We start from the raw sequence: 72,089 nt of genomic DNA, 5'->3' as shown, positions 1-72,089 counted from the left end.
TGATCCACTATAATTTAAATGTGGGTGAGTTACTGAGCTTGTTCTACAGCTTAAATAAGCATTCCTATTAAGTTTTTTAATTAAATGTGTATATACAGTATGTACAGTAAGAAAATGAACGCAGGTAGAAAATAAAGATCACAGTGCCAAAATCCATATGGTACAGGAAAAATGTATAAGGGTATGTTTCCGCGTTCAGGAAATGCTGCGTGTTTGACGCTGCGTAGAGCCGCAGTGTCAAACACGCAGGGTCCAGATGTTACAGCATAGTGGAGGGGATTTCATGAATTCCCATCTCCACTATGCGGTAAAACATGCAGGCGGCAGACCCGCGTAAACGGATATGGGGCGCGTCTTTTCAGAATGCAGCATGTCTGTTTACAAACACGCAGCTTACTACTCATGTCTGCCGGCTCACCTGTTCCACCGCCGGCAGTCCCTCTTCCACTGCAGTTCTCGCGATAACTTATGTTATCGCGAGAACTGCCGTGCACGTGACCGGGAGTTATTTCCGGTCACTAGTCTGGTTCTCGCAAACAGCTGATCAGCTGTTCGTGAGAATGCTGTAGTGTAGATGATCGCTGGAGAGTAGTGTTGAGCATTCTGATACCGCAAGTATCGGGTATCGGCCGATACTTGCGGTATCGGAATTCCGATACCGAGTTCCGATATTTTTGTGGTATCGGAAATCGGAATCGGAAGTTCCCAGTGTATGGTTCCCAGGGTCTGGAGGAGAGGAGACTCATGTGACCGCTCACGCGACCAATCACAAGCCGCGACGTCATCGAGGGTCCTAAACTCCTCATTCTTAGGAACGGAGGCTGCCGGTTACAATCGGTAAGGTCCAGGGGCCGCCGGACGGGTGAGTATATCCATATTTTTTATTTTAATTCTTTATTTTTTACATGAATATGGATCCCAGGGCCTGAAGGAGAGTTTCCTCTCCTTCAGACCCTGGGAACCATCCAGGATAGCTTCCGATACTTGTGTCCCATTGACTTGTATTGGTATCGGGTATCGGTATCGGCGATATCCGATATTTTTCGGGTATCGGCCGATACTATCCGATACCGATTCTTTCAAGTATCGGAAGGTATCGCTCAACACTACTGGAGAGTTATCGCTGGCAATCATCTACTGGCTCTGCTACATCTGGATGTCCGGCATCCAGATGTAACAGAGCTGGACTCGTCTACACTGTGTGCACATACAACACACAACATACAACACACAACATACACCAGGCAACATACACCATGCAACAACATGCGGCAACATGTGACAACATGCAACATGCGACGACATGCTACATGTGACAACATGCGACATGCAACATGAGACAACATGCAACAACATGCAACATGCGACATACAACATGTGACATGCAACATTCGACAATATGCAGCATGCGACGACATGCAACATGCGACAACATGCGACATGCGACAACATGCTACATGTGATGACATGCGACAAGCAACATGCAACAACATGCGACATGCAACATGCGACAACATGCAACATACAACATTTGACATGTACATACAGTACATACATATAGACATACAGTACATTAAACATAGAGTACATACTCACCATTACTTGTCACTTTGATCCCCGAAGCCATTGTCACCTGTAAAAAATATTAAAATAATTAACAAACACTATACTCACTGATCCGCAGAAATCCAATTAAAACGAGTGTCCCACGATGATCTCCCATGGAAAACAGCAGCATCAGCTGATGCAACCGCTCTCCAGGGGCTTCAGGAATACAAAGAAGGAAGGTATCCTTCTGCACTGTATTCCTCCGCCACTGTCAAAAATAGTCCCTAGTCTCACTTGTGGAACTGCTGTGTGAGAAAGTTCCCAAGCAGCAATGCCATAAAGTTAGACCCTAAACTGAGGTAACCTCAGTGATACACAGCAGGCACCATTGTCTCCTGTCAGTGTGTCACTGAAGGTCCTATAGAGCAGTGACATCACCCGAAGTCGTGGGACACTCGTTATTAATTGGACTGCGCCGGACAGGTAGTATACGGTTTATTATTTTTCATTTTTTGCAGGTGATCGAGTAAGGTAAGTATGGTTAAATTAAGAATATTAAAAAACTTTTTTCAAGCTGTGTCTTTATTTTCTTTTTTAACTCTTTCACTACTCTAGGAATAATAATGGATAGGCGTCTTATTGACGCCTCTCCATTATTAACCCGGCTTAATGTCACCTTACAATAGCAAGGTGATATTAACCCCTTATTACCCCATATCCCACCGTTACACGGGAGTGGGAAGAGAGGGGCTAAGTGCCAGAATTGGCGCATCTTACAGATGAACCATTTCTGGGGCGGCTGGGGGCTGGTATTTGTAGCCGGGGGAGCCAATAACTATGGCCCCTCTCTAGGCTATGAATAACAGCCCACAGCTGTCTGCATAGCCTTTCTATCTATAAAATATAGGGGGACCCCACTTCTTTTTTTGGGGGGTCCCCCTATCTTTATAGCCAGTAAAGGCTACGCAGACAGCTGCAGGCTGATATTCATAGCCTAGAGAGGGGCCATGGGTATTACCCCCTTCCCAGGCTACAAATATTGGCCCCTGGCCGTTGACTTTTCCCCTGTAGCGCAGAAAATTGTGTGGGTGCCCACGCCATTTTTTCCCCATTTTTTTGAAAAAATTAAACATTCATTCATAAACATCGGCCTTTCTATTACATATCTACTAGATGGTGGCCCGATTCTAAAGCATAGGGTATTGTAGAATATGTATGTAGTTTATTTACGAAGTGGTGTTTAAATCCTGCTGCAATATCGCTGATTGGTCGCGGCCGGCCGGGCATGAGCAATCAGCGAAGCGTTGTTTAAATCCCTCGCCAATTCACGGCCGGACTGCATCTGTCGCTGACTGGTCGCGCCAGCAGCCTGCGACCAATCAGCAACAAAGGATTTCTATTACAAACAAACAGACCCTTAGACGATTATCTATATTAGGGTTGAGCGAAACAGATCGGCACTTTTCAAAAGTCGCCGACTTTTAGCAAAGTCGGGTTTCGTGAAACCTGACCCGATCCCACTCTGGGATCGGGTCGGCGGTACACGATCTGTAATCCAAAGTCGGGTTTCGTTTTATACATATATATATATATATATATATATATATATATATATATATATATATATATATATATATGTCATAGACACACATATATATATATATTTATATTTACTTCAGCACGATAATGTTGAAAAGCCGGTAGTTCAATTGCCGGCTTTTCATTTCTTCTGCCTAAACCCGACATGATATGAGACATGGTTTACATACAGTAAATCATGTCATATCCCCCTTTTTTTTGCATATTCCACACTACTAATGTTAGTAGTGTGTATGTGCAAAATTTCGGCGCTGTAGCTATTCAATTTAAGGGTTAAATCGCGGAAAAAATTGGCGTGGGCTCCCGCGCAATTTTCTCTGCCAGAGTGGTAAAGCCAGTGACTGAGGGCAGATATTAATAGCCAGGAGAGGGTCCATGGTTATTGGCCCCCCCGTGGCTAAAAACATCTGCCCCCAGCCACCCCAGAAAAGGCACATCTGGAAGATGCGCCTATTCTGGCACTTGGCCACTCTCTTCCCACTCCCGTGTAGCGGTGGGATATGGGGTAATGAAGGGTTAATGCCACCTTGCTATTATAAGGTGACATTAAGCCAGATTAATAATGGAGAGGCGTAAATTCTGATACCTATCCATTATTAATCCAATTGTATGAAAGGGTTAAAAAACACACACACATTATTAAAAAGTATTTTAATGAAATAAACACACAGGTTGTTTTAATATTTTATTGCTCTCTCAATCCACCTGAAGACCCTCGCTTGGAAAAATAATAAACCAACAATATGTATACCCTCTGATGAACTGTCACGTCCCACGAGGTAAATCCATCTGAAGGGGTTAAAATAGTTTACAGGCAGGAGCTCTGCTATAATACAGCTGTGCTCGTGCCTGTATACCCCGGCGAATGAAGGAAATGTAGGTCAATGACCTATAGTTACCTTCAGTCGCGGTGATGCGCCCCCTGGTGGATGTCCTCATGAACTGCAGCCCTTCTAGGAATTTAGGACCTGAGGGATGACGTCACGGCTTCTGATTGGTCGCGTGGCGGTCACATGAGCGGCACGCGACCAATCAGAAGCCGTGATGTCATGGAAGGTGCTGAACGCGCTCATTTTAAGCAAAGAAGGCTGCCGGTTCACAGCGGTAAGGTCCAGGCTGCGTCGGAGAGGTGAGTATATGAATATTTTTTATTTTAATTCTTTATTTTACACATTAATATGGATCCCAGGGCCTGAAGGAGAGTTTCCTCTCCTTCAGACCCTGGGAACCATCAGGGATACCTTCCGATACTTGAGTCCCATTGACTTGTATTGGTATCGGGTATCGGTATCGGATCAGAACCGATACTTTGCCGGTATCGGCCGATACTTTCCGATATCGATACTTTCAAGTATCGGACGGTATCGCTCAACACTACTGAGCAGGTGTTCCTGCTGATTGCTGCTCTGACTGTGTATTTAGGTGTGAAGGATTCTTTAGCCCTTGCCAGTTGTCCATTGTTCTTGGAGGTTTTACATCTCTGTCTGGTTCCTCCTGCCCTGCTGCCAAATCTGCAAAGATAAGTGTCTGGATTTTGTTTCTGCAGTACACATGCTGTGTGCTTACAATTCAGCGCTATTCATTGTTTTTCTTGTCCAGCTTAGACTGCGTTTGGATCTCTTCAGTCAGGTTGGATTCTCAGGAGATGCAGATATACATTCCATGTCTTTAGTTAGATATTGGAATTTTTGTACTATTTGCTGTGGATATTTTTAGGGTTTTAATACTGACCGCTTAGAATTCTGTCCTATCCTTTTCTATTTAGCTAGAGTGGCCTCTTTTGCTAAATCCTGTTTTCTGCCTGCGTGTGTCTTTCCTCTAATACTCACCGTCAATATTTGTGGGGGGCTGCCTATCCTTTGGGGTTCTGCTCTGAGGCAAGATAGAATTCCCATTTCCATCTATAGGGGTATTTAGTCCTCCGGCTGTGTCGAGGTGTCTAGGATGTGTTAGGTACACCCCACGGCTACTTCTAGTTGCGGTGTCAGTTTAGGGTTTGCGGTCAGTATAGATTCCACCTTCTCCAGAGAAAGTCTCATGCGGCTCCAAGGTCACCGGATCATAACAATTAACCCTTCATTACCCCATATCCCACCGCTACACGGGAGTGGGAAGAGAGTGGCCAAGTGCCAGAATAGGCGCATCTTCCAGATGTGCTTTTTCTGGGGTGGCTGGGGGCAGATGTTTTTAGCCACGGGGGGGCCAATAACCATGGACCCTCTCCTGGCTATTAATATCTGCCCTCAGTCACTGGCTTTACCACTCTGGCAGAGAAAATTGCGCGGGAGCCCACGCCAATTTTTTCCGCAATTTAGCCCTTAAATTGAATAGCTACAGCGCCGAAATTTTGCACATACACACTACTAACATTAGTTGTGTGGAATATGCAAAAAAAAAGGGGGATATGACATGATTTACTGTATGTAAACCATGTCTCATATCATGTCGGGTTTAGGCAGGAGAAATGAAAAGCCGGCAATTGAATTACCGGCTTTTCAACATTATTGTGCTGAAGCAAATATTAAAAAAGTATGCTTCCCCATTGAATTGCATTGGGTTTTGTGTTTTGGCCGATCCCCGACCCCGACTTTTCAATAAGATCGGCCGATTTCACTCGACCTGACTTTTGAGAAAGTCGGGTTTGGTGAAACCCGACTCGATCTCAAAAAATGAAAAGTCGCTCAACCCTAATCTATATACTAGATGGTGGCTCGATTTTAACGCATTGGTTTTTCTAGAATATGTATGTACAGTACAGACCAAAAGTTTGGACACACCTTCTCATTTAAAGATTTTTCTGCATTTTCATGACTATGAAAATTGTACATTCACACTGAAGGCCTAAAAACTATGACATAACACATGTGGAATTATATACTTAACAAAAAAGTGTGAAACAACTGAAATTATGTCTTATATTCTAGGTTCTTCAAAGTAGCCACCTTTTGCTTTGATGACTGCTTTGCACACTCTTCGCATTCTCTTGATGAGCTTCAAGAGGTAGTCACCGGGAATGGTCCTCCAACAATCTTGAAGGAGTTCCCAGAGATGCTTAGCACTTGTTGGCCCTTTTGCCTACACACTGCGGTCCAGCTCACCTGTTGTGAACTCTATTTCTGGGCTCCCTCTTGTGGTCACAAGTGGTACTGTGTGAGTGCTGTCTTTCTACAGGTTTGTGACTGGCATCAGCTGTCTCGTTATCTGTGGGCTGGTTGTCTATTTAAGCTCACTTGGACTCTCAGTCTATGCCTGCTGGCAATGTATTCAGTGCTATTCTGATTCCTTCTGACTACCTTGCTCCCAGTCTCTTTAAGAGAAGCTAAGTTTCCGTTTTGTTCATTTTTTGATCATCAGTGATCTATATGTTTCTTGTCCAGCTTGCTAATATGTGATTTCCCAGCTTGCTGGTAGCTCTGGGGGGCTGAGTTTCTCCCCCCACACCGTTAGTTGGTGTGGGTGTTCTTGAATTCTCAGCGTGGATATTTTGTATAGGGTTTTTTACTGACCGCACAGTTCGCTATCTGTCTTCTGCTATCTAGTATTAGCGGGCCTCATTTGCTGAATCTGTTTTCATTCCTACGTGTGTCTTTTCTCCTTACCTCACCATTATTATTTGTTGGGGGCTTCCTATATCTTTGGGATTATTTCTCTTGAGGCAAGTGAGGTCTTGCTTTCTCTTTAGGGGTAGTCAGTTTCTCAGGCTGCGTCGAGACGTCCAGGATTTTAGGCATGTTCACCGGCTACCTTTAGTGTGTTTGGATAGGATCAGGTTTTGCGGTCAGTCCAGTTACCACCTCCCTAGAGCTCTTGTCTATGTTTAGTTACTTAGCTAGTATTTCCTGTGATCCCCAGCCACTGGGATCATAACACTCACCCCAACCCATCTCGATTGGGTTCAGGTCTGGTGACTGTGGAGGCCAGGTCATCTGACATAGCACCCCATCACTCTTCTTCTTGGCCAAATAGCCCTTACACAGCCTGGAGGTGTGTTTGGGGTCATTGTCCTATTGAAAAATAAATGATGGTCCAACTAAATGCAAATCGAATGGCATAGCATGCTGCTGCAAGATGCTGTGGTAGCCATGCTGGTTCAATATGCCTTCAATTTTGAATAAATCCCCAACAGTGTCACCAGCAAAGCACCCCCCACACAATCACACCTGCTCCATGCTTCATGGTGGGAACGAGGCATGTAGAGTCCATCCGTTCACCTTTTATGCGTCACACAAAGACATGGTGGTTGAAACCAAAGATCTCAAATTTGTACTCATCAGACCAAAGCACAGATTTCCACTGGTCTAATGTCCATTCCTTCTTTTCTTTAGCCCAAACAAGTCTCTTCTGCTTGTTGCCTGTCCTTAGCAGTGGTTTCCTAGTAGCTATTTTACCATGAAGGCCTGCTGCACAAAGTCTCCTCTTAACAGTTGGTGTCTGCTGCTAGAACTCTGTGTGGCATTGACCTGGTCTCTAATCTGAGCTGCTGTTAACCTGTGATTTCTGAGGCTGGTGACTTGGATAAACGTATCCTCAGAAGCAGAGGTGACTCTTGGTCTTCCTTTCCTGGGGCGGTCCTCATGTGAGCCAGTTCCTTTGTAGCGCTTGATGGTTTTTGCCACTGCACTTGGGGACACTTTCAAAGTTTGCCCAATTTTTCAGACTGACTGACCTTCATTGATTAAAGTAATGATGGCCACTTTTTTTTCTTTACTTAGCTGCTTTTTTCGTGCCATCTTACAAATTATAACAGTCTATTCAGTAGGACTATCAGATGCATATCCACCAGACTACTGCACAACACAACTGATGGTCCCAACACCATTTATATGGCAAGTAATCCCAGTTATTAAACCTGACAGGGCACATGTGTGAAGTAAAAACCATTCCCAGTGACTACCTCTTGAAGCTCATCAAGAGAATGCCAAGAGTGTGCAAAGCAGTCATCAAAGCAAAAGGTGGCTACTTTGAAGAACCTAGAATATAAGACATAAGTTCAGTTGTTTCACACTTTTTTGTTAAGTATATAATTCCACATGTATTAGTTCATAGTTTTGATGCCTTCAGTGTGAAAGTACAATTTTCATAGTCATGAAAATACAGAAAAATCTTTAAATGAGAAGGTGTGTCCAAACCTTTGGTCTGTACTGTATGTATGTATGTCGCGCAGTGAGTGTGGGTTAAATTCCGCGCCAATATCGCTGATTGGTTGCGGCGGGCCGCATTGTATATAGCACAGCCACGTAGTATATAACACAGCCACGTAGTATATAGCACAGCTAACACAGTAGATAGCGCAGCCACGTAGTATATAGCAGCCACATAGTATATAGCACAGCGACATAGTATATAGCACAGCCACGTAGTATATAGCACAGCGATGTAGTATATAACACAGCCCACGCAGTATATAGCACAACCCACGCAGTAGATAGCACAGCCACATAGTATATAGCACAGGCCACATAGTATGTAACACAGCCATGTAGTATATAGCACAGCCAACGCAGTAGATAGCGCAGCCACATAGTATATAGCAGCCACGTAATATATAGCAGCCACGTAGTAAATAACACAGCCCACAAAAAGAATTAAAATAAAAAATAGTTATAAACTCACCTTCCGTTGTCCACCGAAGCTGTCCCGATCCTCGCGATGCGGCCGGCAGCTTCCGTTCCCAGAGATGCATTGCGAAATTACCCAGATGACTTAGTGGTCTGTTATGATCCGGTGGTAGGATCTCAAAACTGACCTGATACATATAACCAGAATGTTAGGACAAGTTCTGGGGATGTGGAAGCTATACTGACCGCAATCCCGATACTATCCAACACACTAAAGGCAGCCGTGGAGCGTTACCTAAAAACCTAGACGCCTCTTCACAGCTTGAGAAACTGACTGCCCCTAGAGAGAAAGCAAAGACCTCACTTGCCTCAGAGAAATAACCCCAAAGTTATAGACAGCCCCCCACAAATAATAACGGTGAGTTAAGGGGAAAACACAAACGTAGAAATGAAACAGGTTTAGCAAATGAGGCCCGCTAACACTAGATAGACAGAAAATAGATAGGAATCTGTGCGGTCAGTACTAGGGTTGAGTGACTTTCATTTTTTTAAGATCGAGTCGGGTTTTGGGAAACCCGATTTTGTCCAGAGTCGAGTCGAGTGAAGTCGGCCGATTATCGCTAAAAGTCGGGGATCGACCGAAACACGAAACCCAATGCAAGTCAATGGGGAAGCATAGCCGGCAGTGAGTGGAGGCCAGGAAAACACCTACAGTGCCCATTTTAATGCCAAAAACATCCATTCTTGTTTTCTGAAGCTTGTCAATCTAAATTAACTTTATAATAATAGTTGGGCACTGGAAATTGGGGGTGATTTGGCAAAAGTTGTGGGGGGTAGGGCTGGTTCAAGGTTTTAGTGGGCACAGGAAACATGGACTACGTCACGGCGGTGGAGCAGTGAGAGGTAAGTATGTCAACTTTGCAAGTGCTGTGATCCTAAGCAAGCAGGGGGGCCCACTCGTTGGCATTGGCACTGGCACAGGGCCCCTCAAAGTACAGCGGTGTGTTTGCACGGCGGGGGCGCCTCCCACCAGCAGCGACACTTTTGCGTACTCTGAGGGGCCCTGTGCCAGTGACGTCGCCAACGAGTATGCCCCCCCACCTGATGAAGGAACCTGTACTTTCATCTGCACCTTCCTCTTTGTCCCTGTGTAAGGTGGTATAACATGCGGGAAGGGGAACCTGACTTTCAGCAGGGTCAGATTCTGGCTGTGTAGAGTGCAAGGGGAATGTAGTGGTCTAGGTCAATGTACCAGCAGACTCATGTAGCAGTGGCTGGGCAGTGGGCAGGATGAGGAGGAAACAGATATAGGGCCAAAGAATAAAGTAGGCTAAATGCAGTTCAAAATTGGTAACAGGACTAAACAGGCGGCATTGCTTTGTTGAGTGGAGTAGCAAACCCAGGAGCAGCAGACACTGTTTTAAGGGCCCAAACACACTAATAGGCCAAATGCAGTTTAATATCTGATACTATAGGCCGAAAGCCATAAGGTTGAAGCTCAGCTTTATTCAGTTGAGGGCAACACCAGGGAGGGGCAGACACCGTTAGTAGGCCGTAACCAAAGTTGAAGGCCAGATGCAGTTTAAAATCTGATACTATTGGCCGAAAGCCACAAGGTTGAAGCACAGCTTTATTCAGTTGAGGGCAACACCAGGGAGGGGCAGACACCGTTAGTAGGCCGTAACCAAAGTTGAAGGCCAAATGCAGTTTAATATCTGATACTATAGGCCGAAAGCCACAAGGTTGAAGCACAGCTTTATTCAGTTGAGGGCAACACCAGGGAGGGGCAGACACCGTTAGTAGGCTGTAACCAAAGTTGAAGGCCAAATGCAGTTTAATATCTGATACTATAGGCCGAAAGCCAGAAGGTTGAAGCATAGCTTTATTCAGTTGAGGGCAACACCAGGGAGGGGCAGACACCGTTAGTAGGCCCTAACCACCATTTTGTTTTTTAAAAAAACACTTAATGAGAGCCAGGAGGTTGAAGCACAGCTTTATTCAGTTGAGGGCAACACCAGGGAGGGGCAGACACCGTTAGTAGGCCGTAACCAAAGTTGAAGGCCAAATGCAGTTTAATATCTGATACTATAGGCCGAAAGCCACAAGGTTGAAGCACAGCTTTATTCAGTTGAGGGCAACACCAGGGAGGGGCAGGCACCGTTAGTAGGCCGTAACCAAAGTTGAAGGCCAAATGCAGTTTAATATCTGATACTATAGGCCGAAAGCCACAAGGTTGAAGCACAGCTTTATTCAGTTGAGGGCAACAGCAGGGAGGGGCAGACACCGTTAGTAGGCCCTAACCACCATTTTGTTTTTTAAAAAACACTTAATGAGAGCCAGAAGGTTGAAGCACAGCTTTATTCAGTTGAGGGCAACACCAGGGAGGGGCAGACACCGTTAGTAGGCCCTAACCACCATTTTGTTTTTTAAAAAACACTTAATGAGAGCCAGAAGGTTGAAGCACAGCTTTATTCAGTTGAGGGCAACACCAGGGAGGGGCAGACACCGTTAGTAGGCCGTAACCAAAGTTGAAGGCCAAATGCAGTTTAATATCTGATACTATAGGCCGAAAGCCACAAGGTTGAAGCACAGCTTTATTCAGTTGAGGGCAACACCAGGGAGGGGCAGGCACCGTTAGTAGGCCGTAACCAAAGTTGAAGGCCAAATGCAGTTTAATATCTGATACTATAGGCCGAAAGCCACAAGGTTGAAGCACAGCTTTATTCAGTTGAGGGCAACACCAGGGAGGGGCAGACACCGTTAGTAGGCCCTAACCACCATTTTGTTTTTTAAAAAACACTTAATGAGAGCCAGAAGGTTGAAACTCAGCTGTATTCAGTTGAGGACAACACCAGGGAGGGGCAGACACCGTTAGTAGGCCATAACCAAAGTTGAAGGCCAAATGCAGTTTAATATCTGATACTATAGGCCGAAAGCCAGAAGGTTGAAGCACAGCTTTATTCAGTTGCAGCTTCTTTGCAATAATATAAAGAAGACGCGACAGGACAACACTCGGTGGATGCCATATCTGTGTTTTCAATGGAAAAAAACCTTTCAGTTAACTACCGTATTTTCCGGCGTATAAGACGACTGGGCGTATAAGACGACCCCCCAACTTTACCAGTTAAAATATAAAATCTTCTTAAAAGTCGGGGGTCTTCTTATACACCCTATGTCGTCTTATAGGGCCGGTGAATATGTGCCTTTTGGGGGGGGGGGGAGTGATCCTGATGACGAGGGGGCGTCTCACAGGAAAGTGAGTATCCCCCATTACCTTATCGTAGCGGTGCAGCGTGGGGGTCTCAGTGCTGGGAGTGGCGGCGGCGGCTGCTGTGCTCTGGTGCGGCGGCTGCTGTGCTCTGGTGCGGCGGCTGCTGTGCTCTGGTGCGGCGGCTGCTGTGCTCTGGTGCGGCGGCTGCTGTGCTCTGGTGCGGCGGCTGCTGTGCTCTGGTGCGGCGGCTCCTCTTCTGTGTGGGGCCTCTGTGCTGTGCGGTGGCGGTGGCGGCGGCATATCTTTATCCAGTTGGGGCTCCTCCGGCATCTCCTTAGCCCTGGAGGCCCCGCCGCAACTCCATGAGTGCAATGCAGCGGCCATTTTCCCGGAGGCAGCTCAATAGGTGCGATGCGGTGGCCTCCGGGAAAATGGCCGCTGCTCAGATTCAGATCTCGTCCCGAAATCTCGGGACACGAGATCTGAATCTGAGCAGCGGCCATTTTCCCGGAGGCCACCACATTGCACCGATGGAGTTGCGGCGGGGCCTCCAGGGCTAAGGAGATGCCGGAGGAGCCCCAACTGGATAAAGATACGCCGCTGCCGCCGCCACCTCACAGCACAGAGGCCCCACACAGAAGAGGAGCCGCCGCACCAGAACACAGCAGCTGCCGCCGCTCCCAGCACTGACACCCCCACGCTGCACCGCTAGGATAAGGTAATGGGGATTACTCACTTTCCTGTGAGACGCCCCCTCGTCATCAGGATCACTCCCCCTCCCCACCCACCATATACACCGGCGTACAAGTCGATTCCCGGCGTATAAGACGACCCCCGACTTTTAAGAAGATTTTCGGGGGTTAAAAAGTCGTCTTATACGCCGGAAAATACGGTACTTGCAGGAGAAAGTTTTTGTAGCTGGTGGCCAATTTTGGTACTGTACCAGTTTTTGGTTGTATGTGTTTTTGTTTTTAATGTTAAAATGTATGCATTTGATATCTCTCCAGTATTTTCTTTATTATAAGCAAAATACTTATTTTTATATTTTCTGATGTTTTATACCGGAGTGTTCCTCGGGACACGCTTATAAACTTGATAATTGGTTCCAGGGGTACACGGGCAGCAGTGATCTGGTCAGTGGAGGCCTAGTGGAAGGAGGGACCGCAGACAGGCTTCGAAGGCCTAACATGATAAAATGGGCTGGCTGTAGGCACTTTATAATTGGTTCCAGGGGTACACGGGCAGCAGTGGTCTGGTCAGTGGAGGCCTAGTGGAAGGAGGGACCGCAGACAGGCTTCGAAGGCCTAACATGATAAAATGGGCTGGCTGTAGGCACTTTATAATTGGTTCCAGGGGTACACGGGCAGCAGTGATCTGGTCAGTGGAGGCCTAGTGGAAGGAGGGACCGCAGACAGGCTTCGAAGGCCTAACATAATAAAATGGGCTGGCTGTAGGCACTTTAAAATAGGTTCCAGGGGTACACGGGCAGCAGTGGTGTGGTCAACGGAGGCCTAGTGGAAGGAGGGACCGCAGACAGGCTTCGGAGGCCTAACACAATAAAATGGGCTGGCTGTAGGCAATTTAAAATTGGTTCCAGGGGTACACGGGCAGCAGTGGTCTGGTCAGTGGAGGCCTAGTGGAAGGAGGGACCGCAGACAGGCTTCGAAGGCCTAACATGATAAAATGGGCTGGCTGTAGGCACTTTATAATTGGTTCCAGGGGTACACGGGCAGCAGTGATCTGGTCAGTGGAGGCCTAGTGGAAGGAGGGACCGCAGACAGGCTTCGAAGGCCTAACATGATAAAATGGGCTGGCTGTAGGCACTTTAAAATAGGTTCCAGGGGTACACGGGCAGCAGTGGTCTGGTCAGTGGAGGCCTAGTGGAAGGAGGGACCGCAGACAGGCATCGAAGGCCTAACATAATAAAATGGGCTGGCTGTAGGCACTTTATAATTGGTTCCAGGGGTACACGGGCAGCAGTGGTCTGGTCAGTGGAGGCCTAGTGGAAGGAGGGACCGCAGACAGGCTTCGAAGGCCTAACATAATAAAATGGGCTGGCTGTAGGCAATTTAAAATTGGTTCCAGGGGTACACGGGCAGCAGTGGTCTGGTCAGTGGAGGCCTAGTGGAAGGAAGGACCGCAGACAGGCTTCGAAGGCCTAACATGATAAAATGGGCTGGCTGTAGGCACTTTATAATTGGTTCCAGGGGTACACGGGCAGCAGTGGTCTGGTCAGTGGAGGCCTAGTGGAAGGAGGGACCGCAGACAGGCTTCGAAGGCCTAACATAATAAAATGGGCTGGCTGTAGGCACTTTATAATTGGTTCCAGGGGTACACGGGCAGCAGTGGTCTGGTCAGTGGAGGCCTAGTGGAAGGAGGGACCGCAGACCGGCTTCGAAGGCCTAACATGATAAAATGGGCTGGCTGTAGGCACTTTATAATTGGTTCCAGGGGTACACGGGCAGCAGTGATCTGGTCAGTGGAGGCCTAGTGGAAGGAGGGACCGCAGACAGGCTTCGAACGCCTAACATAATAAAATGGGCTGGCTGTAGGCACTTTAAAATAGGTTCCAGGGGTACACGGGCAGCAGTGGTCTGGTCAGTGGAGGCCTAGTGGAAGGAAGGACCGCAGACAGGCTTCGAAGGCCTAACATGATAAAATGGGCTGGCTGTAGGCACTTTATAATTGGTTCCAGGGGTACACGTGTTATGGTTTCCAATGGCAAGGAAACATCAGAAGCATAGAATAAACGGACAAGCTCTCGGGTGATGGAAACTAGAGCTGACCGCGATGCTAAACCTACACACCACACTAGAAGTAGCCAGGGGGCATTCCTGCGTTGTCTCTAGATGCCGCGCGCCAGCCGGAGAACTAACTACCCCTGGTAGAAGAAAACACAGTCCTGGCTTGCCTCCAGAGAATGTCCCCACAGGAGATAGCAGCCCCCCACATATAATAACGGTGAGAGCAGATGAAAAGACACACGTAGTATGAAAGCAGATTTAGCACAGAGAGGCCCGCTAACTAAATAGCAGAAAGATACAACAGAGGACTTCGCGGTCAGCTGCAAAACCCTTCAAAACACCATCCTGAAATTACCTTAACTCATGTGACAACTCATGCCACTGGAGTGGTAATTTCAGCCCAACAAGAGCTTCCAGCTGCAGAGATTCACATAAGTGCAAACTGGACAAAACATACAAAAATAGACTTAAGGACTAAAGTGTCCAACTTAGCTGAGCAGAAAACTGGGAGCAGGAACATGCAACAGAATCACTCTGGATACATTGATGGCCAGCATTAGAATGACTGAGGAGCAAGGTTAAATAGGATACTCCCACATCCTGATAGGAACAGGTGAACTGAGAAGGCAAAGCTTGCAGGACACCAGTACCACAAGAGACCACCGGGGGAGCCCACGAACCGAATCACAACAGTACCCCCCCCTTAAGGAGGGGGCACCGAACCCTCACAAGAACCACCAGGGCGATCTGGATGAGCCCTATGAAAGGCACGGACCAAATCAGAAGCATGAACATCAGAAGCTGTAACCCAAGAATTATCCTCTTGACCGTAGCCCTTCCATTTCACCAGATATTGAAGTCTCCGTCTGGAAACACGGGAGTCCAAGATTTTCTCCACCACGTACTCCAATTCACCCTCAACCAGCACAGGAGCAGGAGGCTCAACAGAAGGCACAAGTGGTACCTCATACCTCCGCAATAATGACCGATGGAAGACATTATGGATAGCAAAGGATGCTGGGAGGTCCAAACGAAAAGACACAGGGTTAAGAATTTCCAAAATATTATAAGGACCGATGAACCGAGGCTTAAACTTAGGAGAAGAGACCCTCATAGGGACAAAACGGGAGGACAACCACACCAAGTCCCCAACACGAAGACGAGGACCAACACGACGATGGCGATTAGCAAAACGTTGAGTCCTCTCCTGGGACAACTCCAAATTGTCCACCACCTGCCCCCAAATACGATGCAACCTATCCACCATGGTATCCACTCCAGGACAATCCGAAGACTCCACCTGACCAGATGAAAAACGAGGATGGAACCCTGAATTGCAAATGAAAGGGGAGACCAAAGTGGCAGAACTGGCCCGATTATTAAGGGCAAACTCAGCCAACGGCAAAAAGGAGACCCAGTCATCCTGATCAGCAGACACGAAACACCTCAAATAAGTCTCCAAGGTCTGATTAGTACGTTCCGTCTGGCCATTTGTCTGGGGATGAAATGCAGACGAAAAAGACAAATCAATGCCCATCCTGGCACAAAACGCCCGCCAAAATCTGGACACAAACTGGGATCCCCTGTCGGAAACGATATTCTCCGGAATACCATGCAGCCGAACCACATTCTGAAAAAACAGGGGCACCAACTCAGATGAGGAAGGCAGCTTGGGCAAGGGCACCAAATGAACCATCTTAGAAAAGCGGTCACACACCACCCAAATGACGGACATCTTCTGAGAAACAGGGAGATCAGAAATAAAATCCATAGAGATGTGTGTCCAAGGCCTCTTAGGAACAGGCAAGGGCAACAACAACCCACTAGCCCGAGAACAACAAGGCTTGGCCCGAGCACAAACATCGCAAGACTGCACAAAAGTACGCACGTCCCGAGACAGGGAAGGCCACCAGAAGGACCTAGCCACCAAATCTCTGGTACCAAAAATTCCCGGATGACCTGCCAACGCAGAAGAATGAACCTCCGAGATGACTCTATTGGTCCACTCATCCGGCACAAACAATCTACCAGGCGGACAACGATCAGGCCGATCCGCCTGAAACTCTTGTAAAGCACGTCGCAGGTCTGGGAAGACAGCAGACAATATCACCCCATCCTTAAGTATACCCGTAGGTTTAGAATCACCAGGGGAATCAGGTTCAAAACTCCTAGAAAGGGCATCCACCTTCACATTCTTAGTACCTGGCAGATACGAAACCACAAAATTAAACCGGGAGAAAAACAACGACCAGCGCGCCTGTCTAGGATTCAGACGTCTGGCCGACTCAAGATAAATCAAATTTTTGTGATCAGTCAAGACCACCACCTGATGTTTAGCACCCTCAAGCCAATGACGCCACTCCTTGAATGCCCACTTCATCGCCAAAAGCTCCCGATTACCGACGTCATAATTTCGCTCGGCGGGCGAAAATTTTCGAGAAAAGAACGCACAAGGTCTCATCACTGAACAATCTGAACTTTTCTGCGACAAAACCGCCCCCGCTCCAATCTCGGAAGCATCAACTTCCACCTGAAAAGGAAGAGAATCATCAGGCTGGCACAACACCGGAGCAGAAGAAAAACGGCGCTTAAGCTCCCGAAAGGCCTCCACAGCAGCAGGAGACCAATCTGCAACATCAGCACCCTTTTTAGTCAAATCAGTCAAAGGCCTGACAACGCTAGAAAAACCAGTTATGAATCGACGATAAAAGTTAGCAAAGCCCAAAAATTTCTGAAGGCCCTTAAGAGAAGTCGGTTGCGTCCAGTCACAAATAGCCCGAACCTTCACAGGATCCATCTCAATAGAAGAGGGGGAAAAAATGTACCCCAAAAAAGAAATCTTCTGAACCCCAAAAACACACTTTGAACCCTTAACAAACAGAGAATTGGTCCGCAAAACCTGAAAAACCCTCCTAACTTGTTGAACATGAGATTCCCAGTCATCCGAAAAAATCAAGATATCGTCCAAATACACAATCATAAATTTATCCAGATATTCACGGAAAATATTGTGCATAAAAGACTGAAAGACCGAAGGGGCATTTGACAGACCAAAAGGCATCACCAAATACTCAAAATGGCCCTCGGGCGTATTAAATGCGGTTTTCCACTCATCCCCCTGCTTAATTCGCACCAAATTATACGCACCGCGAAGATCAATCTTAGAGAACCACTTCGCCCCCTCAATGCGAGCAAATAAATCTGTCAGCAATGGCAAAGGATACTGATACTTGACTGTGATCTTATTCAAGAGTCTATAATCAATACAAGGTCTCAAAGAACCATCGCTTTTAGCTACGAAAAAGAACCCCGCTCCAAGAGGAGACGAAGAAGGACGAATATGTCCCTTTTCCAAGGACTCCCTAATATACTCTCGCATGGCAGCATGTTCAGGTACAGACAGATTGAATAGACGACCCTTAGGAAATTTACTGCCAGGGATCAAATCTATGGCGCAATCGCAATCTCTGTGAGGAGGAAGAGAATTAAGAGTAGATTCCTCAAAAACCTCACGATAATCAGACAAAAACTCAGGAATTTCAGAGGGAATAGATGAAGCAATGGAGACCAAAGATGTGTCCCCATGATTTCCCTGACATCCCCAGCTTAGTACAGACATTGTTTTCCAGTCAAGGACTGGGTTATGAGTTTGCAACCATGGCAATCCCAGCACCAACACATCATGTAGATTATACAGTACAAGGAAGCGAATCACCTCTTGATGGTCTGGAGTCATACGCATAGTCACTTGTGTCCAGTATTGTGGTTTATTACTAGCCAATGGTGTAGAATCAATACCCTTTAAAGGTATAGGAACTTCCAGAGGCTCTAGATCAAACCCACAGCGCCTGGCAAAGGACCAATCCATAAGACTCAAAGCGGCGCCAGAATCCACATACGCATCCGCAACAATAGAAGATAACGAACAAATTAGAGTTACAGACAAAATAAACTTGGACTGCAAAGTGCCAATAGCAGAGGATTTATCAACTTTCTTTGTTTGTTTAGAGCATGCTGATATAACATGAGTAGAATTTCCACAATAGAAGCACAAATGATTTTTGCGCCTATAAATCTGTCGTTCGCTTCTGGACAGAAAGCTATCACATTGCATACTCTGTGGTGCCTCTTCAGAAGACACCGCCAACTGGTGCACAGGTTTGCGTTCCCGTAAACGCCGATCAATCTGAATTGCCATTGTCATGGACTCATTCAGACCAGTAGGCGCAGGAAACCCCACCATGACGTCTTTTACAGCATCAGAGAGACCTTCTCTGAAAATTGCCGCCAGAGCGCACTCATTCCACTGAGTAAGCACAGACCATTTTCGAAATTTTTGGCAATATATTTCGGCTTCATCTTGCCCCTGAGAGAGGGCTATTAGGGCTTTCTCAGCCTGAATCTCCAAATTTGGTTCCTCATAAAGCAACCCCAAAGCCAGAAAAAACGCATCCACATTGAGCAACGCAGGATCCCCTGGTGCCAATGAAAATGCCCAATTTTGGGGGTCACCCCGCAGTAAAGAAATAACAATTTTTACTTGCTGGGCAGGATCTCCAGCAGAATGAGATCTCAGCGAAAGAAACAATTTACAATTGTATTTAAAATTTAGAAAACAAGATCGATCTCCAGAAAAAAACTCCGGTATAGGAATTTTAGGTTCAGACCGAGGAGCATGTAACAAAAAATCTTGTATATTCTGAACTTTAGAGGCAAGATTATACAAATTGGTAGCCAGACTCTGGGGATCCATATTTCAACAGATAAAGTCTGAGCCATTCAGGGGTTAAGAGGAGAGGAAAACAGGAGACTGCAATTAGAGCTGGAGTGCAACTTCAGAGGAAAAAAAAAAAAAGGTTTCACACAGTTCCTTTTCTCTCCTGCTTCAGCCTATAGATTAAACATTTTGGGGCTGGCCATACTGTTATGGTTTCCAATGGCAAGGAAACATCAGAAGCATAGAATAAACGGACAAGCTCTCGGGTGATGGAAACTAGAGCTGACCGCGATGCTAAACCTACACACCACACTAGAAGTAGCCAGGGGGCATTCCTGGGTTGTCTCTAGATGCCGCGCGCCAGCCGGAGAACTAACTACCCCTGGTAGAAGAACACACAGTCCTGGCTTGCCTCCAGAGAATGTCCCCACAGGAGATAGCAGCCCCCCACATATAATAACGGTGAGAGCAGATGAAAAGACACACGTAGTATGAAAGCAGATTTAGCACAGAGAAGCCCGCTAACTAAATAGCAGAAAGATACAACAGAGGACTTCGCGGTCAGCTGCAAAACCCTTCAAAACACCATCCTGAAATTACCTTAACTCATGTGACAACTCATGCCACTGGAGTGGTAATTTCAGCCCAACAAGAGCTTCCAGCTGCAGAGATTCACATAAGTGCAAACTGGACAAAACATACAAAAATAGACTTAAGAACTAAAGTGTCCAACTTAGCTGAGCAGAAAACTGGGAGCAGGAACATGCAACAGAATCACTCTGGATACATTGATGGCCAGCATTAGAATGACTGAGGAGCAAGGTTAAATAGGATACTCCCACATCCTGATAGGAACAGGTGAACTGAGAAGGCAAAGCTTGCAGGACACCAGTACCACAAGAGACCACCGGGGGAGCCCACGAACCGAATCACAACATACACGGGCAGCAGTGATCTGGTCAGTGGAGGCCTAGTGGAAGGAGGGACCGCAGACAGGCTTCGAAGGCCTAACATAATAAAATGGGCTGGCTGTAGGCACTTTAAAATAGGTTCCAGGGGTACACAGGCAGCAGTGGTCTGGTCAGTGGAGGCCTAGTGGAAGGAAGGACCGCAGACAGGCTTCGAAGGCCTAACATGATAAAATGGGCTGGCTGTAGGCACTTTATAATTGGTTCCAGGGGTACACGGGCAGCAGTGGTCTGGTCAGTGGAGGCCTAGTGGAAGGAGGGACCGCAGACAGGCTTCGAAGGCCTAACATAATAAAATGGGCTGGCTGTAGGCACTTTAAAATAGGTTCCAGGGGTACACGGGCAGCAGTGGTGTGGTCAACGGAGGCCTAGTGGAAGGAGGGACCGCAGACAGGCTTCGGAGGCCTAACACAATAAAATGGGCTGGCTGTAGGCAATTTAAAATTGGTTCCAGGGGTACACGGGCAGCAGTGGTCTGGTCAGTGGAGGCCTAGTGGAAGGAGGGACCGCAGACAGGCTTCGAAGGCCTAACATGATAAAATGGGCTGGCTGTAGGCACTTTATAATTGGTTCCAGGGGTACACGGGCAGCAGTGGTCTGGTCAGTGGAGGCCTAGTGGAAGGAAGGACCGCAGACAGGCTTCGAAGGCCTAACATGATAAAATGGGCTGGCTGTAGGCACTGTAAAATAGGTTCCAGGGGTACACGGGCAGCAGTGGTGTGGTCAACGGAGGCCGATTGTAATGAGTGTCTGCCAGTTAGTAGTCAAAAAACAACAAATAAATGTGAATGTCTCGCATTAAAACAAAGACACTAAAGGGTGCAATCATTAGGTTCAGGGGTGGGATCCTCTGCGGTTTCAGACCTACTAATTTAGCGCAAAGTATTTACTGTGGTAAATAGAGGACACTGCCCCTGACTATGTTATGTACCATCATACATGTCAACACAATGGTATTGTCAGTGGCAGGTATGGAAGGATGTCAGCGCATAGACTAAACATTGGTGGAAGTGTGAGAGATAACTGTGGAAGTGGTAGAGCAATGTTTGACCTGGGGGTGGGTGAACTCTCTTGTGGCCGGCGGTACAGGCCCAGGGCCCCTCATGTTACAACAGTGTGTCTGACGTTGGGTGCGCACCACCACCGCCAGAGACACTTTATTGTACTATGAGGGACCCAGTACCAATGCCGTCGACCAAAAGCGAGCACACCCACCTCTTCAGGCAAACAGCTGTCTCACGGGTGCTTGCACCAAGTCGCGATACCACGGCCCCGTGTGGGGAGTTTGGCCATTTAGGGAGGTGTAAACATGTCATATGCCGGACAATCAGCTGCAGAAAATTAGACATTAGAAAAGTAATTCACAGTAGTCCACAGGCAAGAGCTTTTCATAGGAAAGCTAGGTGTCGGCCGGGCAAGGTGGGGCAAAAGATTTTGAAATCCAGTTGTGGTTCATTTTAATGAATGTTAGATCGTCAACATTTTGGGTAGCCAGACGAGTCCTTTTTTCGGTTAATATTGAACCTGCAGCACTGAATACTCTTTCTGATAGGACACTTGCTGCCGGGCAAGCAAGCTCCTGCAATGCATATTCTGCCAATTCTGGCCAGGTGTCTAATTTTGAGGCCCAGTAATCAAATGGGAATGACGGTTGAGGGAGAACATCGATAAGGGATGAAAAATAGTTAGTAACCATACTGGACAAATGTTGTCTCCTGTCACTTTCAATTGATGCAGCAGTACCTGTCCTGTCTGCGGTCATAGCAAAATCACTCCACAACCTGGTCAGAAAACCCCTTTGTCCAACGCCACTTCTGATGTGTGTACCCCTAACACTACTAATCTGCTGCCCCCTGGAGCTCGTGTGATAACGATCACGTGCGCTGTGTGCTGGGAATGCCTGAAGCAAACGGTCAACAAGAGTTGATTGTTTGGTTGCTAATATTAGTTCCAAGTTCTCATGTGGCATAATATTTTGCAATTTGCCTTTATAGCGTGGATCAAGGAGGCAGGCCAACCAGTAATCGTCATCGTTCATCATTTTCGTTATGCGTGTGTCCCTTTTTAGGATACGTAAGGCATAATCCGCCATGTGGGCCAAAGTTCCAGTTGTCAAATCTCCGGTTGTGATTGGTTGAGGGGCAGTTTCAGGCAAATCTACGTCACTTGTGTCCCTCAAAAAACCAGAACCCGGCCTTGCCACGCAACCAATTTCCAGTGCCCCCGGGAAAGCTTCCGCATTAAAAATATACTCATCCCCATCATCCTCCTCGTCCTCCACCTCCTCTTCGCCCGCTACCTCGTCCTGTACACTGCCCTGACCAGACAATGGCTGACTGTCATCAAGGCTTTCCTCTTCCTCTGGTGCAGACGCCTGCTCCTTTATGTGCGTCAAACTTTGCATCAGCAGACGCATTAGGGGGATGCTCATGCTTATTACGGCGTTGTCTGCACTAACCAGCCGTGTGCATTCCTCAAAACACTGAAGGACTTGACACATGTCTTGTATCTTGGACCACTGCACACCTGACAACTCCATGTCTGCCATCCTACTGCCTGCCCGTGTATGTGTATCCTCCCACAAAAACATAACAGCCCGCCTCTGTTGGCACAGTCTCTGAAGCATGTGCAGTGTTGAGTTCCACCTTGTTGCAACGTCTATGATTAGGCGATGCTGGGGAAGGTTCAAAGACCGCTGATAGGTCTGCATACGGCTGGAGTGTACAGGCGAACGTCGGATATGTGAGCAAAGTCCACGCACTTTGAGGAGCAGGTCGGAGAACCCAGGATAAGTTTTCAATAAGCACTGCACCACCAGGTTTAAGGTGTGAGCCAGGCAAGGAATGTGTTTCAGTTGGGAAAGGGAGATGGCAGCCATGAAATTCCTTCCGTTATCACTCACTACCTTGCCTGCCTCAAGATCTACTGTGCCCAGCCACGACTGCGTTTCTTGTTGCAAGAACTCGGACAGAACTTCCGTGGTGTGTCTGTTGTCGCCCAAACACTTCATAGCCAATACAGCCTGCTGACGCTTGGCAGTAGCTGGCCCATAATGGGACAACTGGTGTGCAACAGTGTCATCTGCCGATGGAGTGGTTGGCCGACTGTGGTCTGTGGAAGAGCTGTAGCTTCTGCAGGAGGACGAGGAGGAGGAGGTGGTGCGAACGCCTACAGCCAACTGTTTCCTAGACTGTGGGCTAGGCACAACTGTCCCGAAATTGATGTCCCCTGAGGACCCTGCATCCACCACATTCACCCAGTGTGCCGTGATGGACACATAACGTCCCTGGCCATGCCTACTGGTCCATGCATCTGTAGTCAGGTGCACCTTTGTACTCACAGATTGCCTGAGTGCATGGACGATGCGCTGTTTAACATGCTGGTGCAGGGCCGGGATGGCTTTTCTGGAAAAAAAGTGTCGACTGGGTAGCTCGTATCGTGGTTCAGCGTACTCCATCAGGGCTTTGAAAGCTTCGCTTTCAACTAACCAGTAGGGCATCATCTCTAACGATATTAGTCTAGCTATGTGGGCATTAAAACCCTGTGTACGCGGATGCGAGGATAAGTACTTCCTTTTTCTAACCAGAGTCTCATGTAGTGTGAGCTGAACTGGAGAGATGGAGATCGTGGAACTTGCGGGTGTGCCGGTGGACATGGCAGACTGCGAGACGGTTGGAGATGGTATTGTTTCCGCCGGTGACCTAGATGCAATATTTCCTCCTACAAAACTGGTGATTCCCTAACCCTGAGTGCTTTGGCTGGCAAAGAAACCTGCACAGATACTGCCGGTGGTGCGGAAAATGGTGGCCTTACAGTGACGGAAGGGATGTTGCGTTGCTGACTAGCTTCATTGGCCGAGGGTGCTACAACCTTAAGGGACGTTTGGTAGTTAGTCCAGGCTTGAAAATGCATGGTGGTTAAGTGTCTATGCATGCAACTAGTATTGAGACATTTCAGATTCTGACCTCTGCTTAAGCTAGTTGAACATTTTTGACAGATGACTTTGCGCTGATCAATTGGATGTTGTTTAAAAAAATGCCAGACTGCACTCTTCCTAGCATCGGATCCCTTTTCAGGTATTGCAGACTGAGCTTTAACCGGATGGCCACGCTGTCCTCCAACAGGTTTTGGCTTTGACACGCGTTTTGGGCCAGATACGGGCCCGGCAGATGGAACCTGTTGCGATGTTGATGCCTGCTGCGGCCCCTCCTCCACCTCCGCTTCTGAACTACTGCCGCCTGCACCCTGTTCCCCCAATGGCTGCCAATCGGGGTCAATAACTGGGTCATCTATTAACTCCTCTTCGAGCTCGTGTGCAACTTCGTCTGTGTCACTGTGTCGGTCGGTGGTATAGCGTTTGTGGCGGGGCAACATAGTCTCATCAGGGTCTGATTGTGGATCAGTACCCTGAGAGGGCAATGTGGTGGTCTGAGTCAAAGGAGCAGCATAGTACTCTGGCTGTGGCTGTGCATCAGTGCACTCCATGTCAGAATCAACTTGTAATGGGCATGGCCTGTTAAGTGTTTCACTTTGTAAGCCAGGGACGGTATGTGTAAAGAGCTCCATGGAGTAACCCGTTGTGTCTCCTGCTGCATCCTTCTCTCTTGTTGTAGTTTTTGCTGAAGAGGACAAGGAAGCGACTTGTCCCTGACCGTGGACATCCACAAGCGACGCGCTGCTTTTACATTTACCAGTTTCAGAAGAGGAGGCAAAAGAGCTAGAGGCTGAGTCTGCAATGTAAGCCAAAACTTGCTGTTGCTGCTCCGCCTTTAAAAGCGGTTTTCCTACTCCCAGAAAAGAGAGCGTTCGAGGCCTTGTGTAGCCAGACGACGAAACTGGCTCCACAGCTCCAGACTTACGTGGAATATTTTTATCCCCACGACCACCTGATGCTCCACTACCACTACCATCATTACCAGCTGACAATGAACGCCCACGGCCACGACCTCTTGCACCAGACTTCCTCATTGTTTTAAAAACTTAACCAAAGTAACTTTATTTGTTGCTGTCAAACAACTTACACGGTAAGCTATAACTTCAGTATGATTTCAATATCCCTTAACAGGTTGGTGAGACCACAAGGAAAATCAGGCACAATGTTACACACTCTGTTTTCTGTGGCACAAAATCACAGAGATGCCACACACGCAGGACTGTCACTCAAGCACAAATGTCAATATTAATCTCCCACCTTTTTTTTTTTTTTTTCCCTCAGGGAGACTTTAGAAACCAAATAAGATAAATTGTTTTTTTCAGGGACAATTTAGAAACCAAATAATAATAAAAAAAAAGCTTTCTATGGCCCAGTGCCCACTGAGTGAGAGATGGCACACACAGGAGTCAGGATCAGGAGTGGCACACAATCCCTGAGGACAGTATTAATCTCCCACTGATGGATGTATTTTTTTTTTTTTTCAGGTAGATTTTAGAACCCAAATCAAGCAAAAAAATAAATAGGCTTTCTATGGCCCACAGAGTGAGAGATGGCGCGCACAGGAGTCAGGATCAGGAGTGGCACACAAGCCCTGAGGACAGTATTAATCTCCCACTGATGGATGTAGTGTTTTTTTTTTCAGGTAGATTTTAGAACCCAAATCAAGCAAAAAAATAAATAGGCTTTCTATGGCCCACTGAGTGAGAGATGGCGCGCACAGGAGTCAGGATCAGGAGTGACACACAAGCCCTGAGGACAGTATTAATCTCCCACTGATGGATGTAGTGTTTTTTTTTTCAGGTTGATTTTAGAACCCAAATCAAGCAAAAAAATAAATAGGCTTTCTATGGCCCACTGAGTGAGAGATGGCGCGCACAGGAGTCAGGATCAGGAGTGGCACACAAGCCCTGAGGACAGTATTAATCTCCCACTGATGGATGTAGTGTTTTTTTTTTCAGGTAGATTTTAGAACCCAAATCAAGCAAAAAAATAAATAGGCTTTCTATGGCCCACAGAGTGAGAGATGGCGCTCACAGGAGTCAGGATCAGGAGTGGCACACAAGCCCTGAGGACAGTATTAATCTCTTACTGATGGATGTATTTTTTTTTTTTCAGGTAGATTTTAGAACCCAAATCAAGCAAAAAAATAAATAGGCTTTCTATGGCCCACAGAGTGAGAGATGGCGCTCACAGGAGTCAGGATCAGGAGTGGCACACAAGCCCTGAGGACAGTATTAATCTCCCACTGATGGATGTATTTTTTTTTTTTCAGGTAGATTTTAGAACCCAAATCAAGCAAAAAGATAAATAGGCTTTCTATGGCCCACTGAGTGAGAGATGGCGCTCACAGGAGTCAGGATCAGGAGTGGCACACAAGCCCTGAGGACAGTATTAATCTCCCACTGATGGATGTAGTGGTTTTTTTTTCAGGTAGATTTTAGAACCCAAATCAAGCAAAAAAATAAATAGGCTTTCTATGGCCCACTGAGTGAGAGATGGCGCGCACAGGAGTCAGGATCAGGAGTGGCACACAAGCCCTGAGGACAGTATTAATCTCCCACTGATGGATGTAGTGTTTTTTTTTTCAGGTAGATTTTAGAACCCAAATCAAGCAAAAAAATAAATAGGCTTTCTATGGCCCACAGAGTGAGAGATGGCGCTCACAGGAGTCAGGATCAGGAGTGGCACACAAGCCCTGAGGACAGTATTAATCTCCCACTGATGGATGTATTTTTTTTTTTTTTTCAGGTAGATTTTCGAACCCAAATCAAGCAAAAAAATAAATAGGCTTTCTATGGCCCACAGAGTGAGAGATGGCGCTCACAGGAGTCAGGATCAGGAGTGGCACACAAGCCCTGAGGACAGTATTAATCTCCCACTGATGGATGTATTTTATTTTTTTTTTCAGGTAGATTTTAGAACCCAAATCAAGCAAAAAAATAAATAGGCTTTCTATGGCCCACTGAGTGAGAGATGGCGCTCACAGGAGTCAGGATCAGGAGTGGCACACAAGCCCTGAGGACAGTATTAATCTCCCACTGATGGATGTAGTGTTTTTTTTTTCAGGTAGATTTTAGAACCCAAATCAAGCAAAAAAATAAATAGGCTTTCTATGGCCCACTGAGTGAGAGATGGCGCGCACAGGAGTCAGGATCAGGAGTGGCACACAAGCCCTGAGGACAGTATTAATCTCCCACTGATGGATGTAGTGTTTTTTTTTTCAGGTAGATTTTAGAACCCAAATCAAGCAAAAAAATAAATAGGCTTTCTATGGCCCACTGAGTGAGAGATGGCGCGCACAGGAGTCAGGATCAGGAGTGGCACACAAGCCCTGAGGACAGTATTAATCTCCCACTGATGGATGTAGTTTTTTTTTTTTTTCAGGTAGATTTTAGAACCCATATCAAGCAAAAAAATAAATAGGCTTTCTATGGCCCACTGAGTGAGAGATGGCGCGCACAGGAGTCAGGATCAGGAGTGGCACACAAGCCCTGAGGACAGTATTAATCTCCCACTGATGGATGTATTTTTTTTTTTTTTTCAGGTAGATTTTAGAACCCAAATCAAGCAAAAAAGTAAATAGGCTTTCTATGGCCCACTGAGTGAGAGATGGCGCTCACAGGAGTCAGGATCAGGAGTGGCACACAAGCCCTGAGGACAGTATTAATCTCCCACTGATGGATGTAGTGTTTTTTTTTCAGGTAGATTTTAGAACCCAAATCAAGCAAAAAAATAAATAGGCTTTCTATGGCCCACTGAGTGAGAGATGGCGCGCACAGGAGTCAGGATCAGGAGTGGCACACAAGCCCTGAGGACAGTATTAATCTCCCACTGATGGATGTAGTGTTTTTTTTTTCAGGTAGATTTTAGAACCCAAATCAAGCAAAAAAATAAATAGGCTTTCTATGGCCCACAGAGTGAGAGATGGCGCTCACAGGAGTCAGGATCAGGAGTGGCACACAAGCCCTGAGGACAGTATTAATCTCCCACTGATGGATGTATTTTTTTTTTTTTTCAGGTAGATTTTAGAACCCAAATCAAGCAAAAAAATAAATAGGCTTTCTATGGCCCACAGAGTGAGAGATGGCGCTCACAGGAGTCAGGATCAGGAGTGGCACACAAGCCCTGAGGACAGTATTAATCTCCCACTGATGGATGTATTTTTTTTTTTTTTCAGGTAGATTTGAGAACCCAAATCAAGCAAAAAAATAAATAGGCTTTCTATGGCCCACTGAGTGAGAGATGGCGCTCACAGGAGTCAGGATCAGGAGTGGCACACAAGCCCTGAGGACAGTATTAATCTCCCACTGATGGATGTAGTGTTTTTTTTTTCAGGTAGATTTTAGAACCCAAATCAAGCAAAAAAATAAATAGGCTTTCTATGGTCCACTGAGTGAGAGATGGCGCGCACAGGAGTCAGGATCAGGAGTGGCACACAAGCCCTGAGGACAGTATTAATCTCCCACTGATGGATGTAGTGTTTTTTTTTTCAGGTAGATTTTAGAACCCAAATCAAGCAAAAAAATAAATAGGCTTTCTATGGCCCACTGAGTGAGAGATGGCGCTCACAGGAGTCAGGATCAGGAGTGGCACACAAGCCCTGAGGACAATATTAATCTCCCACTGATTGATGTAGTGTTTTTTTTTCAGGTAGATTTTAGAACCCAAATCAAGCAAAAAAATAAATAGGCTTTCTATGGCCCACTGAGTGAGAGATGGCGCACACAGGGATGGCACACACACGGATGGCACTCTAGCAGAAATGCAAATCTTAATCTCCCACAAAAAAAAAACAAAAAACAGGGACTGTCCTACAATTACTATCACCCTGCAGTAATCTCAGCCAGGTATGGCAGGCAGCAATAGGAGTGGACTGATGCACAAATTAAATAAAAAGTGTGGACAAACAAAAAAGATAGCTGTGCAGAAAGGAAGGAACAAGAGGATATGTGCTTTGAAAAAAGCAGTTGGTTTCCACAGTGGCGTACACACAGCAATACAGCTATCACGGAGCCTTCTAGGGCAGCCCAATGAGCTACAGCGCTGAGAGAAAAAAAAAATGTAGCTTCCAGTGTCCCTGCACACCGAAGGTGGTGTTGGACAGTGGAAATCGCTACAGCACAAGCGGTTTGGTGGTTAGTGGACCCTGCCTAACGCTATCCCTGCTTCTGACGAAGCGGCAGCAACCTCTCCCTAAGCTCAGATCAGCAGCAGTGAGATGGCGGTCGGCGGGAACGCCCCTTTATAGCCCCTGTGACGCCGCAGACAGCAAGCCAATCACTGCAATGCCCTTCTCTAAGATGGTGGGGACCAGGACCTATGTCATCACGCTGCCCACACTCTGCGTTCACCTTCATTGGCTGAGAAATGGCGCTTTTCGCGTCATTGAAACACGACTTTGGCGCGAAAGTCGCGTACCGCATGGCCGACAAGCACAGGGGTCGGATCGGGTTTCATGAGATGCCGACTTAGCCAAAAGTCGGCGACTTTTGAAAATGAACGACCCGTTTCGCTCAACCCTAGTCAGTACAAATACTATCAAAAATAAACCGCACAGAGAATACAAGAACCCCCACACCGACTCACGATGTGAGGGGCGTACTCTGCACCCCAGAACTAACCAGCAAGCAAAAAATCACATAAAAGCAAGCTGGACTGAACTCATCATATACTGAGAAACGTTTTCAAGGAAATAATGAGCAAAATGAACAAGCAAACTTAGCTTCTCCAGCAGGAGACTGGTCACAAGGAATATTCAGGAGAGCTCAGAATCAGGACTGAATACACCGACAGCAGGCAACAAATGAAGGTCCAGGTGAGTTAAATAGGCCCAGCATAGAAGGAAATGAAGCAGCTGAGCCCAGCCATATCGCTAAAGGCCACCAGAGGGAGCCCAAGAACAAACTCACACAGTACCACTCATGACCACAGGAGGGAGCCCGAGAACGGAATTCACAACAGTGGTCTTTGCCAGAGACCGCTAAGTCATCTGTGTAATTTCGCGATGCATCTCTGGGAACGGAAGCTGCCGAGAGCATCAGGAGGAGCAGGAAAGCTGCGGAGGTGTCAGAAAGGTCAGAATAGCATGATTTTTTATTATTTTTTATTACTTTTACCATTATATCTTTTTACTATTGATGCTGCATAGCCAGCATCAATAGTAAAAAAGTTGGTCTGGGATGGGGAGTAGGGAGGGGCCAATTCGCGGCCGACCAATCAGCGACTCGGGATTTCCGTTACAGACAAAAAGACAGAGAGACAAACAGACGGAAGTACCCCTTAGTTGATTATATAGATAGATGGATAATCTACCTATAGATATATTTATAGTTAGATATATCGATCGATACATAGATATACTAAACATCGGGCTTGGTATTATCTATCTATCTATCGTATCTATCTATTATCTATCTATCATTTATCTATCTATTGTCTATCTATCGATATATCTATCTAGCTATCTATACATATATCTATCGATAGATATATTTATAGATAGATAATAGATACGATAGATAGATAGATAGATAGATAGATAGATAGATACGATAGATATGATAGATCTATCTATTATCTATCTATCATCTATCTATCTATCTATCTATCTATCATCTATTATCTATATATCGATCTATCTGTTATCTATCATCTGTCTGTCTGTGTGTGTAAACATTATTCTTCAATGGAGTATGTAAATGATGAGGTTGGACAAGAAATGACATCACCCTTTTTTTGGTATATCTTTATTGAGCTTACAAAAACACATACAAATCCGCATGAAAAAAACGACTCAAAAAACACGTCAAAAAACGCATGAAAAACGCATGTGACCTGCCAGTGACCTCAGGTGCAGATTTGGTGCAGATTTTACCTGCGTCAAATCCTGAGCAAATCCTGATGCAATCCTGAACGTGGACACATACCCTAAGGAGAATAAGGACACACACCCAGAATAAAATACGACGGAAATAAAGCTGGGTGAAACACAAGAGTGTATGAAAAAATAAGAACTCAGTAGGGATCATAAGTGCCTGAATACCAGGTTCTGCTGACAGAGAATCTAGGTGAGTATCACAATTATTGTCCTGGTGTGACCAGTGGGTGTGAAACATCAAAATAGTCAAAACAATCAGCAAAAACACACAGATGTGTAGAACAACCGATGTGCTAAAGTAAAACATCAAACATTATCAAATATTAAATAGTGAAATACTGAAGCAAGTAATAACATGGTAGAGTAGGTGTGACAGTGAAGGAGAGGCAGAAGATCTCAGTGAAAAAAGTAAAGGTACCGTCACACTCAGCGACGCTGCAGCGATATAGACAACGAGCCGATCGCTGCAGCGTCGCTGTTTAGGTCGCTGGGGAGCTGTCACACAGACAGCTCTCTCCAGCGACCAACGATCAGGGGAACGACTTCGGCATCGTTGAAACTGTCTTCAACGATGCCGAAGTCCCCCTGCAGCACCCGGGTAACCAGGGTAAACATCGGGTTACTAAGTGCAGGGCCGCTCTTAGTAACCCGATATTTACCCTGGTTACCATTGTAAAAGTAAAAAAAAACACTACATACTCACCTTCTGACATCTGTCACGTCCCCCGCCGGCGGCTTCCCTGCACTGAATGTGTCAGCGCCGGCACCCGGCAGTAACAGCGGTGACGTCACCACTGTGCTCTGCTTTACGGCCAGCACTGACAGTCAGTGCAGGAAGCTCTCGGCAGCAGCGCGTGCATTTAGCAGCGCTCCTGCCGAAAGCAGTTTAACCCTGTGGACGTCGGGGGACGTGACAGACATCAGAAGGTGAGCGCGGCCCTGCGCTTAGTAACCCGATGTTTATCCTGGTAACCATTGTAAAACATTGCAGGCATCGTTGCTTTTGCTGTCAAACGCAACGATACACACCGATCTGACGACCAAATAAAGTTCTGGACTTCTAGCTCCGACCAGCGATATCACAGCAGGATCCAGATCGCTGCTGCGTGTCAAACACAACGAGATCGCTATCCAGGACGCTGCAACGTCACGGATCGCTGTCGTTCTCGTTGTAAAGTCGCTCAGTATGAAGGTACCTTAAGCGATGGTATCAGTATGGAGAATCACAGTGAGACTGTAGATCCCTGTGCTGATTGTTTTGACCATTTTGATGTCTCACACCCACTGGTCACACCAGGACACTAATTGTGATACTCACCTAGGTTTTCTGTCAGCATAACCTGGTATTCAGGCACTTTAGATCCCTATTGAGTTCTTATTTTTTCATACACTCTTGTGTTTCACCCAGCTTTATTTTCATCGTATCTTATTCTGGGTATGCGTCCTTGTTCTCCTTATACATTTTTTCCTGTACCATTTTAATTTTGGCAATGTGATCTTAATTTTCTACCTGCATTCATTTTCCCTGTTCTGTACCCCCTTTTTACTGTAATTATACATTAAAAAAATAATAGTTCATTGGACTCTATGGTCGGTTTTCGGTGCTTTCTTTGTTTGTGGTTGATAATTTTCAGACTGTCCACATATTCTTACACTGGTCTGGCTTCTTGGTAGTAGGCACTATATATTTAATCACTCCAGATTTATTCTTGTACAATTATTTCCTTACTACCATGTTAAGCATTCCTTTGTCTCTATTATTGATGTTCTTATAGTGTAGTGTGCATATAGTGTATGTGCATATACTATAGTGTACTGTAGTATTTGCTTATCATCGCTTTCGCCAGGATCCAACTCCGTTCTCCTCTTCTCAGTGATATCTCTGATCTTCAGACTTCTTTGGGTCACACTGAGCTCTGCATGACCCAGAAGTGGCTCTTAGGCCGGAGTCACACTAAACGTATGGAAAATCGGTCCGAGTCTCCCTGTCGAAAGTCACACAAGTGTTCTCCTTATGGTCATCCGTGTGTAATGTGTTTACAATGTGATTATGCTATTTTCTCGCACCTACGTATCTGTATGACATGCTTATGGCTTTACATTTCTCACTGCTTTTCCTCATTGAATTTAATGGCTCAATGGGCTGAAATTAGGAAAATGTGTGCGTATTTGTCACAAGTCACACTGATGGTCCATGTGGTGTCCGATTTTTTCTTGCACCCATAGACTTGCATTGGCGAGACTCGGACGATATACCCGTACAATCGCAGCATGCTGGAATTTCACTAGCACACTGAATACGCCCGAGAAAAAAAACGATGATGGGAGCTGCCCCATAGATTTACAGTGGTCCGAGTGCTATGCGATGTTTTCTCCCATAGCGCTTGTCCGTATTCTACGCTAGTGTGACCCGGCCTTACAATGTAAGCCTATGGAGCATCAGAACGAGAGCTCCCATTCCTCCAAAACAGCTGCTCTACCTGAATGTCCTTATACTGGCAGCTTGTGGTGTCACTCCTGGATTTCTTTCTTCCTATGGGTCACTGGTGAGTACCTCCCTACATGGTCCTAGGTTATACATGCCTTTCCTTAGACTATTTATTTGATTTTGTTCTTTTAAATTGAGTGTTTCTCATATATTTGTTATGTGACAACATCAATCAGACTATATGTTTGTACCTAATGTATGTCATATTTATGGAGACTGATATTCAGCTCACACATCATATATGTGTGCAATATTTTATTGATGGATTAATATTAATTGCATTTTATTTTATCTATCTTTAGTGACTAGATGTGAACAAGGTTCGGGGAAGAACCGAAAAGTTATGAAATGGTCATACATTGCAGTCACAATTAATTATGTTTTAATTTGTGCAATAATCCACTGGAATATACCAAGGATTTTTCTATTTGAGGAAATCGTCATAGTTGATATACGACAGTCATAATTGATTTTACTTGAATTTCCTGGAAATGTACTATTTGCATGGATGTATATATATTTTTTCTGAAGTTATACAGTATATCCACATTAAAAGAAATTTCTAGAATCTAATTAAATATATCAAGCATATGAGAATGCTGTTTCTTAAAATTTTTATGATATTTCTTACAAGCACCTCCTATAAACACCAAGTGCCGACCTTCTTTTTATGCAATCAGAAGGCCACTTTCAGGTAACTCAGAGCGCAGTGTGACTCAGAGGAGTCTGAAGAGTGGTGATTAGGGTTGAGCGAAACGGATCGGTCATTTTCATAAGTCGCCGACTTTTGGCAAAGTCGGCGTCTCATGAAACCCGACCCGATCCCTGTGTGGGGTCGGCCATGCGGTACGCGACTTTCGCGCCAAAGTCGCGTTTCAATGACGCTAAAAGTGCCATATCTCAGCTAAAGAAGGTGGACGCAGAGTGTGGGCAGCGTGATGACATAGATCTCAGTCCCCACCATCTTAGAGAAGGGCATTGCAGTGATTGGCTTGCTTTCTGCGGCGTCACAGGGGCTATAAAGGGGCGTTCCCGCCGACCGCCATCTTACTGCTGCTGATCTCAGCGTAGGGAGAGGTTGCTGCTGCTTCGTCAGAAGCAGGGAGTGCGTTAGGCAGGGTACATTCACCCCCAAACCGCTTGTGCTGTAGCGATTTCGATTGTCCAACACCACCTTTTGTTTGCAGGACAGTGGAAGCTACATATTTTTTTCCTCAGCGCTGTAGCTCATTGGGCTGCCCTAGAAGGCCCCCTGATAGCTGCGTTGCTGTGTGTGTATGCTGCTGTGCAAACCAACTGCTTTTTTCAAAGCACAAATCCTGTTGTTCCTTCTTTTCTGCACAGCTATCTTGTTTGTTTGTCCACACTTTTGTGTGCAGCACAATAGCTGCCTGCCATACTTTTCTGAGATTACTACAGGGAGATAAAGATTGGCAAGTCTGCCTCTGTGCCAGTCCTGTGTGTGGCATCTGTCTCTCCTTGTGTGCCACCGAAAACCAGTGTGTAATACTGGGCCATTTTTTTTTGGGGGGGGGGTAAATTCTCCCTGTAAAAAACAAAATTAAAAGAAGACTGGCAAGTCTGCCTCTGTGCCAGTGCTGTGTGTGGCATCTGTCTCTCCTTGTGTGCCACCGAAAACCAGTGTGTAATACTGGGCCATTTTTTTGGGGGGGGTAAATTCTCCCTGTAAAAAAAAAAATTAATAGTGGGAGATAAAGATTGGCAAGTCTGCCTCTGTGCCAGTGCTGTGTGTGGCATCTGTCTCTCCTTGTGTGCCACCGAAAACCAGTATGTAATACTGGGCCATTTTTTTTTTTGGTAAATTCTCCCTGTAAAAAAAAAATTAATAGTGGGAGATAAAGATTGGCAAGTCCGCCTCTGTGCCAGTGCTGTGTGTGGCATCTGTCTCTCCTTGTGTGCCACCGAAAACCAGTGTGTAATACTGGGCCATTTTTTTGGGGGGGTAAATTCTCCCTGTAAAAAAAAGTATTAATAGTGGGAGATAAAGATTGGCAAGTCTGCCTCTGTGCCAGTGCTGTGTGTGGCATCTGTCTCTCCTTGTGTGCCACCGAAAACCAGTGTGTAATACTGGGCCATATTTTTTTTTTTTTGGTAAATTTTCCCTGTAAAAAAAAAAATTAATAGTGGGAGATAAAGATTGGCAAGTCTGCCTCTGTGCCAGTGCTGTGTGTGGCATCTGTCTCTCCTTGTGTGCCACCGAAAACCAGTGTGTAATACTGGGCCATTTTTTTGGGGGGTGTTAATTTTCCCTGTAAAAAACAAAATTAAAAGTGGGAGATAAAGATTGGCAAGTCTGCCTCTGTGCCAGTGCTGTGTGTGGCATCTGTCTCTCCTTGTGTGCCACCGAAAACCAGTGTGTAATACTGGGCCATTTTTTTGGGGGGGGTAAATTCTCCCTGTAAAAAAAATTATTAATAGTGGGAGATAAAGATGGGCAAGTCTGCCTCTGTGCCAGTGCTGTGTGTGGCATCTGTCTCTCCTTGTGTGCCACCGAAAACCAGTGTGTAATACTGGGCCATTTTTTTTTTTTTGGTAAATTCTCCCTGTAAAAAAAAAATTAATAGTGGGAGATAAAGATTGGCAAGTCTGCCTCTGTGCCAGTGCTGTGTGTGGCATCTGTCTCTCCTTGTGTGCCAACGAAAACCAGTGTGTAATACTGGGCCATTTTTTTGGGGGGGTAAATTCTCCCTTTAAAAAAAGTATTAATAGTGGGAGATAAAGATTGGCAAGTCTGCCTCTGTGCCAGTGCTGTGTGTGGCATCTGTCTCTCCTTGTGTGCCACCGAAAACCAGTGTGTAATACTGGGCCATTTCTTTGGGGGGGGGTTAATTTTCCCTGTAAAAAACAAAATTAAAAGTGGGAGATAAAGATTGGCAAGTCTGCCTCTGTGCCAGTGCTGTGTGTGGCATCTGTCTCTCCTTGTGTGCCACCGAAAACCAGTGTGTAATACTGGGCCACTTTTTTTGGGGGGTAAATTCTCCCTGTAAAAAAAATTATTAATAGTGGGAGATAAAGATGGGCAAGTCTGCCTCTGTGCCAGTGCTGTGTGTGGCATCTGTCTCTCCTTGTGTGCCACCGAAAACCAGTGTGTAATACTGGGCCATTTTTTTTTTTTGGTAAATTTTCCCTGTAAAAAAAAAATTAATAGTGGGAGATAAAGATTGGCAAGTCTGCCTCTGTGCCAGTGCTGTGTGTGGCATATGTCTCTCCTTGTGTGCCACCGAAAACCAGTGTGTAATACTGGGCCATTTTTTTTTTTTTTTGGTAAATTTTCCCTGTAAAAAAAAAAATTAATAGTGGGAGATAAAGATTGGCAAGTCTGCCTCTGTGCCAGTGCTGTGTGTGGCATCTGTCTCTCCTTGTGTGCCACCGAAAACCAGTGTGTAATACTGGGCCATTTTTTTGGGGGGGTTAATTTTCCCTGTAAAAAACAAAATTAAAAGTGGGAGATAAAGATTGGCAAGTCTGCCTCTGTGCCAGTGCTGTGTGTGGCATCTGTCTCTCCTTGTGTGCCACCGAAAACCAGTGTGTAATACTGGGCCTTTTTTTTTTTTTTTTGGTAAATTCTCCCTGGAAAAAAAAAATAGTGGGAGATTAAGATTGGCATTTCTGCTTGAGTGCCGGTCCTGTGTGTGCCATCTGTCTCAAATTATTGGGGCACAGAAAACCTAGTGTGTAACATTGGGCCTGATTTTCCTTTCAGTGTCAGGCACCTATAAAGGTATATATAAATCCTACAGAAGTTTGAGTTCACCTTATAAGTTGTTTTACAGTAACAAATACCGTTACTTTGGTTACGTTTTGCAAACAATGAGGAAGTCTAGTGGAAGAGGTCGTGGCCATGGGCGGTCATTGTCAGCTGGTAATGATGGTAGTGGTGGAGGAGCATCAGGTGCTCGTGGTAAAAGCAGTACAGCACCTAAGTCTCGAGTTGTTGAGCCAGGTTCGTCGTCTGGCTACACAAGGCCTCGAACGCTCTCTTTTCTGGGAGTAGGAAAACCACTTTTGAAGCCGGAGCAGGAGGAACAAGTATTGGCTTTCATTGCTGACTCTGCCTCTAGCTCTTTCGCCTCCTCCTCGGAAAGTGCCAAATGTCAGAGCAGTGCATCGTCAGTGGATGCTCCCGGTCAGGAACAAGTCGCTTCCTTATGTCCTTCACCCAGAACAACAGTGAAGGATGCGTCAGTCGACACAACAGGTTACTCCATGGAGCTCTTTACACATACCGTTCCTGGGTTAGACAGTGAAACAGTTAACAGGCCATGCCCATTAGAAGTTGAATCGGACATGGAGTGCACAGATGCACAGCCACAGCCAGATTACTATGCTGTTCCTTTGACTCAGACCAGAACATTGCCCTCGCAGTGCACTGAGGCAGAATCAAAACCAGCGGAGACTATGGTTCCCCCGTCACGAATGCTATACCACCGGCTTACATGGTGACACAGACGAAGTTGCACACAACATAGAAGAGGAGGTCATAGATGACCCAGTTGTTGACCTCGATTGGCAGCCATTGGGGGAACAGGGTGCAGGCAGCAGTAGTTCTGAAGCGGAGGAGGAGGAGCCACAGCAGGCATCAACATCACAACAGGTTCCATCTGCCGGGCCTGTATCTGGCCAAAAACGCTTGGCAAAACCAAAACCAGTTGGAGGACAGCGTGGCCATCCGGTTAAAGAAGCTCAGTCTGCAATGCCTGAAAAGGTATCCGATAGTAGAAAGAGTGCAGTCTGGCATTTTTTTAAACAACATCCAAATGATCAGCGCAAAGTCATCTGTCAAAAATGTTCAACTACCTTAAGCAGAGGTCAGAATCTTAAAAGTCTAAATACAAGTTGCATGCATAGACATTTATCCACCATGCATTTGCAAGCCTGGACTAACTACCAAACATCCCTAAAGGTTGCAGCACCCTCGGCCAATGAAGCTAGTCAGCAACGCTACATCCCTTCCCTCCCTGTAAGCCCACCATTTCCCGCACCACCTGCAGTATCTGTGCAGCTTTCGTCACCAGGCCAAAGCAGTCAGGGAATCACCAGGTTAGTAGTAGGAAACACTGCATCTAGGGCACCGGCAAGAATACCATCTCCAACCCTCTCTTAGTCACCAATGTCCACCGGCAACCCCGCTAGTTCCACCGTATGCAGCTCTCCAGTCCAGCTCACCCTTCATGAGACTCTCGTTAGGAAAAGTAAGTACTCATCCTCGCATCCGCGTACACAGGGTTTGAACGCCCACATTGCTAGACTAATCTCATTAGAGATGATGCCCTACCGGTTAGTTGAAAGCGAAGCTTTCAAAGCGCTGATGGACTACGCTGTACCACGCTACGAGCTACCCAGTCAACACTTCTTTTCTAGAAAAGCCATCCCAGCCCTCCAACAGCATGTTAAAGACCGCATCGTCCATGCACTCAGGCAGTCTGTGACTACAAAGGTGCACCTGACAACAGATGCATGGACCAGTAGGCATGGCCAGGGACGTTACGTGTCCATCACGGCACACTGGGTGAATGTGGTGGATGCAGGGTCCACAGGCGACAGCAATATTGGGACAGTTCTGCCTAGCCCACGGTCAAGGAAAGAGTTGGCTGTAGGCGTTCTCCCCCCCTCCTCCTCTTCCTCCTCCTCCTGCAGAAGCGAGAGCTCGTCCACAGACCGCAGTCGCACATCCACTCCATCCGCAGCTGCCACTGTTGCACACCAGGTGTGCCATTATGGGACAGCTAGTGGCAAGCGTCAGCAGGCTGTATTGGCAATGTAGTGTTTGGGCGACAACAGACACACCGCGGAAGTTCTGTCCGAGTTCTTGCAGAAAGAAACTCAGTCATGGCTGGGCACTGTACATCTTGAGGCAGGCAAGGTAGTGAGTGATAACGGAAGGAATTTCATGGCTGCCATAGCCCTTTCCCAACTGAAACACATTCCTTGCCTGGCTCACACCTTAAACCTGGTGGTGCAGTGCTTCCTGAAAAGTTATCCGGGGTTACCTGCTCATCAATCCGCCATTCGCCCGTACACTCCAGCCGTATGCAGAACTATCAGCGGTCTTTGAACCTTCCCCAGCATCGCCTAATCATCGACGTTGCAACAAGGTGGAACTCCACACTGCACATGCTTCAGAGACTGTGCAAACAGAGGCGTGCTGTTATGTTTTTGTGGGAGGATACACATACACGGGCAGGCAGTTGGATGGCAGACATGGAGTTGTCAGGTGTGCAGTGGTCGAAGCTACAAGACCTGTGTCAAGTCCTTCAGTGTTTTGAGGTATGCACACGGCTGGTTAGTGCAGACAACGCCATAATAAGCATGAGCATCCCCCTAATGCGTCTGCTGATGCAAAGTTTGACGCACATAAAGGAGCAGGCGTCTGCAGCCGAGGAAGAGGAAAGCCTTGATGACAGTCAGCCATTGTCTGGTCAGGGCCGTGTAGAGGACGCGGTAGCGGGTGAAGAGGAGGAGGAGGAGGACAAGGAGGGTGATGGGGATGAGTACTTTTTTAATGAGGAAGCTTCTCCTGGGCCAACCGAAATTAGTGGCGTTGCAAGGCCGGGTTCTGTTTTTTTAAGGGAGACAAGTGACGTAGATTTGCCTGTAACTGCCCCTCAAACCAGCACAACCGCAGATTTGACAACTGGAACTTTGGCCCACATGGCGGATTATGACTTACGTATCCTCAAAAGGGACCCACGCATTATTAAAATGATGAGCGATGACGATTACTGGTTGGCCTGCATCCTTGACCCTCGCTATAAAGGCAAATTGCAAAATATTATGCCACATGAGAACCTCGAACAAATATTAGCAACCAAACAAGCTACTCTTGTAGACCGTTTGATTCAGGCATTCCCAGCACACAGCGCCGGTGATGGTTCTCACAAGAGCTGCAGGAGGCTACAGGGCAGAGGTGTTCGAGGTGCACAAATCAGAAGTGGCGTTGGACAGAGGGGTTTCCTGACCAGGTTGTGGAGCGATTTCGCAATGACCGCAGACAGGACAGGTACTGCAGCATCTATTCAAAGTGACAGGAGACAACATTTGTCCAGTATGGTTACTAACTATTTTTCATCCCTTATCGATGTTCTCCCTCTACCGTCATTCCCATTTGATTACTGGGCATCCAAATTAGACACCTGGCCTGAATTGGCAGAATATGCATTGCAGGAGCTTGCTTGCCCAGCAGCTAGTGTGCTATCAGAAAGAGTATTCAGTGCTGCTGGTTCAATATTAACCGAAAAAAGGACTCGTCTGGCTACCCAAAATGTGGATGATCTCACCTTCATTAAAATGAACCACTCCTGGATTTCAAATTATTTTGCCCCACATTTCCTGGCTGACACCTAGCTTTCCTATAAAAAGGTCTTGCTTGTGGACTGGTCTTACTGAGTGTTCCAATCTCTTAATTTGCAGCAGCTGTTTGTCCAGCATACGACATGTTTACACCTCCCTCAATGGGAAAACTCCCCCCACGGGGCCGTGGTCTCGCCACTTGATGCAAGAACCCGTTAGAGTGCCATTTGTCTGAAGAGGTGGGTGTGCCCGCTGTTGGTCGACGGCACTTCCACTGGGTCCCTCATAGTACAATAAAGTGTCTCTGGCGGTGGTGGCGCGCACCCAACGTCAGACACACCGTTGTAACATGAGGGGCCCTGGGACGGTACCGCCGACCACAAGAGAGTTCACCCCCCCATCTCAAACTGTGCTCTACCACGTGCGAAATTATCTCTCACAGCTCCAACAATGTTTAGTCTATGCGCTGACATCATTCAATGCCTGGCACTGACAATACCAATTTGTTGACATCTATGATGCTAGTTTAAGTAGTCTGGGTCAGTGTCCTATATTGACACCAGTAAATACTTACTGCCAAATTACTATGTCAGAAACTCAGCAGATGAGCCCACCCCTGTACCTAAGTATGCCACACTTTTTTGTTTTTTGTTTTTTGGCGAGACATTAACATCTATTTATTTTTTGTGAGTACTAACTGTGTCAGACACTCCTTGCAATCGTCCTCCGCTGACCACACCAATGCTGCCTGTGTACCCCTGTGAGATAACTCTAAGTGCCTTGAGCCTATTTTTATTTATTTTAGGCCTAGTAAGCCTGCCTGCGGTCCCTTCTTGCAATCATCCTCCGCTGACCACAATGCTGCCTGTGTATCCAGGTAACCGATTTAAAACTGCCTTGAGCCTATTTGTAGTTATTTTAGGCCTAGTACGCCTGTCTGCGGTCCCTCCTTGCAATCCTCCTCCTCCGCTGACCACAATGCTGCCTGTGTATCCATGTAACCAATTTAAAACTGCCTTGAGCCTATTTGTAGTTATTTTAGGCCTAGTACGCCTGTCTGCGGTCCCTCCTTGCAATCCTCCTCCTCCGCTGACCACAATGCTGCCTGTGTATCCATGTAACCGATTTAAAACTGCCTTGAGCCTATTTGTAGTTATTTTAGGCCTAGTACGCCTGTCTGCGGTCCCTCCTTGCAATCCTCCTCCTCCGCTGACCACAATGCTGCCTGTGTATCCATGTAACCGATTTAAAACTGCCTTGAGCCTATTTGTAGTTATTTTAGGCCTAGTACGCCTGTCTGCGGTCCCTCCTTGCAATCCTCCTCCTCCGCTGACCACAATGCTGCCTGTGTATCCATGTAACCGATTTAAAACTGCCTTGAGCCTATTTGTAGTTATTTTAGGCCTAGTACGCCTGTCTGCGGTCCCTCCTTGCAATCCTCCTCCTCCGCTGACCACACCAATGCTGCCCGTGTACCCCTGGAACCTATTTTAAAGTGCATAGAGCCACTTTTTGAAATTGTAGGCGTACTACGCCTGTCTGCGGTCCCTCCTTGCAATCCTCCTCCTCCGCTGACCACACCAATGCTGCCCGTGTACCCCTGGAACCTATTTTAAAGTGCATAGAGCCACTTTTTGAAATTGTAGGCGTACTACGCCTGTCTGCGGTCCCTCCTTGCAATCCTCCTCCTCCGCTGACCACACCCATGCTGCCCGTGTACCCCTGGAACCTATTTTAAAGTGCATAGAGCCACTTTTTGAAATTGTAGGCGTACTACGCCTGTCTGCGGTCCCTCCTTGTAATCCTCCTCCTCCGCTGACCACACCAATGCTGCCAGTGTACCCCTGGAACCTATTTTAAAGTGGATAGAGCCTATTTCTTTATTTTATGTAATATTAAAAAAGCCATGAAGGACTACGCTGTCCCACGCTACGAGCTACCCAGTCGACACTTCTTTTGCAAGAAAAGCCATCCCAGCCCTCCACCAGCACCACCTTCATTGTCCATGCACTCTGGCAATCTGTGAGAACAAAGGTGCACCTGACAACAGACGCATGGACCTATAGGCATGGCCATGGAAGGTTACATGTCCATTACGGTGCAATGGGTTAATATGGTGGATGCATGGTCCACAGGGGACAGCCTACTAAGTCTGTCTGCAGTCCCTAATTCAAATTTTCCTCCACTGTCTAAATCTGAGCTTCAACCTTCTGGCTCTCATTAAGTGCTTTTTTTAAAAAAATTGGTGTTTGGGGCCTAATACCTCTGTTTGCCGCTCCCTGGTGTTCTCCTCAACTGAATAAATCTGAGCTTCAACCTTCTGGCTCTCATTAAGTGCTTTTTTAAAAAACAATTGGTGGTTGGGGCCTAATACCTCTGTTTGCCGCTCCCTGGTGTTCTCCTCAACTGAATAAATCTGAGCTTCAACCTTCTGGCTCTCATTAAGTGCTTTTTTTAAAAAAAATTGGTGGTTGGGGCCTAATACCTCTGTTTGCCGCTCCCTGGTGTTCTCCTCAACTGAAAAAATCTGAGCTTCAACCTTCTAGCTCTCATTAAGTGCTTTTTTAACAAAAAATTGGTGGTTACGGCCTACTAACGGTGTCTGCCGCTCCATGGTGTTGTCCTCCACTGTATAAAGCTGAGCTTCAGTCTTTAGGCTTTTGGCCTATAGTAGCAGATATTAAACTGCATTTGGCCTACTAGTGTCGTTGGGCCCTTAAAACAGTGTCTGCTGCTCCTGGGTTTGCTACTAGTGTTGAGCATTCCGATACCGCAAGTATCGGGTATCGGCCGATACTTGCGGGTATCGGAATTCCGATACCGAGATCCGATACTTTTGTGGTATCGGGTATCGGTATCGAAACAACATTAATGTGTAAAACAAAGAATTAAAATAAAAAATATTGCTATACTCACCTCTCCGACGCAGCCTGGACCTTACCGAGGGAACCGGGAGCCTCCTTTGCTTAAAATGCGCGCTTTTACTTCCTTCCGTGACATCACGGCTTGTGATTGGTCGCGTGCCGCCCATGTGGCCGCGACGCGACCAATCACAGCAAGCCGTGACGTAATTTTCAGGTCCTCAATGCCTAATTCTAGGCATTCAGGATTGCGACCAATCACAAGCCGGAACGTAATTTTAAAATCCTGAATGCCTAGAATTAGGCATTGAGGACCTGAAAATTACGTCACGGCTTGCTGTGATTGGTCGCGTCGCGGCCACATGGGCGGCACGCGACCAATCACAAGCCGTGACGTCACGGAAGGAAGTAAAAGCGCGCATTTTAAGCAAAGAAGGCTCCCGGTTCCCTCGGTAAGGTCCAGGCTGCGTCGGAGAGGTGAGTATAGCAATATTTTTTATTTTAATTCTTTATTTTACACATTAATATGGATCCGAGGGCCTGAAGGAGAGTTTCCTCTCCTTCAGACCCTGGGAACCATCAGGAATACCGTCCGATACTTGAGTCCCATTGACTTGTATTGGTATCGGGTATCGGTATCGGATTAGATCCGATACTTTGCCGGTATCGGCCGATACTTTCCGATACCGATACTTTCAAGTATCGGACGGTATCGCTCAACACTATTTGCTACTCCACTGAACAAAGCAATGCCGCCTGTTTAGTCCTGTTACCAATTTTGAACTGCATTTAGCCTACTTTATTCTTTGGCCCTATATCTGTGTTTAGTACTCCTCATCCTGCCCATTGCCCAGCCACTGCTAGATGAGTCTGCTGGTACATTGACCTAGACCACTACATTCCCCTTGCACTCTACACAGCCAGAATCTGACCCTGCTGAAAGTAAGCTTCCCCTTCCCGCATGTTATACCACCTTACACAGGGACAAAGAGGAAGGTGCAGATGAAAGTGCAGGTTCCTTCATCAGGTGGGGGGGCATACTCGTTGGCGACGTCAATGGCACAGGGCCCCTCAGAGTACGCAAAAGTGTCGCTGCTGGTGGGAGGCGCCCCCGCCGTGCAAACACACCGCTGTACTTTGAGGGGCCCTGTGCCAGTGCCAATGCCAACGAGTGGGCCCCCCTGCTTGCTTAGGATCACAGCACTTGCAAACTTGACATACTTACCTCTCACTGCTCCACCGCCGTGACGTAGTCCACGTTTCCTGGGCCCACTAAAACCTTGAACCAGCCCTACCCCCCCACAACTTTTGCCAAATGACCCCCAATTTCCAATGCCCAACTATTATTATAAAGTTAATTAAGATTGACAAGCTTCAGAAACAAGAATGGATGTTTTTGGCATTAAAATGGGCACTGTAGGTGTTTTCCTGGCTTCCACTCACTGCCGATTATGCTTCCCCATTGACTTGCATTGTGTTTCGTGTTTCGGTCGATCCCCGACTTTTAGCGATAATCGGCCGACTGCACTCGACTCGACTTTGGACAAAGTCGGGTTTCGCAAAACCCAACTCGATCTTAAAAAAATGAAAGTCGCTCAACCCTAGTGGTGATGTCATTGAAAAGAAGGGAAGAACGGCACTAGATCCTGGAGAAAGTGGCAGTAGGAGAGTGTATTAATACACTCACACTACACTATATGCATATATACATACATTTAATTTAAAAAAACCCTTAAAGCTCATTGTCACAAACAGTTGCAAAGATCTGCTTGCCTTAAGAGAATATAATGAAAGTAAATTTATTCTTGCAGATGTTCTCTGAGATGACCATGCAGCTGTGGTACAAATGTAAGAGGAAGCAGTGATAACCCTGAATGTTGTGAACTCTGTTTTTGGGCTCCCTCTTGTGGTCACAAGTGGTACTGTGTGAGTGCTATCTTTGGGCTCCCTCTGGTGGCTCTTTTTGTCATTCTGCAAGTCTGTGGCTGGGATCAGCTGTCTCGTTATCTGCTGGTTGGTTTCCTATTTAGCTCACCTGGACTTTCAGTTGATGCCTGCTGTCAATGTATTCAGTGCTATTTTGATCTCTCCTGACTACCTTCGTTATCAGTCTCTCCAAGAGAAGCTAAGTTTCTGTTTGTTCATTTTTTGATCATCAGTGTTCAATATGTTTCTTGGTTTATTATCTGTCCTTGTCCAGCTTGCTAATATGTGATTTCCTCGCTTGCTGGTAGCTCTAGGGGGCTGAGTTTCTCCCCTCACACCGTTAGTTGGTGTGGGGGTTCTTGAATTCTCAGCGTGGATATTTTGTATAGGGTTTTCTACTGACCGCACAGTTTCCTATCTGTCTTCTGCTATCTAGTATTAGCGGGCCTCATTTGCTGAATCTGTTTCATTTCTACGTTTGTATTTTCCCCTTACCTCACCGTTATTATTTGTTGGGGGCTTTCTATATCTTTGGGGTTATTTCTCTGAGGCAAGTGAGGTCTTACTTTCTTTCTCTCTAGGGGTAGCTAGTTTCTCAGGCTGCGTCGAGACGTGTAGGAATTCAGGCACGTTCACCAGCTACTTTTAGTGTGTTCGGTTAGGATCAGGATTGCGGTCAGTCCAGTTACCACCTCCCTAGAGCTCGTTCTATGTTCAGTAACTTAGTTAGTCAGTTCTGTGATCCTCAGCCACTAAGGATCATAACAGTACAGCAGGTCAAAAAGTGTTTAATGCATCGCAGAAGTGGGATAAGAGAAGTCCTGAGTTCAATTTTTTTTTTCTCCCTTTGCTGCAGTCTGTCTAGCTTCTCTCATCCCCTTAATTTCTGGGTGGCTTTGAGTTCAGCTGCAGACATGGATATTCAGAGCCTGACTTCCAGTGTGGATCATCTTGCTGCAAGGGTGCAAAGCATTCAGGATTTTGTTGTTCACAGTCCTATGTCAGAGCCAAAAATACCTATTCCTGAGTTGTTTTCTGGAGATAGATCTAGGTTTCTGAATTTTAAGAATAATTGTAAATTATTTCTTTCCTTGAGACCTCGTTCCTCTGGTGATTCTGCTCAGCAAGTTAAAATTGTTTTCTCCTTGTTACGTGGCGACCCTCAAGACTGGGCTTTCTCCCTGGCGCCAGGAGATCCTGCATTGCTGAATTTGGATGCGTTTTTTCTGGCGCTTGGACTGCTTTATGAGGAACCTAATCTTGAGAACCAGGCAGAAAAGGCTTTGCTGGACCTCTGTCAGGGACAGGATGAAGCAGAGGTGTATTGTCAAAAATTTAGGAAATGGTCGGTGCTTACTCAATGGAATGAGTGTGCCCTGGCTGCAAATTTCAGAGAAGGTCTTTCTGAAGCCTTTAAGAATGTTATGGTGGGGTTCCCCACGCCTGTTAGTCTGAATGACTCAATGGCTTTGGCCATTCAGATTGATCGGCGTTTGCGGGAGCGCAAATCTGCGCACCATCTGGCGGTGTTTTCTGAACAGAGACCTGAGTCTATGCAATGTGACAGAATTCTGACCAGAATTGAGCGGCAAAGTCATAGACGTCAAAATGGGTTGTGCTTTTACTGTGGTGATTCTACTCATGTTATCTCAGCATGCTCTAAGCGCTTAAAAAAAATCGCTAAACCTGTCACCGTTGGTACTATACAGCCTAAATTCATTTTGTCTGTTACTTTAATTTGTTCTTTGTCATCCTACTCGGTTATGGCTTTTGTGGATTCAGGTGCTGCCCTGAATCTGATGGATTTGTCGTTTGCCAGGCGCTGTGGTTTGGTCCTGGAGCCTTTGGAATTCCCTATTCCACTGAGGGGAATCGATGCTACACCATTGGCTGAGAATAAGCCTCAGTATTGGACTCAAGTGACCATGTGCATGACTCCTGTACATCAGGAGGTGATTCGCTTTCTTGTGCTGCATAATTTGCATGATGTTGTCGTTTTGGGTCTGCCATGGCTGCAGGCCCATAATTCAGTTCTGGATTGGAAAGCTATGTCTGTGTCAAGTTGGGGTTGCCAGGGGATTCATGGCGATGCTCCTTTGCTGTCAATTGCTTCTTCCACTACTTCTGAGGTCCCTGAGTTTTTGTCGGACTACCAGGATGTATTTGATGAGCCCAGATCCGGTGCCCTACCTACTCATAGGGATTGTGATTGTGCTATAAATTTGATTCCTGGTAGTAAGTTCCCTAAGGGACGACTTTTTAATTTGTCTGTACCAGAACATGCCGCTATGCGGAGTTATATAAAGGAGTCTTTGGAGAAGGGACATATTCGGCCGTCCTCATCCCCTCTTGGTGCAGGATTCTTTTTTGTGGCCAAGAAGGATGGTTCTCTGAGACCTTGTATAGATTATTGTCTTCTAAATAAAATCACGGTCAAATTTCAGTATCCTTTGCCATTATTGTCTGATCTGTTTGCTCGGATTAAGGGGTCCAGTTGGTTCACCAAGATAGATCTTCGTGGTGCGTATAACCTTGTGCGTATTAATCAGGGGGATGAATGGAAAACAGCATTTAATACGCCCGAAGGCCATTTTGAGTACTTGGTGATGCCTTTTGGACTCTCTAATGCTCCTTCTGTGTTTCAGTCCTTCATGCATGACATCTTCCGAGAATATCTGGATAAATTTATGATTGTGTATCTGGATGACATTTTGGTCTTTTCTGAGTATTGGGAGTCCCATGTGAAGCAGGTCAGGATGGTGTTTCAGGTCCTGCGTGCTAATGCCTTATTTGTGAAGGGCTCAAAATGTCTCTTCGGGGTACAGAAGGTTTCCTTTTTGGGTTTTATTTTTTCTCCTTCTACTATTGAGATGGACCCAGTCAAGGTCCAGGCTATTCATGACTGGACTCGGCCTACATCTGTTAAGAGTCTTCAGAAGTTCTTGGGTTTTGCTAATTTTTACCGTCGCTTCATTGCTAATTTTTCTGGCGTGGTTAAACCCTTGACGGATTTGACCAAGAAGGGTTCTGATGTGACTAATTGGTCTCCTGCGGCCATGGAAGCCTTTCAGGAGCTGAAGCGCCGGTTTTCTTCGGCTCCAGTTTTATGTCAGCCTGATATCTCTCTTCCTTTTCAGGTCGAGGTTGATGCTTCTGACATTGGAGCAGGGGCTGTTTTGTCACAGAGAAGCTCTGATTGCTCTGTGATGAAGCCTTGTGCTTTCTTTTCAAGAAAGTTTTCGCCTGCCGAGCAGAATTATGATGTTGGTAATCGGGAGTTGTTGGCTATGAAGTGGGCATTTGAGGAGTGGCGACATTGGCTCGAGGGAGCTAAGCATCGTGTGGTGGTCTTGACTGATCACAAAAATCTGATTTATCTCGAGTCTGCCAAGCGGCTGAATCCTAGACAGGCTCGTTGGTCGTTGTTTTTCTCCCGTTTCGATTTCGTGGTCTCGTACCTCCCTGGTTTGAAGAACGTGAAGGCTGATGCTCTTTCTAGGAGTTTTGTGCCTGACTCTCCAGGAGTTTCAGAGCCGGCTGGTATCCTCAGAGAGGGAGTGATTTTGTCTGTCATTTCCCCAGATTTGCGACGAGTGCTGCAGGAATTTCAGGCGGATAGACCTGACCGTTGCCCACCAGAGAGACTGTTTGTCCCAGATAGATGGACCAGCAGAGTTATTTCCGAGGTTCATTCTTCGGTGTTGGCAGGTCATCCTGGGATTTTTGGTACCAGAGATTTGGTGGCTAGATCCTTCTGGTGGCCTTCCTTGTCGCGGGATGTGCGTTCCTTTGTGCAGTCCTGTGGGATTTGTGCTCGGGCTAAGCCTTGCTGTTCTCGTGCCAGCGGTTTGCTTTTGCCTTTGCCTTTGCCTGTCCCGAAGAGGCCTTGGACGCACATTTCCATGGATTTTATTTCGGATCTTCCAGTCTCTCAGAGAATGTCTGTCATCTGGGTGGTGTGTGATTGTTTTTCTAAAATGGTCCATTTGGTGCCCTTGCCTAAGTTGCCTTCCTCCTTCGATTTGGTTCCTCTATTTTTTCAGAATGTGGTTCGCTTGCACGGCATCCCTGAAAATATAACATTGATTTGTCTTTTTCGTCTGCCTTCCATCCTCAGATGAATGGCCAAACCGAGCGAACTAATCAGACCTTGGAAACTTATTTAAGATGTTTTGTTTCTGCTGATCAGGATGATTGGGTTACTTTTTACCATTGGCCGACTTTGCCCTTTATAATCGGGCTAGTTCTGCTACTTTGGTTTCGCCTTTTTTTTGTAATTCTGGCTTTCATCCTCGTTTTTCCTCGGGTCAGGTGGAGCCGTCTGACTGTCCTGGGGTGGATTCTGTGGTGGATAGGTTGCAGCAGATTTGGAACCTTGTGGTGGACAATTTGAAGTTGTCACAGGAGAAGGTTCAGCTCTTTGCCAACTGCCGTCGTGGTGTGGGTCCCCGACTTCGTGTTGGGGATTTGGTATGGCTGTCTTCTCGGTATGTTCCTATGAAGGTCTCCTCTCCTAAGTTCAAGCCTCGCTTCATCGGTCCTTATAAGATTTTGGAAATCCTTAACCCTGTGTCATTTCGTTTGGACCTCCCAGCGTCGTTTGCCATTCATAATGTGTTCCATAGGTCTTTGTTGCGGAGGTATGTGGTGCCTGTGGTTCCTTCTGTTGAGCCCCCTGCTCCGGTGCTGGTTGAGGGCGAGTTGGAGTACGTGGTGGAGAAGATCTTGGATTCTCGTATTTCTAGACGGAGGCTTCAGTATTTGGTTAAGTGGAAGGGCTATGGTCAGGAGGATAATTCCTGGGTTGTCGCCTCTGATGTTCATGCGGCCGATTTGGTTCATGCTTTCCATGTTGCTCATCCTGATCGCCCTGGGGGTTTTGATGAGGGTTCGGTGACCCCTCCTCAAGGGGGGAGTACTGTTGTGAACTCTGTTTTTGGGCTCCCTCTTGTGGTCACAAGTGGTACTGTGTGAGTGCTATCTTTGGGCACCCTCTGGTGGTTCTTTTTGTCATTCTGCAGGTCTGTGGCTGGGATCAGCTGTCTCGTTATCTGCTGGTTGGTTTCCTATTTAGCTCACCTGGACTTTCAGTTGTTGCCAGCTGTCAATGTATTCAGTGCTATTTTGATCTCTCCTGACTACCTTCGTTATCAGTCTCTCCAAGAGAAGCTAAGTTTCTGTTTGTTCATTTTTTGATCATTAGTGTTCAATATGTTTCTTGGTTTATTATCTGTCCTTGTACAGCTTGCTAATATGTGATTTCCTCGCTTGCTGGTAGCTCTAGGGGGCTGAGTTTCTCCCCTCACACCGTTAGTTGGTGTGGGGGTTCTTGAATTCTCAGCGTGGATATTTTGTATAGGGTTTTCTACTGACCGCACAGTTTCCTATCTGTCTTCTGCTATCTAGTATTAGCGGGCCTCATTTGCTGAATCTGTTTCATTTCTACGTTTGTATTTTCCCCTTACCTCACCGTTATTATTTGTTGGGGGCTTTCTATATCTTTGGGGTTATTTCTCTGAGGCAAGTGAGGTCTTACTTTCTTTCTCTCTAGGGGTAGCTAGTTTCTCAGGCTGCGTTGAGACATCTAGGAATTCAGGCACGTTCACCAGCTACCTTTAGTGTGTTCGGTTAGGATCAGGATTGCGTTCAGTCCAGTTACCACCTCCCTAGAGCTCGTTCTATGTTCAGTAACTTAGCCAGTCAGTTCTGTGATCCTCAGCCACTAAGGATCATAACACCTGAAGAGCCCTAACATAATGTCACCAAAGTGAGAAAATACTGCCATCCGCTGGCTGGTGGCAATCAGGTGGAACCAATTTAGAAGAATTGCAGAGGGAGAAGCTTCGTGTGCAGGACCTGGCTAGGTGACTCGCAAGACAGAGTTCCAGGATATAAAAGCCCTGCATGTCAAATAGCATAAGGCTATGGAGCCAAGAGAGGGACAAGAGCAGATGTGGACCAGGGATACCTCAAAGGCCAGCCTGACGGACCTCAGCGGGAAGTCTGCATCACAAGGGTGATGGTCACCATTGGACAGGGTTCAAACTACGTCAGGGAATATCCAGAGTTCCAACTGCACCGGTCAAGACCAGGACCTATGCCCTACATCGGTCAAGACCCAGAGACCAGACGTTGTCTGTTAAGAGCCAAGCCCCAGTCCTTCCCCCTGATAGGGCCAAAGATAAAGAGAGAACCTACGTGGTAACTCCCATGACCTTCGGGAAGAGGAAATTAGTACTACATAGTGAAGAACTTTAGTTGCTATTTCACTCATATCCCACTGTCGACAAGGTGACCCTGATCGGGACAGTCCTATGCTGTCTAATATTAAAAACCTTACCATGTGTCAGAGTTGACCTCAGTGTGTGAATAAGGTTAGACAAAAGGACCAACTGTCCCGATCAGGGTCACCTTGGCGACGTTGTGATGGCTTTTATGCTATTTTTGATCAAAAACAGCATTACTAAGAACTCTGTGTTATTTAGATGCATTTTTGCTTTTTACTCATTTAGTTACAGCAGGGTTTTCGCTCATTTTGTTTCTTCTAAGTTTTGTATGCTTTATTGCCAAAGTGAACATGCGTTTACGTGCTGCATACTTACCAACTTAAATCAAGCTCAATCTTTGTGTTTTTTCATTGTCATGCTGGAACAGAAATGGACCTTAACTAAACAGTTCATACAAAGTTGGAAGCATGCAATTGTCCAAAATGTATTGGTATGCTCAAGCATTAAGATTTCCATTCACTGAAACTAAGAGGCCCCAACCACCCTCTGAAAAAAATTCTTATAACATTATTGCACCCCAACTAAACTTAACATTTGGCATAATCTACCACTAAACTTAACAGGAGACTGTTTTCTGGCAGGTAATCGGCTTTTGCCACTGACATACTCATTCATCAGACTACTAGATAAATACTTTGGATAAAATTCCACAAAATACATTGCTGCTATAGAGTCATTATGCTTTACAAAACTCCTTCTGACACTTGTCATCGACATTGGTAATGTAAGACTTGCAAGTAGCTACTTGGCCATAGAAACCTCTTCCATAAAGCTCTCTGTACACAGTATTTGTGCCGATGTTAATGCCGGAGGAGGTTCGTAAGTCAGTAGACCATTGGCAACTTTTTTACACAGCGTACCTCAGCACTCAATGACATCACTTTGCTTCATAATGTTATGTGGTCTCCATTTCGTGGCTGAGTTACTATGGTTTCTAAATGCTTCCCCTTTTCAACATTAGCATTCACAGCTGATATTGGAATATTTAGGAGGGATGAAATTTCATAAACTGACTTGTTACAACAGTGGCATTCTACTACAGGAATATCCTGGAATTCAGTGAATATTTTAGAATGAACCATTCTTTCGCAAATAGTGTAAAAGGCTGACGCATGTCAACAGTGATTAGTTGTGATTGGCTGCAGTGGTCACTTGTGCTCACTTTATCCCTGCAGCTTATAAACAATTACTGGGAGCTACAGTGGACAGCTTGCCCTGGAGCTGGAGAAGGTGACTTCAGAAGGTTTTTATTTTTTTTTAGCCTCTGCTAGATGAAGGGGTTAAAAAAAATTATAAATAGTAACAAAATAAACTAATTAAACTGTATTTGCATTCAAAAACTTTTTGCTAGCTTAAAGGTTTAACCCATATGGCCCCAGCTGGTCACCCATCCAAAGCTACATATCATTAATGAGATATAATAATGGCTGGATTGTATGAATAGACATTTATGGCCATTTGGCAGGGAGTTGTTATATTTACACATGCAGGAAAGCGTTCCAGCTTCCTCTGGCTGCCCAACAGAACTGTCTTCTCTGGATTATGTTGGCATATTAGCTGTCTTTTGTTTTTTCAAAGTAACCGTATTATCCTAACTCAAATGAGCCAACATGAAGCATTAAGCCAAGGGAATCCGGAACAGCAGAATAAGCAGATGGAAATCCCAGTCCTGTGTTTTCCCTCTCTCTAAGATGGACAGAGTGTAAAAACGGATTTTTATCTTTATTTTTATTCGAAAATAATTTTTAATATGAAGATGAAATAGCATACATTGAGTATTTATATTTTTTTATTAAAAAATGAAGAACATGAAGCCAAATTATTATGAATGTAGGCCGTGCCGGCACTTAAGTGCTCTATATGATATAGAAGTAATAACGGATGTGTTTATACTTAACTAAATCTGTCCAGCATGCTGTCAGTTCCATCATTTAGAGAATGCAAATACAATGTGGGAGGATGATGTTGTACTTCTCTATCTATCATCACCGTTGAGGCAATGCGAAGGCTGCTTCTCTATGACAGTGGTTTGCTTCAGAGTATTTTGCAGATTGGCAGATTTATATCAAAGAGAGCGTGCTATGGCGAGCTGGCCTAAGAAGCTTTATCTTCAGAGATTTGTAAAATAAAAGGGAATTGAGGATGTATGACAGTTCACTTACTGCTTTTACTTATAGATGAATTACACACACTCCCAACCTGAGCAACCTGTCCAAGAACGTTGGAAGTAGAATCATCACCTTTTAAAACTATTAAAGAGAGGCACCAACTTTATAGATCACTTTACATTGCATGTATTTCTCACAAAGTCTTGTGATCCTCACATAAAATGTAATATTACAATTTTATGTATTACAAGATGTATTTGGAGAGCTTTATTAAAACTGTCATTTTATGCCCGAAAAAAAAAATAATTGTAATAAATTGAACCATGTTTTATATTTGGCCCATTTTTAGACTGTTCTAATGAGAAAAAATGACGAGGCTCATCCACTGTCAGGGGCATCTTTAGTTTCCTTTGTTATTCAAAATCATAGTGCTTTGTGTCAAATATACAAAATGATGTTTCTTAAACTTGGTGCTTCCTGAAACAAAACACTTAATTCTTTAAGGTTATGTGCACACAATAAGTAAGCGCTACAGGTTGGACGCTCCATCCAGCTTTTATAGCATAGTGGATGGGAATTCTAGAAATCCCATTCCCACTATGCATCTAGAGATGCCTGCGGCTCACCCACGGAAACGGACATGTGGCGCTTCTTTCCAGACTGCAGCATGTCTATTTATCTTGTGGAGGCGCTCAGTCTCCACAAGATAAATGTCACCTGTACAATGTATTGGATGCGGTGAATCCACACGGTTCAATGAACACATGAGGAATCACCTGCGTTCAATAGCCGGCAGCGTTTTGGACGCTGCATCCAAAGTGCTTCCAATTCATGAATGTGTGCACATACCCTAACTGTTTCTCTTGTTTATACTACCCTCCAAACTGGAGTGAGTGCGCAGGGATTTTTGCGACTTTTTAAAAACTTTACTATTCACAACTTTTTGCCTGAATTGCATTACTTTGGATTCAGTGTATGGAAAAACATTATATGGAATAACTTACTTTGGGTGATTATTTAAATTCTAACATATGTTTAGAAAAATATTGTATATTATACATGAGATTATCTGAAATATTGTATATTATATATATCTGAAATGCAGTTATGCAATACTTTTAACCCACTGCAGCGCTCAGCACTGCCACCTCAAACCTCCCTCATCTGTGCAGAAAAGTTTGACACACATTTTAATAACATAATCAACCAACTCAGGCAAGGTTTTACTAATAAATCCTCCATATAACAGATAAATGCCTTTCCCCCATAACCTTCCTCCCCACCATCTATGAAGGAAAGATTAGTCACCTTCTCTCCAAAGCACACCTTACCACTTGTGTAATTGCCCCATCCCAGCTCCTCCCCAATCTCACCACCATGCTTATCCCAGCTCTAACCAATCTCTTCAAACTATCATTAACTGGCGTCATCCCTTCTTTCAAACATGCCACAATCACCACCATTCTGAAAAAGCCACCCCATGACCTAACCTCTTCATCCAGGTATCGTCTCATAGCTCTGCTCCCTTTCTCGTCCAAACTTCTTGAACAGCATGTCCACAATTACATTTTTTTCCACCTTTAAACTAACTTTGTCTTTGATAAACCTACAATTTGATTTCCTTACATTAAACTGAAATTGCCCTAAGCATAATAACTAAAGACATACAGTTGTGCTCAAAAGTTTACGTACCCCGGCAGAGTTTTTGCTTTCTTGGGCTTTTTTCAGAGAATATGAATGATAACACCAAAACTTTTTCTCCACTCATGGTTAGTGGTTGGGTGAAGCCATTTATTGTCAAACTACTGTGTTTTCTCTTTTTAAATCATAATGACAACCCAAAACATCCAAATGACCCTGATCAAAAGTTTACATACCCTGGTGATTTTGGCGGCTTGATAACATGCACAGAATTTAACACAAATGGGTTTGAATGGCTACTAAAGGTAACATCCTCACTTGTGACCTGTTTGCTTGTAATCAGTGTGTGCATAAAAGCTGGGTGAGTTTCTGAGATTCAAACAGACTCTTGCATCTTTCATCGAGCCACTGACGTTTCTGGATTGTGACTCATGGGGAAAGCAAAAGAATTGTCAATGGATCTATGGGAAAAGGTAGTTGAACTGTATAAAACAGAAAAGGTATACAAATAGAAATCCAAGGAATTGATAATGCCAGTCAGCAGCATTAAAATTGTGATTAACAAATGGAAAATCAGGGGCTCTGCAAAAACAAAACCACGGTCAGGTAGACCAACAAAAATGTCTCCCACAACTGCCAGGAAAATTGTTCGGGATGCAAAGAAAAACCCACAAATAACATCAGCTGAAGTACGGGACTCTCTGAAAACTAGCAGTGTGGTTGTTTCAAGATGCACAATAAAGAGGCACTTGAAGAAAATTGGGCTGCATGGTTGAGTCGCCAGAAGAAAGCCATTACTGTGAAAATGCCACAAAGTATCTTGCCTACAATACTCAAAACAGCACAGACACAAGCCTCAAATCTTCTGGAACAAGGTAATTTGGAGTGATGAGACCAAAATTTAACTTTTTGGTCACAACCATAAGGCTGTGTGCACATGTTCCGGATTTTTTGCGCTTTTTTATCTATACAAACACTATAAACTGCGAAAAACGAGCTCACATTAAGCATCCTATTAAAAGAATGCAATCCACATTTTGTATGCACATGCTGCGTTTTTTTCCTGAGCGGTAACGCATTCCGGAAAAAAGCGCAGCATGTTCATTAATTTGTGGAATCGCGGGGATTCCACACACATAGGAATGCATTGATCCGCTTACTTCCCGCATGGGGATATGCCCCCCATGCGGGAAGTAAGCAGATCATGTGCGGATGTTACCCAGGGTGGAGGAGAGGAGACTCTCCTCCAGGCCCTGGGAACCATAATATTGTTAAAAAAGAATTAAAATAAAAAATTGTGATATACTCACCTTCTGATGGCCCCCGGAGTCCTCCCACCTCTCAGTGGTGCACACAGCAGCTTCCGTTCCCAGGGATTCCATGTGCGAAGGACCTGGGATGACATCGCGGTCACTTGACCATGATGTCATCCGAGGTCCTTCGCACACAGCATCCCTGGGAATGGAAGCCACCGTGTGCACCGCTGAGGAGATCGGGGGCCGTCGGAAGGTGAGAATAACCTTTTTTAATTTTTTAATTATTTTTAGTATTAGATCTTTTTACTATTGATGCTGTATAGGCAGCATAAATAGTAAAAAGTTGGTCACACTTGTCAAACACTATGCTTGACAAGTGTGACCAACCTGTCAATCACTTTTCCAAGCGATGCTGCAGATCGCTTAGAAAACGCTAGCATTCTGCAAGCTAATGACGCTTGCAAAACGCTAGTGTTTAGTGGGAATATGCATGCCAATTCCTCATGCGATATACCCACGGCAGGAGTTGCAGAAGTTCTGCGGAAATTACCGCAGCAATTCTACAATGTGTGCACTTAGCCTAAACGTTACATTTGGAGAGAGGCCAACAAGGTCTATGATGAAAGGAACACCATTCCTACTGTAAAGCATGGAGGTGGATCGCTGATGTTTTAGGGATGTGTGAGATACAAAGGCACAGGAAACTTGGTCAGAGTTGAAGGAAAGATGAATGCAGCATGTTATCATCAAATACTGGAGGCAAATTTGCCCTCATCAGCCCATAAGCTGTGCATGGAACGTACTTGGACGTTCCAACATGGCAACGATTTAAAATGCAAGGCCAAGTCGATCTGTCATTGGTTACAGCAGAACAAAGTGAAGGTTCTGGAGTGGACATCTCAGTCTCCTGACCTCAATATCATTGAGCCACTCTGGGGATATCTCAAGCGTGCAGTTCATGCTAGACAGCCCAGGAATTTACAGGAACTAGAGGCTTTTTGCTAAGGAGAGTGGGCAGCTTTACCATGTAAGAAAATAAAGCAGCTCATCCACAACTACCACAAAAGACTTCAAGCTGTCATTGATGTTATAGGTGGGGCAATACACGGTATTAAGAAAAGGGGTTTGTGAACTTTTGATCAGGGTCATTTGTATGTTTTGGGTTGTCATTATGATTTAAAAAGAGAAAGCACAGTAGTTTGACAATAAATGGCTTCACCCAACCACTAACCATGAGTGGAGAAAAAGTTTTGGTGTTATCATTCATATTCTCTGAAAAAAGACCAAGCAAAAATACTGCTGGGGTATGTAAACTTTTGAGCAGAACTGTACTGCTAGAGATGGGTGAACCCGAACAGAAAGTTTGGCCTCCGTACCGAACACCTACTGTTCGGGCACCTACACCAAATATGGACATCACCAGGAAGTCCGTGTTACGGTTCGGGTTCACCCCTCGAACACTTGCTGTTGGGCGTGCTGACAAACACTGATTCTGATTGGTGGTAAAATCATTGCGCGGTTCCCACGCTGTCAAATAAAAGCATGAGCCTGCAGCTGTAAGCAGAAGTAAAAAGTTTAACTCCGGTCCCTGGTGTCAGCTGATGGGACTACTGCTCCCATCAGCCTATGCCCGCTGCCACTATTAACAGCGAGAGCAGGCGGCTGCTGATGGGAGTATCCATCAGCCAATGCCTACACTGTAAATAAATAAAAAATTAAAAATTAAAAAAATGGTGTGTATTCAACTGTATTTTTGATAACCAGCCAGGCAAAACTCACAGCTGGGGGCTGCAACCCTCAGCTATCAGCTTCAGCAACCAAGGCTTGTTATCAAGACTGCTGGGGGTTGGTATACTCAGGCTGGAATAATCATTTTTCCTTCATCAAACTTAATAATTTTCTTACCTGATTTACAGTGGGGAAAATATACACAGTATACAGTGTATTTTATACACTGTCAATTTTGAAAATTTTCTCACCAATGGTGAGAGACAAAATCTAAAAAATAGTCTCATTGTAGAATTTTTACATAATTAATTTGCATTTTATTGCATGAAATATGTTTTTGATACAATAGAAAAACAGAACTTAATGTTTAGTAGAATAACCTGTGTTTGCAATTACGGAGGATAGATGCTTCCTGTTGTTGTTGACCAAGCTTCCACACAATGCAGCAGGGATTTTGGCCCACTCCTCCATGCAGATTTTCTCCAGGTCTTTCAGGTTTCGGGGCTGCCGCTGGGCAACATAGGGTTTCAGTTCCCTCCAAGATTTTCTATTGGTCTCAGGTCTTGAGACTGGCTAGGCCACTCTAAGACATTGAGATGCTTCTTACTGAGCCACTTCTTAGTTGCCTTGGCTGCATGTTTCAGATCATTGTCACTGTGGAAAACACTGCCATGACCCACCTTCCATGCTGTTACTGAGGAAAAAAGATTGTTGGCCAAAATCTTGTGATACATGATGCCATCCTGTCCCCTGTGCAGATTAGCATGTTTCCCCTACCATGCTTAACAGTTGGGACGGTGTTCTTGGCATTGTACTCATCCTTCTTCTTCCTCCAAACACTTCAAATAGGGTTGAAACTAAAAAGTTCTATTTTGGTCTCACCTGACCACATAACGTTTTCTCATGCCTCATCTGGAACATTCAAATGGTCATTGACGAACTTCAAACGGGCCTGGACATGTTCTGGCATGAGCACGGGGACCTTGTGTGCCCTGCAGGATTTTATCCATGACAACATAGTGTATTACTAATGTAAATGATTGAGACTGCGATCCCAGCTCTCTTCAAGTCATTGACAAAGACCTCCCGTGTAGTTCTGGACTGATTCCTGACCTTTCTCAGAATCATCCTTACCCCACGAGGTGAGATCTTTCATGGAGCCCCAGACTGAAGAAGATTGACAGTCATCTTGTGTTTCTTCCATTTTCTAATAATAAGTTGATGCCTTCTCACCAAGCTGCTTGACTATTGTCCTGTGCAGCCTTGTGCAGGTCTGCAATTTTGTCACTGGTGTCCTTAGACAGTTCTTTGTTCTTGGCTTTGGTGAAGAGGTTGGAGTGTAATTGATTGGGCATGTAGACAGGTGTCTTTTAAACAAGTAATGAGTTCAAACAGGTGTAATTAATACAGGTAATGAGTGCAGAGTAGTAAGGCTTCTTAAAGAAAAACTAACAGGTCTGTGAGAGTCAGAATTATTGCTGGTTAACAGATGATCAAATACTTATTTCACGCAATAAAATGCAATTTAATTATTTAAAAACCATACAATGTGATTTTCTACTTTTTATTTTTAGATTCTGCCTCTCACAGTTGAAGTGTACCTATGATATAAATTACAGACCTCTCCATTCTGTGCAGGCAGAAAAACTTGAAAAATTGGCAGTGTACCAAATACTTATTTTCCCCACTTTATCATAATAAATTACATCTGTGCACTGCTTCAGAGTAACCCTTGACTCTTGCCTGTCCTTCAAATCGCACGTCCAAGCCCATATAACCTCCCCCATTTAACCCAAAGCCAATTCCTTCTGTGGGCCCCATACACCCAGTTCGACCCTGGGTTCAGGCTTATGTAGGGTTGCAAAAATGTCAAATACACATTTTTCTTTTTTGGTTCATCCTATCCCTCTGATGTCATTAGATATATAATCTTGCAATAGGGCTTACCTAAGCATTGTGGCCATTTACGTTCATATCTTCATGTCAGCTGTTTTCTCTATGGAAGGACACGTTCAGCCAGACAATGAACCATACCACAAAGGTTGTATAGTCATGGAATGGTTCCATGCTACAATGGCAATTACAGTTCCCACATCTTGATCCAATCGAGCAAGAAAGTGATGTGACATTGTAATTTTTTGTTTGTGAGGGTCTTACTACCAGGACCCTTGATGAATGTTATAGCAGTAGTGCCACAACAACAAAAAAATACTTATGATATTAGGCTACCTTCCTTTGGAGAATGTATGACACTCCTCATTTGGACCTATCCCATAAGAACAAAGCTTTACTTTTCTTCTTGGGTAGCTACACATTTTCAAATACTCTAATCATTTGTATGTGTGTAATGGAACCAATGGTTTATCAATGAAGTGTACCATTAAGTGAATATTTATTCACTGACAATCCTTATTTATATATTTTTTGACTTTTCATATTCTGGATATGGCTCCGTAGTGTTAACCCGCAGTGTGGACCACAAGCTTTACATAACATGAGTGCCTATAATCATCACAATCAGCTAAGTGTAGCGTGCTTGGAGAAATTTTGATGGCAGACATTGCTTGTCTCTTTAAGGTAACAGGTGCTGACAGTCAAGCAGACTGCTCAATCTAAAAATGGAAAGATAGTACTATTAAGTAGATTAGTTCATAATGAAACAGGGAATTACACACACTGCACTACTCATAAACGCAGCTACTGATTTTATTTACAGTACAATCAAAGTGATTTGAATCAAAAATTATTCGTAAAGATTTACATTAAAAAAATATTAATCATTCATTTGACAGAAGTCAAATTAATGTATCAAAGCAAAAAACAGTTTGTGATTACGCATCTGTGATTTAAGCGCTGATGTCTCTTTTACTAGGCCACAACATGCACACTCTGGAGCTCGTCAGGGATTGCAGAATACACCACATAAAGAAAATAGGCAAAGCTATGTGTGAGATGAATAGGTGTACTGCACATATACAGTATGTATACACACACAATAAAAGAGTAAACTGTATGTACATACTCCTCAACAGTGAAATTGCATCATCACTTCCCATCAGCCTCAAACTCATAATTAGAGCTTGATTTATGTTTGAATTAAGGCCAGAGCAGTTAAAAGTACTGGGGCATCCAAAAATTTCAAACATGCACTTGAAGGCCGAATTCAGGCATCCATTTATCACAGTCCTAACCTGAACTTCACAGCCTCAGATGTGTTTTTGAGGATATCAAGTTTAGGTTAGGAAACCCACTGCCAGTGCTTGCTAGAGATGAGCGGATCTTTTTGAATTTCAAATTTGCCAACTTCATCGAATTTTCCCAAAAAAATTGAATTGCGTGAATCTTAATACAATTGTTCAGAAAATACATGTGGGGGAGAGTGGAGTGAGAGAACTTTGCTGACCATAGGAGCTAACACTCTATAGTACAGAGAGAGAACCCAGCTGACTGTAAGAGCTTACACTCTGCAGGAGAAAAAGAGAGATAGAGCTGACCATAGCTTATGCTCTACAAAAGAGAGAGGACCCTGCTAATGAGAAGAATTTACACTCTACAGGAGAGAGAAAGAGAAGACCCTACTGGTCATAGAGGTTGCACTGTACAGGCAAGAAATAGAGATAGTACCCTACTGACTATAAGACATTTTACTCTACAGGAGAGAAAGCGAGAGAGAACCCCACTGACCATAAGACCTAACACTCTACAAGAGAGAGAGGACCCTGCTGACCACAAGAGCTTACATTCTACTGTAGAGAGTAAGAGAGGACCCTGCTAATCATAAGATATTATACTGTATAGGTGTGAGAAAGAGAGAGAGGAGTCCGCTGACAATTAGAGCTTACATTCTAAAGGAGAGAAATAGAGAGGACCCAATTGACCATAAGCGCTTACCCTCTACATGATAGAGAGGACCCCATTGGCCATAAGAGATTACACTTTACAGGAGAGAGAGGACCCCTCTCACCATAAGAGCTGCCCTGTTTCAGGTGGGGTGCTGAAACAATTCAAATGTCTTGTATCTGGCTAAACCAAAGTGTATCTACATAATATCTTAGGTAGTCTGTAAACGCCACTCCAGGCTCCAACAAATGCCATCATGTCCCACTGTAAAGACTTTGTGTTCCATTCCCATCTTTCCATCTACTCCAAGGGTGCTGTAAATCATTCAGCTGAAACGATGAAAACTAAATCTCCGAACACTAACAAATACTCGGAGACCACCCGGGCGTGCTCAGGAAAACCGAGCAACGAGTACACTCGCTCATCACTAATACTTATAATTAAAAAACTGTGCATAATTTCCTTTACACTTCACAAATACTTGCTACTTTGTGTTGGTACTGTATATCAGGTAAAATCCCAGTAAAATACATTTATGTTTGTAGGTGTAACGTGAAAAAATGTGGAAAAGTTCACTGGGTGTGAAACTTTTTCAAAGCACTGTAGATCCAGCAAGTATGTATACAGGTGGTTCTCACAAAATTAGAATATCATCAGAAAGTTTATTTATTAAAGTTCTTCAATACAAAAAGTGAAACTCATATATTATATAAAGTCATTACAAACATGTGATGTATTTCAAGTGTTTATTTCTTTTAATGTTAATGATTATGGCTTACAGCCAATGAAAACCCAAAAGTTGTTATCTCAGTAAAATAGAATACTTTATAGCACCAGCTTGAAAAATGATTTTAAAATCCGAAATGTTGGCCTACTGACATGAATGTTCAGTAAATTCACTTAATAATTGGCCGGGGCTCCTTTTGCATCAATTACTGCATCAGTGCTTCCATAATACCTCAGCAGTGCCACAGGCTGGCCATCTCCATGCCACGCCACATAGATGCAGCAATTGATGCAAAAGGAGCCCCGACCAAGTATTGAGTGCATTTACTGAACATACATTTCAGTAGGCCAACATTTCAGATTTTAAAATTTTTTTCAAGCTGGGCTTATAAAGTATTCTAATTTACTGAGATAACGAATTTTGAGTTTTCATAGACTGTAAGCCATAATCATCAACATTAACAGAAATAAATACTTGAAATAGATTACTCTGATTGTAATGGCTATATAATAAATGAGTTTCACTTTTTGTATTGAAGAACTGAAATAAATAAACTTTTTGATGATATTCTAATTTAGTGAGAAGCACTTGTGCATATATATATATATATATATATATATATATGTATGTATATATATATATATATATATATATATATATATATATATATATATATATATATTATATATGTTATTAAAAAAAATACTTCCATCTCACCTCCAATGGGGGTGGTCTTTGTTGTCCTTTCTCTTTCTCGGGTCCTCTACCAGAGGCCTGGGAGTTTGAGGGTTCTGCGCAGGATCTTAGTTGTTCCCAGCATTGTGCTTTTCTGGACAGATAGCTCAGATGTTGCTTCTGGGATCTGTTGTAGCCATTCGTAAAACTTAGGGGTCACTGCTCCAAGTGCTCCTATCTAGAGATGAGCGAATGTGCTCGTGTTCTCTTTTATTCGGCAAGCTATAGAGCTTGCCGAATAAGCAGAAAGGAAATCTGGCTTCCTGGATCACGCTGGCTGATCAGGGGCCCCCAGCCAGTGGCATGTCGCTAATAGCAGTGCATCATGCAGCTGCTATGGGGCCCCTGGGTCAGGGGTGCCTGCCTGGATCCAGCAGAGCAGCAGCGGGACATAGGAGGCTGAAGTCTGTCCCCGCTACTAAAGAGAAATTAATATTCACTATTCCCCATGCCCCCTTGGGCATGGAGAGGGGTGAATATTCTTTTCACTGTTAACTGCAGGCTGCGGCTAACATGCCACATGTATAGCCAATTGCGGCTGCACCGAAGGTAGAGGGGTCCTGCAGGCAGCTAACACTGAGGGCAATCTGGCCTGTATATCCGGCTCTGAGGCTCATGGGGGCCCCTGTCCAGATTGCCCTCATGATTGGCGGGCAGGGAGTGATGCCTGCAGCTCTGCTGTCTACAGGAGAAAATGAAGTGGAGCTGAAAGGATCCATCCTGCTTCGTGCCCAGCACTTCCTGTCTGATATAGCAGCACAGCTGGATAACATCAGCATTCAGGGTACAGCTGTGCTGGAGAGGAAGCTGCTGATGATGAAGATGTTGCTGAGGAATGTGCGGAGAGGTGAGTGGTGCTGTGTGTGTGTCTCTGCGGGGGAGCATGCAGAGAGGTGTGGGAGTGTCTGTGGGGGAAAGTGCAGAGAAGTGTGTGTGTGTGTCTGTGGGGGAACTTGCAGAGAGGTGTGTGTGTGTAGGTGGTGGAGAGGGAAATGATGGGGGTGATGGAAAGGATGATGGGGTGGTGGTGGAGGAGGCAATGATGGAGATGATGGTGGAGAAAACTATGATAAAGGTGGTGGAAAGGGCAATGATGGGGTGGTGGGGAAGAATGCAATGATGGAGTAGTAGAGGAGAAGGCAATGATGGAGGACACGGAAAGGGCAATGATGGGAGTGGTGGGGTAGAAAGCAATGATGGTGTGATGGGGAGAAGGCAATGATGGGGGTGGTGGAAAGGACGATGTGGGTGGAGGGGCAGGAGGCAATGATGGAGGTGGTGGAAAGGGTTATGATGTGCATGGTGAGGGAGAAGGCAATGATGAGGGTGGTGGGGCAGGAGGCAATGATGGAGGTGGTGGAATGGGCAATGATGTGGTTGGTGGGGTAGAAAATATAGAGGTGGTAGAAAGGGTAATGATAGGGTTGTGGGGAAGAAGGCAATGATGGAGGTGGTAGGGGAGAAGGCAATCATAGAATCAGAGTATGGTAGAGTTGGAAGGGACCTCCTGGGGCATCTGGTCCAACCCCCTGCTCAACGATAATTGTGGGGGAAAGGACAATGATGGTGGTGGGGAGGAGGCAATGATGGAGGTGATGGAATGGGCAATGATGGGGGTGATGGGGGAGAAGGCAATGATAGGGGTGGTGGAAAGGGCAATGATGGGTGTAGTGGGGGAGAAGGCAATGATGGGGTTGGTGGAAAGGGCAATGATGGGGGTAGTAGGGGAGAAGGCAATGATGGAGGTGTTGGCAAGGGCAATGATGGGGTGGTGGTGAGAAGGCAATGATGGAGGTGGTGATGAGGACAATGATGGAGGTGGTGGAGAGGGTAATGAGGGGGGCTACAGTATATTCTATGAGGGGGCTACATTATATTCTATGATGGTTGCATTATATTCTATGAGGGGGCTACCCCAACCCCTGCTACATAATTAAGATGTGTACTACCTTATAATATACCCTGATATTAGCGTGTTTTGCCGCACAATCGGTGGTTTTGTATTAATTTCTATGTAGCTACATAGTGGGCCCCAAGAATGATTTTCTCTGGTGGGCCCGAGTTGCTCCAGTCCGACACTGTATCTATCTTTCCATCTATCTATCCATCCCAGACCAGTGTCAGCCCACTGCCACCAAAAGTGAGGACAGCTTGTTAGGCAGGGAAGCCGGAAGAGCTCATCACTGGCCTCAGTTGGTGGCCGATCAATCATCTGATCCAGGAGCGGAAACAAACAGCGGATTCCCCCTAAGTGGAATTGATATATAGACTGCCATTCTGAATGACATTTCCCCCTTGTTTTCCCCTCATCCTTTATTTGTTTATTTCCTGTTTCTCCCTTCGAGGAGGTTTTATCTGTTTTGATAAAATAAGTAATTGCTAACCCCTGCTCTGTGAATCTGTGTCACTGCATCTGAATACCTGTGTTACATATCTATCTATCTATCTATCTATCTATCTATCTATCTATCTATCTATCTATCTATCTATCTATTATCTATCTATTTCTATTGATCATTGAATCTAGATGTACATATTAACCATTATTTGGATAGATATATAGATAGACAGATAGATAGATAGATAGATAGATAGATAGATAGATAGATAGATAGATAGATAGATAGAGTTTTATAGATAGATAGAGTTTTAGACTCGGGTGTCAAGGGCCCACCAGTAATAATGAGTTTGGGGGCCCACTTTTCACCTGCATACAAATATTATACTATTATCATTCACAAATTTATCTATATCTCTATATAATAATAAATTAGGTAGTTTGGTTAATGAATGATGAGATGCTGCTTTTTTTGTATACAGAGTAAATCATGTGAATTATGCCAAAAACTACCCATATAGTGGGGTTGGGGACCCGTGTCTGTACAGGGACCCATCATGGGATTCCCCTGTTCCTTTATGGGCCAGTCTGAGCCTGGATAAATAGATACTGTAGATACGGGATGGATAGATAGATAGATAGATAGATAGATAGATAGATAGATAGATAGATAGATAGATAGATAGATAGATATGGGTTAGATACTAGATAGATCGATAGTAGTGATGAGCGCGTATACTCGTTACTCGAGATTTCCGAGCATGCTCAGGTGTTCTCCGAGTATCTTAGGCGTGCTCGTGGATTATATTTGTGTCGCTGCAGCTGCAAGATTTGCGGCTGTTAGATAGCCTGAATACATGTGGGGATTCCCTAACAAACAGGCAACCCCTGCATGTGTTCAGCAAATCATGCAGCTGCAGCGACACAAGCATAATCTCCGAGCATGCCTAAGATACTCGAAGGATACCTGAGCATGCTCGGAAATCTCGAGTAACGAGCACACTCGCTCATCACTGATAGATAGATAGATAGATAGATAGATAGATAGATAGATAGATAGATAGATAGATAGCAAAAAGTGAGAGCAGCACAGAAAAAACAAATTCTGGGTGCAAAGCCCCTCAGGCATGTACCAAACCTTATAATGAGAGTCCAAACAGTCAGAGGCAGCACACCATTGCAAATGAGTTCAAAAAGTGTTCAAGTTTAATAGCCCATCATGGCGACGTTTCAGCTCATGGAGAGCCTTTCTCTAGATAGATAGATAGATAGATAGATAGATAGATAGATAGATAGATAGGTAGATAGATAGATAGATAGATGTAATAGATAGAAGATCGATAGGCAAAAAAATAAAGATTGCCTAATAGATGAAATTAGGCTGTAAACCTTACTCTGTTCACAGTACAGTCGAATTTCTATAAGAGCAATGGTAAACAGAAGTAAAGAAATGCATCAAACGTTCTTGTATGTACCATTGTATGAGAACACTATTCATCTAGATTGACTATAACACACAGTACTTTACCCTTTGGTTATGAAAAATATGAGTAATTGTGCACTACCTAATGTTTAAGTTCACAGCAGAGGAGTAAGGCAAAAAAAAAAATCTCTTTTTTTATACAAAAGCAAAAAAATTACCCTCAAATTTTTGTTAGAGAAAACTTGCTACAAACTTCATGAATGGTCCGCAGATATTATGTCCATATCACAAGCAAAGTGGACGTCTTCAATACATATTAGAATGCCATGGTTTGCAGTAGTCTAAGCCTGCAGAAAGGGTTAAGGTGCCATTGTCGCAAACATGTAAAGGAGAAATTTCCCTTGTCCTTGCCTAAGTGAATGGCTGGGATTAAACTGACAGCCCACCTTAGTGATGGCGAAATAATTGGTTGTTCAGCGATGTCCTTGTCAGGAGCTCTGACAGTTCTGCAGATGTCCTGCTCAGCTCTCCAAAGGTTACTCTCAGCTGGGGCCGCTGCTCATTAATCATTCCTCCGTGACAGGCTTGGGAGAGGCCCACATCTGCCACCCTGTCCCCCCTCAGAAGTCCCTGCCGCGCCAGCCCCTTGTGTCACCAGTCACTATGAAATTAACCCCTGCAATATATTTGGGAGGAAATGTGGGCAGGACGGTTTCTTAAAGCATCTACTGATGGTCCAGTAAGAAGACTGGACACAGAGATACCCAAGTTTTGCTCCACTCGGGTTCTTCTATGTCTTCTGCACTTCAGGTTCTCAACATACTACATGCTACACTTTACTAGTAAAACTATTTCAATCTTTCAAATTTGGGAGAAATGCTCTAAATGAAAGTTTTGTTAAGATTTTTAGGATCCCTCTCCATCTTGATAATAATATAAAATAAAATATCTGAAAGGTAACTACATACATGACTTAATGTACTTTACAGAACAGATAAATTCAATCTGCTGACCTCTTTTAGGACATGTCCAGACTGCAAATTCTATGGAAAAAAAACTTCCAATTTTCAATGCTGATTTTGTTGTAGATTAATTCCAAAATTCACCCTAAAAATGAAGTGTGAAGTGAAACGGATTTTCTGATAATACTTTTCGAGTAGGTCAAAACCTGTTATGGGGAACTTCTGGTCCCAAGAAAACTCAGTTTAGAAGTAATTAATGACTAGAGATGAGCAAATCTTTAAAAATTTTCTGAAAACCCTGATATGTTTATTTTACATTTCATAGCCTCCTCTTAATATATAATGGGAAAAGCTCCCAGTGTATGAGTTAAATGGAGACTGTGATGAATAACTGATGGTGGTATCCATCACATGTAGTCTAATATGAAATCTGATTAATATAATGAGTGAATGTGCAGTACTGTGCAAAAGTTTTAGGTAAGTGTAGAAAAAGGCTAAATGTTTTAAAAAATGGAAGAACTACCATATATACTCGAGTATAAGCCGACCCGAGTATAAGCCGACCCCCCAAATTTTGCCACAAAAAACTGGGAAAACTTAATGACTCGAGTATAAGCTTAGGGTGGGAAATGCAGCAGCTACTGGTAAATGTCAAAAGTAAAAATAGATACCAATAAAAGTAAAATTAATTGAGACATCAGTAGTTTAAGTGTTTTTGAATATCCATATTGAGTCAGGAGCCCCATATAATGCTCCATAAAGTTTATGATGGCCCCATAAGATGCTCCATATTAAAATATGCCCCATATAATCCTGCATAAAGGTTAATAATGGCCCCATAAGATGCTCCATAGACACATTTGCCCAATATAATGCTGCACAAATGCTGATTATGGCCCCATAAGATGCTCCATACAGACACTTGCCCCATATACCGTAATGCTCCACAAATGTTAATTATGGCCCCTGTTATGGTTCTCAATGGCAAGAGAACATAGCCCAGCAAACATACGAACTAGCTCTTGGAAGGATGGAAACTAAACTGACCATGAACTAAACCTGCCGCACAACTAACAGTAGCCGGGTAGCGTAGCCTGCGTTTTATCCCTAGACGCCCAGCGCCGGCTGGAGGACTAACTAATCCTGGCAGAGGAAAATACAGTCCTGGCTCACCTCTAGAGAAATTTCCCCGAAAGGCAGACAGAGGCCCCCACATATATTGGCGGTGATTTTAGATGAAAATGACAAACGTAGTATGAAAATAGGTTTAGCAAAATCGAGGTCCGCTTACTAGATAGCAGGAAGACAGAAAGGGCACTTTCATGGTCAGCTGAAAACCCTATCAAAACACATCCTGAAATTACTTTAAGACTCTAGTATTAACTCATAACATCAGAGTGGCAATTTCAGATCACAAGAGCTTTCCAGACACAGAAACGAAACTGCAGCTGTGAACTGGAACAAAATGCAAAAAACAAACAAGGACAAAAGTCCACTTAGCTGGGAGTTGTCTAGAAGCAGGAACATGCACAGAAAGGCTTCTGATTACAATGTTGACCGGCATGGAAGTGACAGAGGAGCAAGGTTAAATAGCGACTCCCACATCCTGATGGGAACAGGTGAACAGAGGGGATGATGCACACAAGTTCAATTCCACCAGTGGCCACCGGGGGAGCCCAAAATCCAATTTCACAACAGTACCCCCCCCTCAAGGAGGGGGCACCGAACCCTCACCAGAACCACCAGGGCGATCAGGATGAGCCCTATGAAAGGCACGGACCAGATCGGAGGCATGAACATCAGAGGCAGTCACCCAAGAATTATCCTCCTGACCGTATCCCTTCCATTTGACCAGATACTGGAGTTTCCGTCTGGAAATACGGGAGTCCAAGATTTTTTCCACAACGTACTCCAACTCGCCCTCAACCAACACCGGAGCAGGAGGCTCAACGGAAGGCACAACCGGTACCTCATACCTGCGCAATAATGACCGATGAAAAACATTATGAATAGAAAAAGATGCAGGGAGGTCCAAACGGAAGGACACAGGGTTAAGAATCTCCAATATCTTGTACGGGCCGATGAACCGAGGCTTAAACTTAGGAGAAGAAACCCTCATAGGGACAAAACGAGAAGACAACCACACCAAGTCCCCGACACAAAGCCGAGGACCAACCCGACGCCGGCGGTTGGCAAAAAGCTGAGTCTTCTCCTGGGACAACTTCAAATTGTCCACTACCTGCCCCCAAATCTGATGCAACCTCTCCACCACAGCATCCACTCCAGGACAATCCGAAGATTCCACCTGACCGGAGGAAAATCGAGGATGAAACCCCGAATTACAGAAAAAAGGAGACACCAAGGTGGCAGAGCTGGCCCGATTATTGAGGGCAAACTCCGCTAAAGGCAAAAAAGCAACCCAATCATCCTGATCTGCAGACACAAAACACCTCAAATATGTCTCCAAGGTCTGATTCGTCCGCTCGGTCTGGCCATTAGTCTGAGGATGGAAAGCAGACGAGAAAGACAAATCTATGCCCATCCTAGCACAGAATGCCCGCCAAAATCTAGACACGAATTGGGTTCCTCTGTCAGAAACGATATTCTCCGGAATACCATGCAAACGAACCACATTTTGAAAAAACAGAGGAATCAACTCGGAAGAAGAGGGCAACTTAGGCAGGGGAACCAAATGGACCATCTTAGAGAAACGGTCGCACACCACCCAGATGACAGACATCTTCTGAGAAACAGGAAGATCTGAAATAAAATCCATCGAGATGTGCGTCCAAGGCCTCTTCGGGATAGGCAAGGGCAACAACAATCCACTAGCCCGAGAACAACAAGGCTTGGCCCGAGCACAAACGTCACAAGACTGCACAAAGCCTCGTACATCTCGTGACAGGGAAGGCCACCAGAAGGACCTTGCCACCAAATCTCTGGTACCAAAGATTCCAGGATGACCTGCCAACGCAGAAGAATGAACCTCAGAAATGACTTTACTGGTCCAATCATCAGGAACAAACAGTCTACCAGGTGGGCAACGATCAGGTCTATCCGCCTGAAACTCCTGCAAGGCCCGCCGCAGGTCTGGAGAAACGGCAGACAATATCACTCCATCCTTAAGGATACCTGTAGGTTCAGAATTACCAGGGGAGTCAGGCTCAAAACTCCTAGAAAGGGCATCCGCCTTAACATTCTTAGAACCCGGTAGGTATGACACCACAAAATTAAACCGAGAGAAAAACAACGACCAGCGCGCCTGTCTAGGATTCAGGCGTCTGGCGGACTCAAGATAAATT

Source organism: Ranitomeya variabilis, chromosome 3 (assembly GCF_051348905.1).
Source record: "Ranitomeya variabilis isolate aRanVar5 chromosome 3, aRanVar5.hap1, whole genome shotgun sequence".
Taxonomy (NCBI): domain Eukaryota; kingdom Metazoa; phylum Chordata; class Amphibia; order Anura; family Dendrobatidae; genus Ranitomeya; species Ranitomeya variabilis.
The sequence above is the reverse complement of the archived record's forward strand: the minus strand, read 5'-3'. Positions refer to the sequence as shown.